General features: G+C 36.4%; 2 protein-coding genes across 4 annotated transcripts in view; one reads left to right on the top strand and one right to left on the bottom strand.

The window, feature by feature from the left end:
• Positions 1-10,097, bottom strand: part of Map3k8 (mitogen-activated protein kinase kinase kinase 8) — a 22,148-nt gene extending 12,051 nt beyond the window's left edge. The window contains exons 1-2 of one of the 2 annotated variants that reach the window (XM_077802658.1): positions 9,709-10,097; positions 5,488-5,846 (exon numbers count right to left, since the gene is read on the bottom strand). In XM_077802658.1, the coding sequence (XP_077658784.1) occupies positions 5,488-5,823 (336 nt within the window). In that variant the 5' untranslated portion in view covers positions 5,824-5,846; positions 9,709-10,097. Of the gene's footprint in view, positions 1-5,487; positions 5,847-9,327; positions 9,409-9,708 lie in introns of those variants that run through there. The other variant, XM_077802659.1, reaches the window with a different exon arrangement.
• Positions 10,098-31,124: 21,027 nt separating this feature from the next.
• On the top strand, positions 31,125-60,267 carry Mtpap (mitochondrial poly(A) polymerase). Of its 2 annotated transcripts, none has more exons than XM_026402308.2 (9): positions 31,125-31,291; positions 35,914-36,086; positions 36,599-36,832; positions 38,303-38,527; positions 43,139-43,350; positions 46,935-47,161; positions 57,455-57,547; positions 57,625-57,698; positions 59,346-60,266. In XM_026402308.2, exons 1-9 carry the CDS (start codon positions 31,135-31,137, stop codon positions 59,709-59,711), a joined length of 1,761 nt encoding a protein of 586 aa, XP_026258093.2. In that variant the 5' UTR covers positions 31,125-31,134; the 3' UTR covers positions 59,712-60,266. The 2 variants fall into 2 exon arrangements, with proteins under 2 accessions (XP_026258093.2, XP_026258094.2); XM_026402309.2 differs by lacking the exon at positions 31,125-31,291 and adding an exon at positions 33,129-33,180 and having other exon boundaries at positions 59,346-60,267.
• The last annotated feature ends 11,822 nt before the right edge of the window (positions 60,268-72,089 follow it).

The raw sequence follows: 72,089 nt of genomic DNA on the forward strand, positions 1-72,089 counted from the left end.
CGGACCTAGTCACATTTCCATCTATGCATGAGTGATTAATTGTCAAATAGAACTTCAAAATTATTTATCTAAGGAGGATGACCCAAAGGCTGAATATGAAGATTGCCAACTGTGCCTGCACATTGACTTGTTTCTATTAAAATGTGCTAACCTGTTTGTCTGCATAGCTCTTACTCACACATGATGCATAGAGAGAGCGTGGAAATTACCTGAGGATCATGGAGGATTTTGGAAAACAATATGTGATGCCAGAGCAATGACTTAACCATGCCACATAAATAAACTCAGGGAAGGATCATTTCTCATCCACTTACTCATTTAATATCTATTTCATGCCTAATGTGTGTCCAGCACTGGGATTGGCGCTCAGGAGGCAGCCATGAATGAGAGATAGAAGATGCCTGACCTCAGAGGGTTTGAGACCAAGCAAACACTTAGAACCGGTTTTCAAAACTAGTCAATGCAAAGAAAAAAATAAATAAATAAATAAATGAGTCAACTTGAAAATTAAGAGCTAATAGCAATGAGGGTGACGAGGCTATGGGCATTTGTCAAAGTTCAACAAAGTGGACATTTAAGCTCTGTGGGTTTTACAGGGTAGAAAGTATATCTCACCTTTTAAAGAGGAAAAAAAATGAAAAGATAACAATTAAAATGAACACAAATTAACATAATAATCCATGGGAAACATGACCAGGAAGATATATCAAGAATGTCTAGAATGTTCTTTCAAGGGATAGGTAGGTAGTCTCAAAAAAATTAGTTTTTCCTAAATGCAACAAGAAATATTATGGCTTCAGATTATGAATTCAGGAATTTCTCAAACTATCTAAGGACATCATGCTATACCAAGAACAGAAGCACCTGAAGGGGAACATAAAAAACTGCCATATCTACTCTACAGGGCAGGAATGAGCACCTGACCCAGTTGCAGATGGCTGGGATTCCTCACTCATCACTGTTTCAGGCATAGTTCTAGAAACCAGAAGGGTTGTTCCCTCAGCCTCCGTGATAGCTCATTTTAGCTACATCAAGGAATGAAGCAGAGAATAACCCTGAGAAATGCAAAGTCACTAAACCTAAAAACCAGACATTTACTGAGTGCTTCTGCTTGTGTGGGACCCTGTGCAGGGCCCTGGAGGGAATATGACTAGGTACAGACCACAGTCTTGCCTTGTTTGAAACATGACCTCTTTTCTCCAAGTGCCGCCTATAGTTGCTGGAGGCCTCTTTGCAGCATGCTGAGGATATGGTGCACATGTAGACAGAATTATACTCAGTACTCAACTGAACTTGATTTGTGGCCCTTTCTTGATGGCAAATATTAACAGACCCAATTTCACTGCACCCTCCAGTTAACAATTTCAGGGCTTAATTCACCTTCATGAAAGTTTTACTTTTGTCCGAAATAATTTTGCTATGACCCAGTTTCACCCTCTTATTCTGTTCAAGAGGATGAAGGACATTAATGGGATTGGTTTATTGAGTGCTAATTATGGACCAGGCAGTATACTCAGTACTTTAATGCATCATCTCATCAAAGTCTACAATGGTCTTCTGAGGCAAGTATTATTTTTATCTCCATTTCATAGATGAGGAAACTGACTTCAAGAGTTTAAGTAATCTACCAGTCAGTTCCAGAGATAGGATTCAAACTCACATCTGTCTTAACGCCAAATCGTAGCTCCCATTGTCTGCCTAAGAGCCTTTTGTGTTCTAGAAGGAGGCAATTAAATCTGAGCTATGATGCAAACCCAGTTATTAAAAGCCTACATTTACATGTCACTGAGCACATTTTAGTCTTTTCCTCTACAAGTCTCTTCAACCCTAGTTTACCCACTTTTGTGTCTTAAGGGCCTTGCTCCGAATGTCCCGAGTTCCCCATGGCTACTTTGATGACAGGCTCTGAACTTGTGATGTACAAATGCGGACCAATGGACAGTTTTGCAAAGTTCCTGGTTCTTTCCCTAGCCTTAGACCTTCCCTATTGGGATTTGAGATTTTCTTTCATTCATTCATTCATTCATTCATTTATTTATTTTCCTTCTTTCTAGAGGCCCCACCAAAGAATCTTATGGAACTCTATGCTGTTTATCTCTGCCAATTCTTCAACTTTCCAAATGCAAACATTACATCTTCAAGTGTAAACACTATGATCCTGCTTTCTATTTCCTCATCTAGATAATAATCCATCCTCATCTAGATAATTCCCATCCAATATTGGGTCCGGGAAGAGCACTTGAAAAAATTTCTTAAGTATTTTAGTAAGAAAAAATTCTGTAAATGACTATATGATGTAAACCTGGGATACAGTCACAGAAACAGATTATCTAGAACAAAGGCAAAGCTAGCTCTGTCCTACTCTGCTGGTCACAAAACACACGGAACCTTCACATTAGGTTCTGGGCTGTAAGACTGATGGCAGGGGCGTTGAGTTCAGAGGCTACAGATGCTGAGGCAAGTTACACTATAACACATGAGTAGGATTTTTGAACCTAGAGAAACTCTGACTCCATGACTAACCCCCAGGGAACGTCACCTTTGAATTCTTTGGGGGCCCTTCAGCTCCACACATAACCACGAAAGAGTTGAGTGTTTGAAACCCATTTTGGGTTATCTATCCCTGGATCAAGTCATAAGACAGCCTAGGTTATTAAAAAACAAAAGAAAACTTGTAGTGTTCTAACACAAAATAATTGCTAGTTAGTCTCCTAAAGTTCCTTTCCTACATCTCACTGGATGTCAGTGGAACCTTTAACAAATATTATTTTTAGGAAAATAGCACACACACATGCACACACACACACACACACACACACACACACACACACACACAGAGTACCATTCAACATGCCTATGCTTCAAGATATTTTTATAATTCTTGGTACTCCACCCTGCCTAATTAACTCTGCAGCGTTGTGGTTGTTGGCTGCTTGAACACACCTGGTCTCTGTGCCTCCAGGCCTTTGCACATGCTGTGCCCTTCTTCATCCGAAACACTCCCCACCTCATCTGGCTGACTCCAACTCCATGCTTCAGACCTTGGCTTAGGTACCAATTCTTCTTGGAAGCCTGTGCTGTCATTCTCTCTTCCCCTACCCATACTTGTGGCTCTGTGAGGTGTTCTGCTGAAGCATTCCCAGAACAGTTGCATTGGGAAGTGGCACACTGTTTTAAAATTACCTACTCACTTGTTTCCTGCATGCACCAGGCAGTAAACTCCAGTCTACTCAAAGTTCTGGATGTAGCTTCTGGAAAAGAACCTGATATACTATGGATGTCCCAACTATGGCTAGCAAACCAACAGGTGAATAAAGTTGTCCACCCTTATAATACAAAGGGATGGACATACAGGTACAATTTATAGATAGATTTTACCTTGGAACCAATCTAGATGGTAGATAATTCCCTACCCTGTTCTATCCCCACCCCCAAAAAAGACATTCTTAATTTGCAGAACCACTACTAACTTATGGTTGACTCTTTAAATGGAAAACAGCAAATAAAGCCCACAAGTGTAAAGTTTTGATAGGGTAGTAGATGGAGATTGATGAAAAGAAAAAGATCTGGTATATCAGCTGGGTCCATAGGAAGCACAAGGCTAGAAGGAATGAAAGTTAAAAGCAATCCTGCCTGCTTTACCTTCTGTCTCACAGTGGCTGAGATCAGAGATGACAAGTCCCAATGCCTAGGCCATTACTGATAAAGTAGGTTACCACCAGTCACAGAGGTGGAGACAATCTTTATGTCAGTGACAGCAAAGTCAATCGTAGCCCCCCAGACCCACTGACCACTGGCCTGGTGAGACTTGATCCACATTCCTGTGCATTTTGAGGTCCTTCTCTTATTCCATTCTGTTTTTCAGACTTCTTGCTTTTGCACATTGTTGATCATTTTTGAAATAAAAATATTGTGAAAGCTTTCAAGATCCCTACCTTTATGGTAATGTCCTATTTTAAAATTTTTCTTTAGTATGCATTTGTTCCTTTATAGAGCATAGGCCCCTGGTCAGAGAATGACAACATTTTACTTTTACTCTTTATTTATGAAATTTTCACTTCCTTTGAATGGATTAGTTTGTCACCTTTTCTGTCTTAGCTTTTCTGGCCTCACTCCTAAAAACTTTCAGGAGGCTATTTCTTTGTATTCTTTGTAACTTTCATGAATTCTTTTCTATACATGCCCCATCTCTCCAACAGTCTGAGGGGCCAGGGGAATGGCCAATCATACCTAGTTCTTTATATGTTTACTAGCAAGGGCAATTTGTTTATTCTGAAGGTTTTCATTTAACAAATAGGTAAAAAAAAAAAAATCAAACATAAAAAGTCTGTTCATCATTATACACATTTATATTATTAAAATCAGGCATTGCTCCCAGTTCAAATTATTACTTCCTATTTATAAAAGCAAGTAATATTCTGAAAGCAAAGGAATTAGTGAACTATTAAATGCATTTTATATCCAGTATATCCAGACCAAAGGAAGCCACACAATAATGCAAAATATAATCTTGCTCCACATTCACCTGAACATAATTGGCTTCTAACAAAACAACACAACATAGCTGACCTAAATTACTGTGTTGTTTTTCATTAAATAGTATCAGACTGTATGCTCATTTATCACTAATATTCCCTGAGTATTGGCCATTCTGCTATTTAGATATACTAAAGGAATAGTATATATAGAGAGTCACTTTCATCAATAAGCAGGTTTTGCAAGCTACCACCTACTGTTTTGCAAACTGTTCTTTTTTTAAAAAATTAGATCACCTTTAGCCAGCACCCACATTCACCTCTGACATACTAAAAGCCTGGCACAAAGCCAGTTACACCTAAACATGTCACCTGATGGAACTATTGGGGCAACAAAGTGTTGTCACAATATTTTGGATTATTTGCATACTTGGGATGACTACGCAAATACATCATCTGTCTTTCAGACTGGCGATTGCAGAGTTGATCTGTGGGAAGCTATCTGCTACTTACAAACTAGGTTTCTGCAAGAACTGAATTTAGCCAATATTAGTGTATTATAACACTTAACAATGTGGCAAGAGAAGAACGACTAAATCAGCCTTTAAAAGTATTAAGTCAAAGAGTTTATTCACCTCTCAACTGAAGGACTCTCATTAAACCTCTCTTCTGTGTAAATGATGAATAAGCTTTTTAATAATTTTTTTAAATAAATGCATTATTAAGGACTGGAGGAATAGTGAAATAGCAGTTTCCTTGTACCATCCCCACCCCCCAAAAAAGACATTCTTAATTTTTAGAGCCACTACTAAATTATGATTGACTCTTTAAGTGGAAATTTTCACAAAGACTTTTTTTGCATTTTTAACATGGAGGTTATTCTTACCAGTAACTGCATTCAAAAACCACACCTGGAAGACAGTGTAAACCAAGTTCAAATGCCACCCTGCATTAAATGAAGCCACACTAGTAAAGCGGACACACAGCACTCAACTGATCAGAAAAAACATACCATATTTAATAAAATTCCAGATTCTTGTGGTCGATGTCCATAAAAATGCTTTGAGGTATTTGATATATGGTTTGCAAAAGCAAGCAAATCCTCCACGGTTCCATATCTGACGGATGACAACAAAGGCACCTCTTGGCCACTAAGCAGCAGAGAGTCCGAACGCTCCTCGTTTTGATTACTATCTTGACACATGGTCCTTAGACTGGGTTTGTAAACCGCTGGCTCTTCACTTGTATAAAGATTTTCCATGATGTCTATTACATCCGATACATTTAAATGTTTAATTAGTAAATCAATTTCTTCTTTATTGTCACTTCCAGTGCTCATGTACTCCATTACTGTGGTGCCTTCTGGAGAGTCTACGAAAACAACAACAACAACAACACACTTAGTTTACTATTGATATTTGCATTGGAAACCAATGGGAATCTGAATTGAAAGTACTGTGACTAGGCTTCTCCTTCCCTTTGTTCATAATGAGGGCTCTCTGTCAACAGTGTGTGTGAATTCAAGTGGACAGGCAGTGTCAGTTGAAAGAGACCTTAGATAATCTTTCATGCAGCCAGCTTTGCGAAGGGAAACCTGAGATCTAGAGATTCTGCTGGTTACTCACTGTGGCATCAGCTACTGAAAATGAACTTCACTAAACATAAATAAGAATAAAGAACAGCTCAGAACTCTTTAGTCCTGAGGTTCCCTGCTCCTTAGAGCTTCCAACTTCACACAGCCCAAGTGTACCCCAAAGTAGTATCTCCCTACAAGAATCACTGTCTTTTATGCTTATAGTAACTGTAACAAAAAAAAAAAAAAGAACTACTTGACAAGATTCAGGAACTAACTTACAAATAAAAGCCAGGTTGAGAACCCAAAGAAAGTAAAACAGATTTTAATCTAGGCAAATGTGATGTTGATAGGTCAAGTTTCAGTAAAATTCTTATACAAACAAGTTTAAAAGCTCATTAGAAGGGGGATAGGACCTCAGATCCTAGTTCTGCCAGGGGTAAGTATGAGAAAGGAGACAATTTGTCTAACCTGTAATACAGCTCTCCCCTTCTGTAATAGTATAAAACAAACATAATGTGAGTCCCAGAAGGTTAATTTAATATCTAAACCAATGACCTTCTAGAAGTTGCGGCAGCAGAAATAAGCCAAGAAAGTCCAATCTATCATAAGCAAACCACAGGTTAAGATCAACTGACTACCTCAGACAAAGCTGTATTTCAGTTCTTTTATGCAATCAGGTACAACAACTTGGGAATGCGTAGATGAGAAAAAGAATGCAAAGGATAAAAGAGAAGCTGTCCCTGTGGATCTTAGAACAACTCAACCCATTCCCAAAGTAAAAACAACAGGATCCAAAAGATCTAAGCAAACTTTGAAGCTATCTCTCTACTTAAACCACAGTATTCCTGAAAGTAGGGCCTCTCTCTGAAAGATGTTTATGCCCTGGTTGGTATAGCTCAGTGGTAGAGTGTTTGCCTACCATTCATGAGATCCTAAATTCCATACCAAACACCAAAAAATAAAATAAAATAAAAAAGCACAAGAATTAATACACACAGCACTACCAATGCTATGTATCTCGATCAACCTGGAGGTTCAGTTTAAAGCTTCAGGAAATGCTCTACCCATGGCCACCTGCATGCATGACCCAGCCATCTGCTTCTCTCTGAGTGCATTTCATTTTTCAAACAAATCCCACATAATTTAGTATCATCAGTCTCTTACCATCCTGCAGTCTAATATTCCTCTAGACTCAGGCAACTTGGAGTCAAACCTTAGCCTGCCTGATGTTAAACAAGTACCTTAATCTCTTAGTACCTCATTTCCCCCCTTCTGTAAAATGGAAAGAAGACCAGCACCTACTTCCTGAGAAGGCTGAGAGCATTAAATCAATTTGTGTGCACATGTCTGGTGCACAGTAAATAAACTGTCATGGGTAGCTGCTTTATGTGTATCAAGAGAGAAGTACCGAGTCATAGATCTGGCTTTGCAGATATCGCTAGCCACCTTTCTTATCAGCAAATGAGATGTGGCTACCTGTTCCGCAGCCTCCTTCACAGTAAACTTTTGAAGATTGCCTAAAGTAAGAGTCAAAGAAAAAAAGAAAAAGCAGAAATCTATGAAATGCTTTGATGGTTGCTACCTCTCAGAGATTGCTCCCTCTCAGAGATGTTGCATGTCTCTTTTCTTTTTCCTCTAAGAGCTCAGTAGTTTATAAAGACAGATCCAACAGCAAGATCTTGTACATTTTTGAGGGGAGACTGAGATTCAAGTTCTTGGCATCTGTAACATTATGAAGGGAACTTCTCAGGGTATGGAAGAACATTTGACTTCAGTTTCACTGAGCCATTTAGTTGCAGTTTCTCCTCATAGAATTTACTAGAAAAACAGAAGTAACAACAACAATGGCAACAAACCAGTCTAATTTATGGCCCAACTAACTGCAAGGATCCAAGCCTCCTGGACTGACTTAAATGGATCACTTGAAAGGAAATAAAGTTCCCAATGTTAAGATGACTTAAGAGAAGAAAAGTCTATATAATTTATTCAGTTGATCTAGAGAGGAAAGACAGCTTTTGGTTTTTAAATGCTGCAGAAAGTCTCAAGCATTTTATATGTAAACCAAAGAGGTTACACACACACACACACACACACACACACACACACACACACATGCACAAGCACACTCTTAAACTTTAAGGTGAGGGGAAGAGAGATCTGAAGGGGAGGACAGGAGAAGTGAAGGAGTGTTTGACACTGAGACTTTCCTCAGAGCTTGCTCCATTCCTTAGCAACTTAGGACTCTTGTCACACAAATCTGTGCTCCCTGGCAACCCTGATGACCAGTCATTCCTGCTATACACTCCAGCAAAGACACTGAGCACTTTCTCACCTTAATTAAGCAGACAGTAGGCTAACAGTTTAAGATATGCATGATCAGTACACATCTAGACAAAGTACAGATGGTGAATACATTTTAGTTTAGCAATAAAGACTTTTAGCATAAGATGACTGACCTAGATACAGTTTATAATAAAAATCCTCATCAAATTTTGGCTTTCTAATAGAATAAAAATTATGCTAATTTTATAAATGGAGAGATGGGCAAATACAGTCAAAAGTATGCACTCGAATTTTTTTCAGAAATCAGCAATAAAATCAAGAGAAAATACTATTCGTAAACATTAATGTAATGCTCCTGGCTACTGCCACTGACATAAACAAAACTTGAGTGTTTCCTGGCAAGTGTGAATGAAAATAGCCAAGATTGTTAGGCATGAACTTCTGCCTAACAAAAGATGAATACATCTTGTGTTACTTCCCAATTAGAAGATATTTTTCCTGCCAAAATAGTACATTGCCCCGCAGGGCAAATCTCTTAACTGTATTTTTGTTCTCAAAAAGTCCCAGAATGGTGCATTCCAGCCCTGTATAATCTAAGTCGCTCTTCTTCTAAATACCACAACTATCCTATTTCCCTTATAGGACAAAGCCTTAGGGCCATATGCCAGAGCTGACAGCACACAAACCCCAATCCATCAGAGGGAGGATGAGGGCCTCGGCTGGAATTGGAATGTACTCTACTTAGCAAATACGTTTCTCTCCCTGTTTTTATCAAGAGCAGCCTTTAATTACGGTCCAAAATTGTCTTTCAACCTAACACACACACACACACACACACACACACACACAGAGCACCATCACCACCACCAAACACACACTCCTTTCTACCTGATCCTTAAAGCCAAGGGAGCCTCAAAGGGCTAATAACTTATAAAAGTACCCATCATTTGAGCGAGTAGCAGAAGGCTCCTCCAGCCTCCACGGTGCACTCACCGATCTCGGAAGGGACAGTGCAGCCGCCCAGGCGGCGTCCCCCGAAGGAGGCGCAGTGACAGCGCGTCCGGGGTTCACAGCTCACTGCCCAGACCCGCACTGCCCAGTAGCCGGGGATCCGGGAAGTAAGAGGAAGGGGGAGGAGCCGCGAGTCCATACCTCGTGAGACCCTTGCGCAAGGTGCTTTCCAGCTGTGCCTGCCTGCAGCTGGCGACCAGCGCAGAGGGCCGCGGCGGAGTTGCAGCGGCTCACCCACCGCAACACTCCTAACTCACTTGGCCCCGGACTTCTCCGCTTTGAGGGCAGTACACTCTATTTCTGAGTGAGAAACCCCGGAGCACCCAGGGGAGGATGCCAAATGGCTCCCAAACTCTGGGTTACCTGCGTTCTTCGCGTACTCCCTCCAGCCCAGCGCTCCAGCCGGGTTCCCCCGAAGGCTCGGTGCGCAACTGGTGGCCGGCCTTCCGGAGCCAGGCACACCGGGGCACCGAGGTCTTGCGGCAGGATAGGGAGCCAGGGCGATCGGCCCCCGGAGCGTGGCGCGTCCTCAAGACTTGAGCCGGCGAGTGCGTTCCCGGCGGCTCGTGCTCTCAGGCCGTCCTCGTCGGCCCCTGACTCACAGCGTCTGAGCCAGCCCAGGGGCGGCGCAGCGGACGCCAGCCGCCGCCTCCCCGCCTTTTCCATTTCCCCTTTCTCTCCGTAAACAGAAAGAGACTGCCCGTTTGCCGTGGAAGCCCGAGCCCCCGCGCTGGGAAATTCCGTCCGCTCACCGCCCCCCCCACACCCGTTTGCCCTCGGGGCGCTGGGGCGGAGCCGAAGGCGGGACTAGGGAGGAGCGGAGCCGGGCGCTGGAGTCAGGTCATCTCCAGCTTGGGAGGTGTGTGTGTTGAGGGGAGGGGGGGATCTGAGGACAAACTCCACTGGGACCCTGGATAGCAGCCGCAGCCCTAGTGGAACTTAGGCAACACCGATGAGCTTGCTCCCAGACCTGTGAGCAGGGGAGGTACTAATGGCAGAGTCGGAAAGGGTGACCGTGTCCTTGCTCAGTTCTGAAGGAAGATAGTGTATTCCAGTGTGCTCACGCGCTCTGGCCTGCTCCAGTGTCCCAGGCTGCGGCAGGGAGGATACGCGCTCCTGCGCTCCACGCCCGGAGCAGGGAGTCCAGGCAGCTCTTCCTCTCCCAGCCGAACTGCGGGAGGCATAGGGAACTTCTGGATTTCTCGGAACCAAGTCTATTGGAATACCCGCATTGCGGACCGGCTCCGCCCAGATTTCGGCTCTGGTCCACGAGGAAGGGCGGTGATTAGTGGTCGGCAAGTAGGGACTCTGCTGTAAAGATTGGGAGAGGCTGCGGCACTGAGAGCCCAGAACCTGGGGTCGAGCACCCAGAAGGAGACCTGGTATTTGGCTAGCAGAACCTGATTTTGTTATGTATAGTCTTTATTGGTACTGGTGGTTCAGCGGTACCGCCCCCTCTAAAAAATAGTTCTGATCTCCCCTTAACCTTTAGCACCAGCTGATAATCAGGGGTTTTCCTTCTCGAGAGGAAAAGCGTGAACTCCAGGTGAAGCCGGAAGAGAATTCTATGGAAAAAGCACCCACCGATCTCCACGAAATTCACTCTGCTGGGCATTCCCATCACCTAGGTACTTGAAGCACACTCCTCCCTCCCACCCTTCCTTCCTCCCTCCAAATTTCCCAAGTATCAAGCACCTAGTAGAAGCCAGGTATTTTGCAACACAGGCCAGAGAAACAGAGGTAAGGTAAGGCAGACATCCTTTCGGTCTTACCGACGGACGAGAGCATTGGGCGTCCCAGGCACATTCTAGATTAAAACACCCTAAAATTTCTGTCTCTTTCGTACTCTGTGCGGTATCCACGGTCATTCTCCCTCCGCAATTTCAAAACTGCTTCTGACCCGTACTAGAGCTCGCCACAGGACTGTTGAAAAGTGAAATACTCCTCTGAATAAGTCCTGAGAGAATTGGTGACGGACATAGGCTAGCCAGAATGAGAAGCAAGGCCCTCATTATAAGACCTTAACTCGCATATGGGCAAGTCCAACTAGCATAATGCAATGACGGGGACAGATTATTTTAAATGCCAGCGCTAGTGAGTGCTGTGACAGGAGTGATGCAAGACCTTTGCTATCCCCTCAATGGTCCAGGCGATTGCATGCACCTTGAGGAGAACCCTTGGGGGGAGGGCGCTCTTGTCTTGGAGGAAAGGAGTGGAATTTCCACCCAACCTGCAGCACTGGTTTGGCAGAAGCAGGTGAGCCCAGGTTGAGGTGGAGAAGCCCCTTGGCCTAGACGCCGCTCAGTGAAATTTGGCGCTGGTTCAGGAGCTGATTATCCCATTCTCCGTTGAAATAGAAGTTATCTGTATGTACCCTCTTTGCTTTTTCGCTGGAAACTAGGTTAGCACAGATTGTTAACCTCTAATTGTAACGGAGAGAGGTCTCTCCCTCATCTATAGTCTAAAGACAACAGAGAATGACCTTTATAAGCTTTTTAAAAATAGAACCTTCAAGCCACTCCCTTCCCCGCCCCTCCCCCCCCCATGAGCTCATTAAAACCACACCTAATCTTCTGGGAACTAAGTATTAGTTTTACTTCCTACAGAGAGGTCTCCCAAAGATAGCTGCATTTAGGGAGCTGGTGCAATGGCTGTTTCTGGCTGGCTGCTCCTGACTTATGCAATAGGAGATTTCATATCTGTTGGGGTGAAATAGATGATTTAAAAATGTTTAAAGTCTAACAAAGATTGAAGCTGGCAACCTTGAACAGACTGGAGGGAGGAAACAAAAGAAAAGTTTGTCTACTTACTACATTTTTCTTAGGACTTTTTACAGGCTTAAAGAGCAATCCTGTTCTTTTAGGAGCATGTTAGCATGAGTTTTAAATGTGCCAGTGAGAAACCACCTAAACCAGAGTGCGGGCCATCATAGAGGGGTTATGAGAGAAAACATTTTAAAGTACACTACAAAATGGCACTCTTGAAACTGCTGGCAGCCAACAAATTGCACTTACAAATTGGGTTGTAACAGGTTGCAATTTACCTAAAAAAGCTATCTTCACTCAAGTTGAGATAATAATGGGTTTATACTCTATTGTTTGGAAATCTGAATTCATTTGCTCATTTCTTTATGCAAGAAACAAAAATTAACTAATTATCTGGCTAGTCTATTAATCTATATAATCACAAATGTGGTTGTGTAGTAATAAATATAATATAGGGTACTATTTTCCAGTGTCTTCATAATCATAAAATTTGGAATTTTATGAATAAAATAAACTGGAATAAATTCAGTGGTACTTATATGTGGCTTAGTGAAAACTGTAGTTTTTCTTTTTAAAATTATACTCACAAAACACAAAGTGTTAAGGGAAGATAATTGCTGACTTTGAAGAAAGTTTAACGAAGGTATTTTTAAAGCTAAGAGGAACTTGAACCTGATTTCATGAGCATAACTTTTTTCAATATGGCTTTATATTGAAACAGCTATATATATATTTGCTAAGATGCTTGAATAATCTTCAATTTCTAAGGAGAAATTGGTTAGACATATAGGTAATACATTTAAAACTATTATTATGTTAAAAATGTTTAAGCAGTTGAAACTAGATTTTAAAGATCTAGTAACTCTTCTTTTTCTTTTGTTGACATATATAAGTTTCTTTTGATAATGCATGTGGATTTCAAATGTAATGGAACTTTTTCATATTAAGTATTTGAAAATGACAAAGCTTTAGTGTGCACAACGCACATGCTTCAATAGAGCACTTGGCTTAGACACCACTAAAAGGACACAACAGCATCACCGATAATGTATTCCAGGGAGGTGGAGAGTCAAGGCTCTATCCCTTTTGTAGGGACCAGGAATCTATCTCATGCCCCACTCCAGCTACTGACTGGGCTTCTTGGGCTTTGACCATGCTCCTCTGCTACCTGAAGTACAGGCTTCTCCCTCTAACACCAACTGGGCCCACCTATCTCTCCCCAGTAGCAGAGCCCTTTAGAATTGAGAGATGAAACCTCTCAGGGAAAATAGGACAACCAGGCTAGCTCTTTGTTTTAGGGAGTCAGGAGCCACACCAGAAAATTGGGCATCAAAAAGTCAATCAGTCCTCAAGGCTTTGGTAATGAGATGACATGCCAGGAGATGGGAGACTGAGAAGACAGCTCAGCTTTTGAGATTATGTGGTCAGCAAATGCTAAGGAGCTGGGGTCAGAAAAAAGCAAAATCATTGAAAGTAGTCCACTAAGAAGAACAAAAGTTTTTCCCATTCTGAAAAATATATCAGCAACTTTTGTAGATGATAAAGGGCAACTCCAGATGGTGAGGGGCAAACACACACAGAGAAGAGTCACTAAAGTAACTACAGTTACCTTTACCTTATTAGCATAATAAACGCACACCACCAAGTACGGTCTTAAGATGGTATGAGACATGCCATACATGAAGAGGCATGAAGAAAAATGCAGATGTGGCTATTCCATACATGATGACATAAAGAGATTGAGTTTCTGCGGACTCCATAGATGCTGTAAAAGCTGACCCCTTTGTCCTTTGTTGAGCTGACCTGAAACTCTTAGTCAATACTGTCTTCCTTCTGACTTGAGCAGAAGCCCCTAATAACAAAACCTTGCCTATATTAAATCCTTTCTGTATCCAGTTTTCATTTCTACCTACCCTGGACCCAACGACCTGAGTTAGGGAACAGTAGAAGTGTGTTCTGCAGCTACGGGTTGATGCAGGATTTGCTCAGTCTCAGCATCTTGGGTGGATCACCATCTTGGTTGGATCACCTTCTTGGATGTCTATCCATATGTGATAAACATAGGGATGTCTATCACAGCTGTGGGGACCACAGGGTACACCATTAGATGCTGCTCTGCTCTAGCAGCCCCCTAAGACATTCTGGATACAATTGCAAAGACAAAAGGTCCTGGAGCCTCAGGCTCCACCTGCCTGCCTTTGGGAGTGAATGGGGTATTTCTAACACATTGGGGCTCCTATGTGTGTAATCCTATGCACTCAGCTCTTACAACCCTCTGGGCTTCCAGTCCCCGATAGGACTATAGGGGAGGGATGCAGACAAGGAGGGAAGTATCTGTCTTCTCTGTCCTCCTCCTATCCTTTGGACCTTTACTGTACTAAACAACTTTCACCATCATTATGTGAAGTGGGAACAGCAACTGACCAAGGGAAATAGGGCCCCAGGCAGAGAGGGAGTCTTCACGTGTGGGAAGGGGAGAGAAGTCCCCATGACCTTGGGAAGGGAAGGGGAGTTCCTGAATGCACTCAGCAGTAGCTGTTGTTTATATGTGAAGGCTGTGTGTAAACTGGGCCTGTGTGTGAATCAGACCATCTGTTCTCATGTGCAGAAAGTTAAAACCTGGGCCTCTCCAAGTGCCTAAATTGCACTGTTCTGTATGTGTAATGTTTTGAATTTTACTTGCTTAGTATTGACTTCCCCAAAGTGTGGTTCACTTGGATCACATTTTGAAAACAGAAACGTTTGCTCTGAGCTTCTCTGTTCCACCTCCCCAGTGGAAACTTCTGTAGCATTTCTCAATTGTGGCCTTCCAAAATGACCACATAGCTCAGGCCCACTCCCAGGAACTGTGCTGGGTTTTGTACTTATTTGTCACATATTCAGAGAGAGAGAAAGGCTCAGTAATGATCATCCTCCTATTGGGTATTCCTCCAAACTGCCTGGGTTAGATGTTATGGAGTAGCCCATTTGTGGATTTGTGGAGATTACCCACGTACCATTTTATGTGTCTTCTGCTACTCCTTTATCTACTAACCTTTACCTACTAACCTCACAGTCCTCTCTGTCCCCAATACCATACATGCAACACAGAAAGAGCCCTGCCTATAATCTGAGTGAACTGTTGACAACATGTTGTTTGGGTGAGGGAGAAATTGCTTAAAAAGAAAAGCATATGTACAATCTGATCCTCTCTCTCTACATGCAATAATAGAGAAAAAATAACTACACTATTGTACTCTTCAAAAACAATAATTTTCTAAACCTCTGTCAAAATGTTGTTCTTCACAGGCAACATATTAAGAAATTGATGAGATTACTTCAGTAGATTGAAGGGGTGTGGCATGCTTACCTTAATGTGAAATTTGGTTTTAAACCAACGTTGAACGATTTTTTGGGGTCCTTTCCTTGCTTTGTCCTTTTGTGCTGCTATACCAAAATACCGGAGTTTGGGTAATTAATAAAGAACAAAAATTCACTTTCCACTGTTCCAGAGATTGAGGAGTTCAAGATCAAAGTGACAGCAGGTTTAGTTGTCTTGTGAGGGCTGCTCTCTGCTTCCAAATCAGTGTCTTGCTGCATCCTCTGGAGGGTCCTCCTGTGAAAGGTGGGAGGAACAAGCTAGCCAAATGCTGCAAGGTGTCTCCTTTGTAAGGGCTTTGGTCCTATTCAGGAAGGAGGGGTCCTCATAGCCAATTACTTCTTGAAGAACCACCTCTTCATTCTGTCACATCGACAGATGCCTGGATTTTAAAGGGGACACATTCAAACCATCATAGTTTTTTTTTTTTTTTTTTTTTGTTACAGTACTAACAGCAGCTGCCAACTGATTCAATCTCTTTAGTGTGGGTAGGGAGAGATTTCTTTCCTTCCTTTATTAAATCTATGGATTAATGCCAATCAGACTTTTCGTAATAAAAAAGCATCATTATAGACCTTAGCCATATTAAAATAACTTTCATAGTTACTGTACTTTGAGTGCGTACTGTGTCCAAGAACACTGCTAAGTCCTTAGATGGATTACCTTCTTATATATTCAGAACAGTTCTGAGATGTGTACTATTCTCTCCATTTACGTGTGAGATTTACATGAATTTAAAGAAGTTTATTTATCTTTATTTTTTATTTATTTTTATTACCATGTCCAAGGGAATGGATTCTAATCCATGTCCATCTGACCATAAACCCAAACAAACATCCTCCTGCACGTGCTGCATCTCTGAACACAGCTGGTATTTGTTGGTGCCCTTTGGAGGAGAACAGGGCTGCCGTAGGCTGATTGTGACATGCCTGGGTTGTTTTCTTACCCCAGTGTCTTCTCTGCAGGTTGACTCTTCTATCCAGGTTCTAGCATATGGGCCCTTCCTCAAGATGTGCATGGATTTCAGGCAGTGCTAGGTCTTCCATTTGCAATATCCAGAGGAGGGGCTCTGAAGGAATTTCAGATGCGAGAAAGGGCTGAGCCCAGGAAGCCTCAGAAATAGAACACTAGTTTGGCTTTTCCTTAAGGTCAGTCTGCTTCAATTTCTCCAGGTGGCAGGGATCAAGAGTCCTGACTTCTATCACACTGAGATTCTGAGGAAGTTGCCTGGGTATGGTGATGGGGGATGAGAAGAGGTGCTGCTGAGGCTTGTGGTCTCTTCCTAAGGTGTTCCTAAAAATGCCTGGGGGAAGCAGCTGTTCCCACTGGTTCAGACAGCTCCCACAGAGATCACAGTTCTCCAACTCAACACCACCACCACTCCCAACAAGGATCCTCACCCCAGAGATTCCCAATAAGCAGCAGCATATCATACCAGCTCTAGGAGCCAGTGTCAAACTTCTCAGAAGCTGTGAGAGCTAGTTATTGAACATGGCCATTATTAAAAAATTAAAATCACATGAAATTAAAAGTAAATAAAATATATATTAAAGATAGATAATAAACTTCCTGAGTATTGGCTTACCTTTTACCATTATCTAGGACAAAATTACTATTATATCTGCTTTATCTGTGTGATGGAAATACTATGTTTGGTGTGCTTCTTTGAAACCCTTTCCGATGATCAGCGGCCTCACGTGGGTAACCTGAAACACACCTTGGTGGAAATATTTACACCACAGAAAGTAGCAAAGTCTACAAATCAGTGTAGGATTTTCAGAGAGCTTCATTGTTAAACATTTGCACAGTACTGCCTCCAAGGCATCATTTGTTTTGTGGCACTTTTGCAACATTTAAAATTTTAAGTTAGTTTTATTTGTGTACCATACCTTCTTTTCTTATATTTAATAGCATATTAATCTTGGAGAATAAAGGATGATCATGGATCTCAATGTGCTTAGTTGAGGTATTACTGTCACTTCATCCCTATTCACACAACCAAACCAAGGAAGGGGGTTAACACTCATCTGACACCCACATTGCCAGTAGGCTGCTGTGGAGCATGAAACCACGGGCCGGCCAGCCTCCTCACTTCCGCCTGCAGCCCTGCTTTCAGAATTCACACCAGGTTACCCTTTTGGTCCTTCCTCGCTTGAGACCCATACCATGGGTGGTACTGGTGAAGTGAACTCTGTCCAGCCAGTTTCCCCGGTTTCCCCTTTTTGATCCAAGATTGACTGAGCACAGTCTTGGAGAGCAGACCTCTGGTGGGAGGGTGTGGAATAACGAGATGTTTTCTTAGTTCCAGTTAATTAAAAATTGGGAAGCGTCAGATGCCCCATCCCAGAAGAACACCAAAGTAGAGAGCACACCAAGAGTTCACTCTGCCTCCCCTCACTTTTTTTTAACTTAAATCTGGGACTGGAGATGTAGCTCAGGAGTAGATGTGTGCTTGGGATGTGTGAGGCCCTGGGTTTGATCCCCAGAACCACAAACAAAACAAAACAAAAACACTTAAATCTGATTGCTATACAATTCATGTTCAGTTAAGATATTTGGGGAAAAAATATTAAAAATTTACTTAACTTCATGACACTCAGATCGGTAACAACTGCTGTCAATATTTTAGTAATCATCATTGTGATTTTTTTTAATAATGCAGAGACATTAAGGTTTTATTACCTTTAACCCTGGCAACTGCTTCTAAAATTAACTTTGCAAAGTGAGAAGAATTACCATTATTGCCATTTCAGAAACAATTTGCTCACTCAACCATTCATGCAACAAATCTTTTTGGGGGTACCGGGGATTAAACTCAGGGGCACTCTACCACTGAGCCACATCCTCAATCCTATTTTGTATTTTATTTAGAGACAGGATCTCATTGAGTTGCTTAGCACCTTGGTTTTGCTGAGGCTGGCTTTGAACTCGCAATCCTCCTGCCTCTGCCTCTGCCTCCTGAGCCGCTATGATTACAGGCATGGGTCACCATACCGGGCCATGCAAAAAATATTTGAGTCTGAATTATATGCTAGTCACAGTACCAAGTGCCAGGAAACAGCCAAGCACAGAACTCCTAGGCCTATAATTTAGTTGGGGAAAGAGACACTCTGGACAAGTAAATAAACATACAAAAGAGAAGAAGTAGCACCGAGTGCCAAGAAGGAAATGAACAGGTGGGGGAAGTGAACAGGGTGTGGAGAGATGCTTTTGACCTTCTGAGGTCACAGAGGTCCTTTTGGAGAATGTACCCTCAAATAATGGAGATAATGCTGCAGATTATGGCAATCTGGTAAAAGCCAAAACTCACAAGTCACTGCAGATTATAAGTTAGTTGAAATGCTGGGACTTCAACTTTCTTATTAGCTAATATGGATCTATTTTCAAAGTGAGCAAAGATCTTAGAGGTGATTTAATCCACTATTTTCATTTTAAAAGTGATTAAATTGAGGTCAAGTAGGAGTGGGACTTACTTAGAATCAATTACTAGCAAATAACAGAACCCAACCCAGAGGCCGGTTTTTTGAACTCCCAAATCCCATCTATTACGACCATACCTTGAAACTTCTTTTTAGAAAAAAGTGATATAAAGAAATGTTACTCCTATAATTCCAAAAAACATACTATAATCAAATACATAGTATTTGTATATTTTTTTCCTCTGGTGGAAAGTCTGGAATAAAAGAACATGGGTTTTTAATTTACATGACATATAGATGCCAATTTTTGTTTTCATCTTATTAGCTGTATGATTTGGAAAGTCTATTTAATCCCACTGAGCTTTAGTTTTCTTATTTATGAGGTCAGGATACTTGGGAAGCATGTTTATTGTTTCAATGTTTAAATGTAGAAAACAGTGAGAGATTAGAGTTAAAAATTGGCATAGAGTGAAAAAATTTAACCTCTTCAATGCAGGGGAAATAGAACGAATGGAGCTTAATGGTAGTTGGGTTTTCCTTTCAACCAAACAGGGCTCTAGTTAGTAACTAGAAACCCTGGGTCCGTGCGTGGAGAAACCTGGGTAAGCAATGCAGCAGATCACAGCCATATCACTGTGGTTTTTCTTTTTAAGATACCAAACCTTCCGGTTTCCTTTAGAGCCTCTTTTATTACACTTACTTCACTGCATCATAAGTTTTGCGGTAGTGGTTTCATTTTTACCATGTGAACTGGATTATCCCACTGCAAATCTCCCTCTAGTTCTTGGAAAAAAAAAATCTGAAATTGATAAGAAGCAGGACACTTTTAAGGAAATACCCAACTAAGAAACTGTTGAATATTTGACATACTTTGTAGAGGCTTTGGAGAGATCTCAAAAAGTCTTTTTAGAAAGGTCATCTTAAAGGCCTATTTTTGTATCTCAGGGACATCCACAGAGTGCTCACTTTTTAGAACATGAAACAAACAAGAACGAGTCTAGTATCTAATGTTTTTTATTCTTTCTGTGAGGTTCCTCAGGCAGGTGTCTTTTTTCCTAACCCAGCTGGGATGCCACAGAGCAAGCAGAAGTGGCTGGACCCAGGGAGAAAAATTGTGGGCTCTATCCTGAGAAGTGAGATGAGATTGCTCCCATATGCAGGTCCCCATCCAGCAGCAGGGTGATTTTCTCTCTGCTGCAACCCCCTAGTAGGCACCTATGCCCAGAATGCAGCATCTCGGTGGCAATAGCATTTCCTAAGGGTGCCAGTGGCTTTGAGAGAGGACAAGAGCCTGCAGAGAAAAGAAAAATGGCAAATCTCCCTTACCTTTTGCTTCCTCCAAAGATCTATTCTTTCTTCCTCTCCTCTTTTAAAGAAATGAAGGCATAATTTAGTATTAAATGTGGCAAGAATAGAAATGACACATTCATTAATGGTGGCTATCTGTCGAAGTTCATGAGCTTATCAGGGGTCTGACTTTTAGAAATTATTATTATAAAATGGATCACAATTAAAATCACATATAAGTGAACTAGTAAGACTCTCTGTAATCTGAGTAAAAAATCAATATGTAAACAAGCATAAAATGCATTTGCTTCCTCTCAACTTTAGCAATAGTTAGATTAGGTGGGATGCTTTTTATGTGGAAAAGCTACCTTTTTAGAAAAGTAAATAAAAACCTAACCATAGAATTCTGTAGATTGTATACACACGTCATGATGGTGGTTAGCAATGGTTCCCATGCTTTAGCATACTGAAGAGTTTGTTAAAAAATTGCAGATTCCTGAATCTCACCCCGTTAGCTCTCTAGATGCTTCTGAAGAAAAGAATGGGATTCCTGAATCAACTTCAGGAACCCTAAGTCTCTCACAACGAAAGGAAACTTAGTTTGGAAATATACAGAGCCAAACATTGAGGTCAGAACATTGGGGTCATATTCCAAAAGCCAATGTCAACATTTTAAAAACCATTTGCCTGCAAGCCCTGGTGGATGGCTTTAAATCTAGTTGAACTTTCATGTTTCCTGAACAGCTGCAATTGCCAGTGGTCCTGGTTAACACAAAGCATGTCCATAGGATAGCGAAGATACAAAACCTTTTCAACAAACACTTTTTTGTTTTTTAGATCAGAGCTGTGACAGAAGAGTTTCTTTTGGTCCTAATAGACATATTTCCCATAATTTGAGCCCTACCCCAAATCCCTGAAGTTTATGGATTACATTTTATTTAAAGATTGGGGCTTTTAGTCAACTAGTTGCTATTTTTCCTCTACTTTCAGACTTTTTGACCTTTGACAAGTTATTTAATCTCTGTGTTCCTCAAGTGTCTTGCTAATAAAATGAGGGATGATAATAACAATTATTTTATATTCTAATTTAAAATATTTTATAATAAAATGACCTTATCTATTGTAGTATGAACATTTTTCACATTTTAATATGTTTAAAATCAGAATGTGTCTCACCACTTACAATAAAAAAGCCCTGTGCCTTAATTGGCAGCATCTTTTTTCTTCCTTTTTTTTTTTTTTTTTTTTTTTTTTGTGGTGCTGCGGCCTCATATATGTGGGGAAAATACTTTTATCACTGAACTACATCCTCAGCCCCAGCTGCAGCATTTTTCCTTTATTTATTTTTTTTTGTGTGTTTGTGGGGAAGGGTTTACTGAAGATTGAACTCAGGAACACTGAACCACTGAGCCACATCCCCAGCCCTATTTTTGTATTTTATTTAGAGACAGGGTCTCACTGAGTTGCTTAGTGCCTCACCATTGCTGAGGCTGGCTTTGAATCCATGATTCTCCTGTCTCAGCCTCCAGAGCCACTGAGATTACAGGCATGTACCACAGTGCCCAGCTCCCCCTCCCCTTTTTTATGATGGACATAATACCTTTATTTGTTTTTATGCAGTGCTGAGGATCAAACTCAGTGCCTGACATGTGCTAGGCAAGTGCTCTTACCACTGAGCTACAACCACAGCCCCTATATTTTTTTTAAGGATGCAGAAAATAAATAATAGTTTTTTAAAATAATGTCTTAGACTAGGATAGAAATGATGACACCATATCCTAAGGTTTTGTGGGGATTAACTGAGTCAAGAAACAAAAATGCTCAGAACCATGACTGGCTAATACTAATAACTTAATCTATTATAATCTTATCTGTGTATAGGTTGTGAATTAACTCATCCTCTCCTTGTTGGGCCTGAAGATTGTTCCCATTTTCCTATCATATATGGCATTGAATATCCTTGTATGTCCAGCTTTATGTGGATCTCTAATTAGGGCAGATTTCTTGAAGTAGAATTACTAAATCCAAAAATCATGGACATATTTATGGGATGGACTCAGAATCATAATGATTAGGAAGTCAATCAAACCTGGGTTAGAAACACCACTTACTCTGACCTTGACCATTTTACTTAACCCTTTTCAGTTTTTGCATCCATAAATGAGAATGATAATAATAACATTCATAAGCATCTTTTGATGTTTAAATAAGATGATGTAATTGGATATAACATAATATTGGCCACATAGTAAATTAGTTTTATTCGGACATCAAGAGGGTACACAGCATCTCTTCATCCAAGCTTTGGATGAGAACTCATTGGATAGTGTAAAACCACCAGTTGTCAACAGTGACTCTGTGTGGCCATAAGAGAAATTGCAGCAGCACAAAATAGACACGAGTTGTTAGAAATGGTCAAATTGATCAACTCATTAATAAAAAATAATAATTATTGATAGACCTTTATTTATTTATGTATATGCAATGCTGAGAATCAAACCCAGCACTTCACACATGCCAGGCACTACATGTGTGCGCTACCATTCAGCCACAGCCCCAACCCCCAACTCATTAATTCTTTTTCTTGGTCCATTTGGATGGTAGAAGGTTGTGCCAGGGATCTTGAGTAAACTAATACAGACTCACCTCAGGAGAGAGAAATGACCCTGACAACTTGCATATGAGATTCTAAGTGGTTGCTTTATAGATTAAAAAGGATGATTATTGCATTTGGATCTCGTGTGTGTGTGTGTGTGTGTGTGTGTGTGTGTGTGTTTGTGTGTAGCTATGCCCCATCTGCATGGTTTCAGTTACCCATGATCAACTCCCATCTGAAAACATTAAATGGAAAATAAACAATTCATAAGTTTTACATTGTGTGCTGTTCTGAATAGCATGAGGAAATCTCATGCCATCCTGTAAGGTTCCACCACCATCTTCCCTGGACGTGAATTAGCCCTTTTCCAGCTGTGTATCCACACTGTGTATATCACCCATTCATTAGTGACTTAGTAGCTGTCTATTAGTGCTTGTGTTCAAGTAATTGTTATTTTACTTAATAAAGGCTCCAAAGTACAAGATAGTGATGCTAAAATTGATAACATTAAGCAAGAAGCTTGTCTGATGATGCATATACATATTGAATAAATCTCATTTCAGAGAACATCATACCAATCTATTAGACAATTCCTTGGTTTCTATAATCCACTCAAACATTAAATAAAATATAACTTTTTTTGTATCAGGGATTGAACCCTGGGGCACTTACCACTAAACCACATACCCTGTTCCCACTTTTTAAAAATATTTTATTTAGGGACAGGGACTCTCTGAGTTATTAAGGGCCTCGCTAAATTGCTGAAGCTGTCTTTGAACTCACAATCCTCCTGTCTCAGCCTCCCAAGCCACTGGTATTACAGGCTTGCACAACTGCGCCCCTCAAGAAAATATGATTATAAAATAAGCTTCTACTTTTTATTTTTTTTAATTTTTATTGTTGGTTGTTCAAAACATTACATAGTTCTTGACAAATCATATTTCACACTTTGATTCAAGTGGGTAAGCTTCTACTTTTTAAAGAAGAGGTTTCATATATCCTTTAACTGAAATGCTTAGAACCATAACTACATAGAATTTTGGATTTTTTTTCATATTTGGAATATATGTATATGTACACATACAGATCTTCAGATATATCTTGCCAATGGAACCCAAGTCTAAACACAAAATTCATCCATGTTTCATACACACCTTATATGCACATAGCCTGAAAGTAATTTTATACAATATTTTTAGTGTGGCTGCATTTTGGCTGTGACTTACTAAATGAGGTTAGGTGTGAAATTTTCCATTTTTGGCATCATGTTGCAGTTTTGGGGGTATTTCAAATTTCAGATTAGGAATGTGTTGAATAGAATATCTAAAACTATAGAGCTTCAAGTAGCAGTTGAAAAATTATTATTGGCAGCAAGATCATAAAACACAAAAATATGGTGTGAATGGTCAGTTGGAATTATAATAAATTTGAAATATGTATTAAAGTCAACCACTTTTTTCTGTTCCAGGGATTGAACCCAATGGCACTTAACCACTGAGCTACGTACATCTCCAGCCCCATTTAAAAATGTTTTGTTTTGATACAAATTCTCATTAAGTTGGTTAGGGTCTCACTAAATTGCTGAGGCTGGCTTCGAACTTGGAATCTTCCTGGCTCAGCCTCCCAAGCTGCTGGGATTACAGGTTTGTGCCACTACACTGGCTCTTAACCATGTATCTTGAAGATAGTTTCAGATAAATAAAGAACCTCCTCATTCCTTTAGGTTGTGTTTTATCCTTTTTTAAAAATCAGCTTCAAGATCAAGCAAATATATCTACAGCATGTATTACTTTAAATGGCTTTCTGCACCCAAGGCTGTATGCATTTGTAATTTGCATATAATGATTATTTGTAGTTATTGTCAAAGCATCTGAAGGAGATTTTTGAAGTCTTCCTCTTCAAGTAGTTCAAAAAAACTTGGACACAGACCACATTTGAATTTTCTTTGCAGATCCTGGCTTCAAAAATAATGGAAGGCAAATTTCAATCTCTCTTCAAGATTAAATTCCAAATTGGTAGAATATCAACATATTTCCTGAAGAACTAATGCCAGTGAATTCTTTAATAATTTTTAATTTTATTATAATAAAAAGTCTATTTAAATGGAAGAAAATGCCTATTGAATCAAGTTAAAATGAAAGACAATAAGTAATCAAGCAATGTTTTCAAGTTTATGAACATATCGTTGTCAGCAAAAGTTTATATTTTAGGCTATATATATATGTTACACACACACACACCAAGGATTGAATTCAGGGGCACTTAACCACTAAGCCACATCCCCATCCCTTTTTTGCATTTTATTTAGAGACAGGATCTCATTGAATTGCTTAGGGCCTCTCTTAAGTTGCTGAGGCTGTCTTTGAATTCTCAATCCTCCTGCCTCAGCCTCCCCAGCTGTTGGGATTATAGGTGTGTGCCACCATGCTTGGCTAGGCTATGTTTCAATGTGTTGCAAACCTGCTGCTATGCTGTACAAACAGGAGTGAATAAGTCTAGTCTCTAAAATCAAACTGCTCACAGTACTGATGTATGTACACACACATATATAGATGTATACATTTACCTACTCTTATAAGTCAATGGCTCATTCCTACTGCTGTCCTTCACTTACCCCCCACCTCTCTCTTGGAACAAATACTTTCTATGTCTTCTCTTTTCATAGACTTACTGCTAGACCACACTTACTTATCAGCTAGTGAGTCCTTAGCAGAGGCTGGACTCCGTGAGGCATAAATACTATTTACATTTTATATAACCTGCATACATAGAACTTACTAGTTACTGGCACATAATTTTAACATAATATGTCTTAATTGAATTCTAAGTGCTTGTGTTGTGAGTAAAGAGAAGATCCTGTTTTCCACTTCTTGCTGGACAAAAGAAAGATGTTGAGGGACTGGGGCTGTAGCTCATGGCAGAACACTTGCCTAGCATGCAGAAGGCACTGGGTTCAATCCCTAGCACCACATTAAAAAAAATAAACAAATAAAATAAAGTCATGTATCTGTCTATCTACAACTATAAAAAAAAAAAGATGTTGAATTCCTTCCCTGATGCCAGTTAGGGTTCTGATAGAGGCAGGACTACAACCAAGGTGTCCTGATTCCTTTACACTATCCTTTACAGCGCCCTTTATACTATCCCCCTTGGTGCTTCTGCCTGGATCTTCAGTTAATATTTAAGTACTGCTCTTGTGCAAGGAGCTGAGCTAAGCCCTGAAGAACAGCTCTTGTGGTGAATGGACACATGAAATGAATGTCAAATAAATTTATATATTAAGTATATCTTATATATATAAGATCCTGTTACATATATATATATATATATATATATATATCCAAGAGAAGTGAAAATTAATTATTTATATCTTATATACTTATCTTTTATATATTAGTAATATTTAAGTAATATATAATATATAAGTAATTTTTTTTTACAAGGATTAGTCTAAAAAGCCAGTGAAAAGGGCTTGAGAGTTTTCCTCATTAGTGTGTATAGAAAGGCTGTGCACTCAACCATTTCCCTTCCATGATTTTAAAGATAAAATGCACAATTTCAAAGAATTTCATAGCTCACGCCTATCAAAACTTCAAGAAATTATAGGTTTGCTTTATTCTACTAGTAACATTTACCCTGGAACCTCTGCGGGCTGACTCGAAATACATTATCAGTTGATGTTGGCCTTGAACATGAAAATCCTCCTTAGTGACTCAAGCAAAAGCTAGGATCTTAAAGACCATTAGTTAGATAACAGTGTAATTTATCATTCAAATCAGAACAGGTTTGAGAGTGAAAGTGGGTACTACTGGTAAGTACATGGGCATGACCTGAATATATGGTCACATAAATCTTAAATCACACATGTTTCCAATTTATCTATAGCTTAGCTTACCTTAAAATAAATATTTTAAGTGAAATAGGAGCACGATCCAAGAATTTGTTAGTTTTCTACTGGCTTTCCAATCTAGAATAAAACTTTTTTTATTTATATATGACAGTACAATGCATTACAATTCTTATTACACATATAGAGCACAATTTTTCATATCTCTGGTTGTACACAAAGTATAGTCACACCAATGCATGTCTTTATACACATACTTTAGATAATAATGATGATCATCACATTCTACATCATTTATAACCCCATTCTCCCTCCCTTCCCCTCCAACAACTCTGCCCTATCTAGAGTTTGTCTATGGAGTTAGAGAAGATAATGCTAAGTGAAGTTAGCCAATCCCAGAAAACCAAATGCTGAATGTTTTCTTTGATATAAGGAGTCTGATGCATAGTGGGATAGGGAGAGGGAGTATGGGAGGGATTGACAAACTCTTTTTTCTTTTTAATGATAAAAAATAATATTTTTTAAAAAGCCATACATTAAAAGTCCCTCATATCTAGGAATCTCGTCTTCTAATTTCCCTCCTCATCTATAGCCACTGGGGAAGGGTAGACAGTAACCTTCTAGACATTTCCAATGTGTGTGTGCACACACACACATATACACAAAACAGTGAGCTGCCACTCATGCAGCTGAATTTCATAGAATCTTTTAAATAGAAGATAAGTATGTTGGCTTAGTGGTGTGAAATACACTGAATCTGATAATTACGATTTGATGTCAATATAATATCTATAATAAATTGTAAGTTTTAGGTTTTAGTTTCCTAAACTAAAACTTACAATTATTATACCACAAACTGGGTGCTTTCAAATAACAGAAATATATTGTCTTATAGGTGGGGAGACTTGAAGTCTTGTCTCAGAAGTCCTGTGCAGCTGCATAATTCCATTCTCTGGCTTGCCATCTAAGATGTTCTCCCAGTGTGTTCCGTCCTCCCATGTTCATATTCTGACAAGGACAGCAGTTACATGGGATTAGAGGCCCACTCTACTCCAGTAGGACCTCATCTTAATTACATTTGCAATAACCCAATTTCCAAAACAAGGTTATATTCTGAGTACTGGGGGTTAGGAGTTCAACATATCTTTTTTTAGAGGGGGACACAATACCATCCATATCAGCAAGTTATCTTTGTAAACCAATAAATTAAGGCTATAACAAATAAACAGTAATACCTGAGAGTTTTTTCTTCTCATGTTTGAGAGAATCTACATGGATTCTGATAGAGAAAAACTTGAATGAACTGACCTTAGTTCAGTCAGTTCTCCAACTCACTAAAAAATTTTATTTTATAGACACAATATCTTTATTTTTTTAAATTTATTTTTATGTGGTGCTGAGGATCGAACCTAGTGCCTCACATGTGTGAGGCAGGCACTCTCCTACTGAGCCGCAACCCCAGCCCTGCACTAGTCTTTTTAAAAGAGTAATTATTACATAGAAATAATCAGGTATCATGAGTATAACTTTTTATTATATGAAGTATGTACAAAACAATATTTATAAATATGTGTACAGGCAGAAGAATTCTAATAAATACCCATGGCCCCACAATACAGTTTTAACAAAATAAAATACAATTATTCTTCTTGAATTTTTAATTATCTAAAATTTTTTAAAGCATCTTTCACTTAAGATATATTTTCAGCATGTTTGTTTTTAATGACAAAATTAATATGTTGGTATATGATGTTTATTATAAAAATATATAATTCAAAATTATGTGGGTTAAAAATTAAAGTCTTCCATGTCAGTGATATCTTCTACGTGTACATAAATCTTTGGAATAGGGAGAGGGAGTTCCATACTATGTCTTCATCCTAGTTTACATAATCAATCATATGTTTCCATTTTCCTGCTATTATGAATAATTCTGCAGTGAACAATCTTCTACAAATAACATGATCACTTCTGCAAGTATATAAGGTAAACTCCTAAAGGTAGAAATGATGAATAAAAAGCATGAAAATCCCTTTTAAATTCATATGAAATTGAGTTGGATTCCTAGTATGTGAAATGAAAATGAATTTGAGTTGGATTCCTGGTATGTGAAATGAAAATGGTTCTAAGTAAAATAATTGCTGTAACAGTCTCCAGGAAATCAACAAGTCAACACTTAAACCCATATTTTAGTATTCTAGTCTACAACTCATTTGATTATATTCCATAGAAATATGGACTCTCATGACAAAAGCAATCAGGGAAAGTCCCACAATGCTAGGCCACCAAATGAAATTTCCTGGGGTAAGAACATCAGTATGTATGATGATTTTCTTTTAATCCCTTAACAGATATTCCACTTCAATAGATGAGGGGGAAAATATGACAAAATCCAAGACCCTTTCATGATAAAAACTCTAAGTAAACAGAGAAGTGAACTTCAACCTGGTAAAGGGAATCTACAAAACATCCACAGCTAACATCATACCTAATGGTGAAAGACTAAAAGTTTCCCCCTAAGATCAAGACCAATACAAGGATGTGCATTGTCTACTCCTATTCAACATTGTACTGGAGGTTCTAGCCAGGGCAATTAGACAAGAAAATGAAATTAAAGCTTTCAGACCTGTGTTCAGAATACATACAGAACCCTTTAAACTCAATAATAACAAAAAAAGTGACCAAAGGATCTGAGTAGCCCTTTCTCAAAAAAAAAAAAAAAAGAAAGAAAGAAAAAGAGAAACCCGAATGTCCAACAATTAAATAAAAATTGCTCAACATTCACAGTGAAATGCAAATAAAAAATATAATACAACACTCTCACTTACTTGGATGGCTAAAATTAAAAACAAAGCAGAAAATAACAAGTATTGGCAAAGATGTGCAGAAATTTGAGCCATCAAACATGATGGTGGGAATGAAAATGGTACAGCCCATTTGGGATTTTGCCTGAGAGTTCCTTAAAAAGTTAAACATTGTTACCTTTTGGTCCAGCCCTCTACTCTTAGGTATATACACCCAAGAGAAGTGAAAATGTACATTCAAAAAAAAAATTGTTCATAACTGCATTATTTATAATAACCAAAAAGTAGAAACAACCTCAATATTCATTAAGTGGTGAATCAATAACAATACATGGAATATTAATACTATGAAATATTATTTGGCCAAAGAAAGGAATGAAGTACAGAGCTGATAGATGTTACAACATGGATGAACCTTGACAACATCATTCTAAATGAAAGAAGTTAGTCTCAAAAACCTCATATTGCATTTACATGTCACATCCAAAACAGGCAATTCCATCCAGAAAGACAATATATAAGTAGGTGCTTAGGGTTGTGAGGAATGGGGTGACTGAGGTGACAGCTACAGGAAATTTCTTTTTGGGGTAATGAAAATGTTCTAAAAATGATTAGTGATTATTGTAAAACTGTGGATATAGTAAAAAAGTCACCGGGTATAATATACTAAAAAACCACAAATGGTACATCTTAATATACAAATTAAATATTAATAAAGCTGTTATTTAAAAAATTTTAAAAAGGGAAAAAATAAACACTATCAACCAGGAAGTTTTAACTCCCATATCTGCTCCTGACTAGCTATGTAACTTTATGAGTATTACTTAACTTTCTTATACCTAGTTTCCCTGCAAATAAATGGCGATAATAATATTTTGTCTCACATCGTTGTTATAAAGATTAAGAGAGACAAATGTATAAGAATAGTTGTGTCATTTACTATACCCTAAGTTATTCTTGAAATCATTGCACAAATACCTTACCTCCCATTACTCCATCATTATAAATGACAGGGATCAAAGTCTGAAGTTCTTTCCTAGGAGGAGTTTCAACTACACTGCGCTCAAGACATTTTAGAAATTAGGTGCCGTGTTTATTTTTAATTTTTCAGTCTTTTCTGTTTTTCTCCCCACTCGTGGCGTGTATAGGAATTAGTTTTTAAAAATTTTCCTCTTTTATGAGGGGGTGGGGTAAATAAATATAGTCCAATTAGTAATTTGCACTTAGAAACAAAAGAAGAAATTGTTCAGGGGAAGGGGAACAAAGAATGAATTCAAAACGGAGCCAGTCATATAAGTCACTTTATAGTCATATACAAACCGATAAGAATTGTAACGCTTTTGAAAATAAACAAAACTCATCTTTTGTAGGGGACAAAACAATAACCTTGGGAATAGGACCTTGGTCTGACTTCTGAATCTCATTAATTTTCCTTTTCTCCTAAAATGAGAATGAGCTGTAAGAATTAAGTTACACTCCTTAAAGTGGAAATAATATTACTTCATAAGAACACAGTGAGACATACAAACGCTTAAATTTGGACCATATAAACGCGCTCGAAACTTCAGGTGATTTTCCGGCTTCAGTTTCTTGTTTTATAAACCAACGTCTTCCATCTAGTTTGGCCCTTGAGGCTTCCCGTTGGTTTTGTCTTAGAACGCATGCGCAAAAAAAAAATTGACCTTTGAGCTGGGCCCTTCCGCTCCTTTAACCATGGCGGCTTGCGGCGTGGGGCGCTTGACCTGCCTGTCTCTGTGTGCCCAAAGAAACGCTCGATTCCAGCGCCCTGCTTTTAGGCCTCTCAGTTCTCCAGGAACTGTAGCCGCAGCCTTCAGGAGAGAAGAGCTGCCATCTGGGAGCGCGGAGACAGGTAATGGTTCTGTGTCGTCGGTTTGCCATCCATCTGTCCCACAGCGAGCTAAGAAAGGGAAGAGACCGGGGATCACGGAGAACCCCTTGGCGTGTGGAAATGGCCGTGGATCCTTTGGCACAGTTAAGGTTGTGTCCCGCCCTCCTTTCATTTCACAAGGGAGACCTAAGGCTGCCGCCTTTGCTGAAATTGCTTGTGTGACGCTTTGAGGGGGCTGCTCCTGTGTACAGTAATGAAATTGCTTAAGCCTCAGTGAAGTTCAGGCAGGAGTACAGTTTGTTAGCCAATAATAATATGCCTCCTGTCAATCATTTGCTTCATTATTCACGGAAGCATCAGATTTTGATATCCATAAGATGTTGCTGAAGACCGAATGTAGTGAAGTCTAGTGAATTACCAGGATTTCTGGATCCCAGAAATAGGGCTCTATTGATAAAAAATTTTGGCTGTTTAGTTTTGGGCCGTTTTGAGCAAACTCTGTTTTGTAACACATTTTCATTCGCTGTTGTGGGTGGGGCAAGTGTTCTATATTTGTATATACTTCTTTGTGTATTGGGAAGTCCATTCTTATTCAGCCGCTCTTGTGGCCCAAGAGCTGGTGTATGCTATTTATAATTCTTAAAACAATCTTGCTACAAATATATGCTTGTCTTCATTTTACAGATACAGGAAGAGGCTTAAAGAACTAAATAGCTTTTGCATGGTTATACAATTTAGATCTTGAGTCAAGTTGCCAAAGAAGTATTTATTTTTACCATTTCTTGGAACTAACGTTTTAAGAGATGAAGTTATTTCTAGCGGCAGTTCAAAAGCATACTAAACAAGTAGAATATTGTTCTTTATAAGTTATTGTCTTAATAAGACTGTGTGAAAGACTCATGGACAGGGTGCAAATACTCATAACATCTCATTGAAATATTGATTGGATTCTATTTAATAGAAGCTGTTTCCATAGAAAATTTTTCATTAGTCCTGCAAATTTGAGTAAGGATTTTGCCAAAAATGCTACTGTAATTTAATATTTGTATAGTGCTTTAAGTGCTTTAAGTTTGAAAGTATTTTCATGTGCTCTTTGAGATCTCCCATACCTGTGGACTAGGTATGGAAGAAATTATTATTTACTACATTTTGTAGTTGAAAAGACAGACTAGTTCAGCTGGCTTGTTCAGTCCTTCTCTATTTACATATGGCACAGATTAAAGTAAAACCCACTTTTGATTTCAGAGCTTTCCTCTTCACTTAGTGGCAAGAAAATAAGAGTGTTATTCAGGACTCCTTTGAATGTAGGTGGCAAAACTTAACTCAAGTTAACTCATTAATTCCCATGGTCCTAGATGTGGAATACCTGTAAAACTTTAAATTGAGAGCAAATATACCATCATGGTAACTTTTGAAATAAAGGCTGTACTTTTAGAGTTCTGTTATTTTGAAAAATAGGTGTTTGAAATGCATATATGTATACATGTATATATGTTTATATGTAAGGGATGCCTAAGCTGGAGATTATGATTTCCAGCCTATTTTAATGCACCCGTGTCAACTTCATTGACATTCACAGAATTGAAAGCTTGGGACTTAATGGGTTAAGTAGAATAGAGAAGATATACCAACCCAGGTAATCCAGCTCCAGAAACACGTTTTTATTGCTTTAAGGTCTGTTTGATTAATGTAGTCAGTGTGAGCCTCATCAGGTGGCCTTGTAATTTCAGATTCTTCTGCATGGGGTTTTTATGGTGGGGATGATAATTGGCAACTCTGTTCACATGCTTGCAGCTTTCTCCAAAAGAAAAAGTAACCTTTTACCTGAATTTGACAAATTCCATGAAAGAGCTTTCCATTGATGATATGCCCACCCTTTGGACCAAAAGGAAGTTTCCAGAAATTGCCTGGTAATCTTGGCCTGGCTCTGGGGGGTGGGAGTAAGTGTGATAGGTAGGATAATTGTATTGACACTTCTACAACTACACAGTGGGAATGTGTGTGTTTTTTTGTTTTTTGTTTTTGTTTTAAACAAGGGTGTGCTGTTATCAGAACAGGTGGGGATGCATACCAGGCAGCCAAACAACAGCTAAATTCTATAGAAGGCTCTGCAGTTTATTAGATGTTTGTTTTTATGAAACTTTTTTGTTGTTGTTAAATCTGTAATGATATATGCTGTGACTATCTGAAAGTTCTTAGGAGTTTCAGAAGAGAACATATATGTGATTGACTGGAAAACTATCAAGTGCTGCTCAAAGAGAAGATGTCATAGTGTATTTGAAGGCATTGTTTAGCTTTTAGGTTCTCATTAGTTTTGTTTTTTTGTGTGTGTTTTTTTGTTTTTTTCTTCTTTCCCAGGCTATAAATCCTCACTTTATGTATAGTAATTCTCTATTAGTTTCTAGTCTTTCTGCTACTTCTTTCTGAGTGCTCCCTGGCTTATTAATATTCATATCCATTATATCTAGAATGGAATATATATTTCTACATGTGTCCTGACCAGTAAATAGCAAAGGAATGCTATTATCTCTTGGATTAAATGTCTTAAAAAACTACTGCTAGTTAATTTATATAGTGTCTTTATTTTGTTTTAATATGCTTTGAAAATGTCTGGTTAGTTATCATTGGGGTAAGAGGTTCTGAGGAACATTTATACTTTTACATTATAAACTTTTGTACTATTTGACTTTACTTTTATAGTAAGCAGGTGGGCATCTGTCTAGACTCAGTGAAATCAGAGGCAAGAGTGTATACAAGAATGTATTACAACTGAAAAAGTATCAAGATGGACTAAGCAGAGTCTGTAACAAGAAGAGAAGGAAATAGGGACCGGTAGAAAGGAGGACAATCAGTAGACTGAAATCAGATTGAATAAGAATATAGATGTCTGTGTCCTCAACATGGAAAAAGATGTTCTTCTATATTGTTAAATAAATGTTTATTTATTTAACTGCGAGACCTCTAGTGTTAAATATATATTTAAATTGTACAATTACATTCCTTCATAGAAGCTGAGGTAAGGTAATACAGAGATGTAACAGTCATAAATCTTTACAGACCTGAGAAAAATTTGGAGGATGAATGGGAATTTGCCAGATATAAAATGAGAAGATGTGCATTTTAACAGAGGGAGAAGACTAAGAGAGTCCATAGTATGTGACAATATCATGTGTTTACACTGCTGTGTGTGAAAAGTGCAAAGGGAAGAATAGTAGAAACTGACATTGGAAAGGGAAGATGGGACAAAGTGTGAGGAACATTATAACTGTGCTGTGGAATTTGGACTTGATTTTAAAGGTAATGAAGAAACTTTTAAAGGATTTTAAACAGGCAAATTAAAGAATTAAGGCTTTTATAAAAATATATTTTCAGAGGTTGATGGACCTTTATTTTATTCATTTATTTGTATCGAAACCAGTGCCTCACACATGCTCGACAAGTGCTCTATCACTGAGCCACAACCCCAGCCCAGAATTAAGGCTTTTTAAAAAACAATTTTATAAAGATTATGTTGGCAGCAGCATGAAGAATCACTTGAGAAAGATAAAACTAGAATGACTGAGAACAAATTCGGAGTCAAGCTGTTGTGACAATACAGGACTGAAATAAGAGTTTAGCATTAAAGAATTGATATTGGGAATTGAGAGAAAGGCTTATATTCAAAGGATGTATTTTCAGCATCTAGTACACTAGGAATATCAAACACTTTGTGTTTGATCGCATGTTAAAAATGATGATCAGGTCAGGGACAAGAATTTTCTGATTTGCCATTAGAGATTTGCCTTTAGCTAATACTTCACAATTCAGCCAGCTTCTGCTGTCAATAACCCATATTTATCTGTCTTGTTCATGAAGATGTCTTGGAGTTTGCTGAAATTCAATGATAGCGTAGGTGGAATATTTCCTTGATCCATCAGTTTTGTGGCTGTTTGAAAGGAAATGAGGCTAAAAACTCCTTCTGATTTCCATATAGCTAAAAGAAGCACTTTAAGCTACTTAACTGGAAGTTAAATATTTTGGAGGCAAAATGAGTTGTTAAAAAAGAAAATTAGTGTTTGGCTTTAATGTTTTCTTAGAATTTAGTGATTTCTTTTTTCTTTATATATATAGTTCATTTGTTGATCTTTCCTTTGTGGCCAGTGGATGATTAATATTTATTTCTTGACTATCACAGTTCTTGTCTTCATCCTCTGTTTGTAAAACTCCTTGTCTGTAGAAAGGTACTTAAATGGGGGGTGGAGAGAGAAAATGCCCCAAATCCTTAGTGAAATTATTATGAGCTCTTCTTGGGCAGCAACTAGGTTTTAAATTCTTTAAGTTCTCTGTAATATAGGTCATATGATAGATAATAACTTAATTGTTAGAGACTGATCAAGACCCTTGACAAAGAAAAAATCCTTAAAAACTTAATTCACTATATTGAACTTATAAACTCATTGTCTTAGTACATTAGGCTTATGATAATTTCTTGTGGGAATGCACCTATCACTGTATTAAGATGACTTTAATTCTTCAGGATAAATACTGAGGAGTCGTATAGCTGGGTCATATCGTGGTTCTATGCCTAGTCTTTCAAAGTATGTTTTAAATTTTACATGTGAGTATATATGTATGTCATGGAAATGTTTTTGTTTCATTCATAGGCTCTGAAGACAGGAGTCCCAAAAAGAGATTCACTGAGGTGCAAAAAGAAAGACGAGAACAGGCACAGCGAACTGTTTTAATTCATTGCCCAAATAAAATCAGTGAAAAAAAGTTTCTCAAGTATTTATCCCAACATGGACCTATTAATAATCACTTCTTCTATGAGAGCTTTGTACGTATTTGAAAAACAGTCTAATTTAATGTTCATGCCTTTGAAAGGTGGATATTTTTTCTTGTTGACTTTGTAATATGGTACAGTTAGATTTTCTTTTTATGTCATACATCTTTCCTCATTTAAGTTTTTTAATTAGGTTTTTCTTTTGACATAAGAATAAAAATTTATAACAGCAGCATTTTAGAATTATAAATAATATTTGAATAATTACTTATTTGAATACTTTTGACAATTTAATATGCTACATAAAGTGCAGTGGGAGGGCATCTTTGTTTTACCTTTTAATTTTCAATTTCAGCATTCTTTAAAGTTTCTCTTAACTGATAATCTTTGTTTTCTTAATCTATTTATAATGAGCAAAACAAATGCTCATGTTAGAATCATATCATTTATAGATTTTAAAATGTAGTTTTTATAGCATTATGATAATTATTTTAAAGATACTATATTAAACATATCATCCTGAAGTGTGTTTTGTTTTTTTTCTTTTTTTTGTATTTTTGGTATAGGGCCTCTATGCTGTTGTAGAATTTTGCCAAAAAGAAAGTATACATTCACTGAAGAATGGAACTCATACTCCAAGCATGGTCACAGAGGCTGCAATTCCATTCAGGTCACGTTTCTTCAATTTAAAGCTAAAAAATCCATCAAACCAGACTTCTGAACAGCCATGTATACAGTCAAGTAATCAGTTGCCTCCTTCGAGCAAGAAGCTTTTTGAATTACTTTGTAATGCAGAAAGTGTAAGTTTATAGGTATACTTTAAAAATATTTATGACATTATTATAGAAATTCTTAGAAAATATGCGCACTGTAGTATCATTTAATGAGTATAGAGGTTCAGTTTTACAAGATGGAAAGGGTTATGGAGATGGATGGTGGGATGGATTCATATGCACAACATGAAGAAGAGTTTTCTTCCATTTCTAGCTTTCTAGGAATTTCATCAAGGTTCAACACATCAAGTAAATGTCAGGTTTTTCACACTTCAGATTATTTATCTTGATAATTGGTATATGATCTTGAGATCATACAGTTTTTCTCCTTAGGTCTTTTCACAGAGTAAACCTAAACTTAAAGTATATTTTTTAAAAAATGCATTAGTATTATTTTTTTGCCAATTTTTTACAGCTTTACTATTAATAAATTGGATTATATAAAAAATTCAAACTACAGAATATGTTGAGTGAAGAGTGAAAGTAATCCTCCATTCCATACCCCATGCCCTCTTGTACTCCTCAGAGGTAATCAGTCTTCCAAAATTTTGGGCCTTTTTGGATGATTCAAATTTTCTTTCTGTTTTCAACATAATGAACGTTGTGGCCAGTGGATGATTAATATTTATTTCTTGACTATCGTAGTTTTTGTCTTTATCCTCTGTGTTTGTAAAACTAAACATAATGGGGGGCTTGCAAAAAGTAGTTTTAATAATGAATATAAATTATACTTGGTATTATGTAAATTTTTAAAATGCTTATTCCTAGTTTTGTCTCTTTTCTTTGTCCTAATATTGTTTTATCTTGATTTTTCTTAGACTCTTGAACTTTCAGCTAGTTTTGTAGCCCTTAGAAAGAATCAGTTCATGGTTTTATTTATCAAAGTACTGCCATTTTGGGGGTTGATTTTCTAACTTTTGAATTCTGTATATATTTACTTTCACTTTTTTTTTGAGTTGAATGTTTAGTTCAGTTATTTTCAATATTGTTTTTAAGTAAGGGAATTTGAAGTTTTGAATTTTTTTCTTTTTTACTTTAAATACTAAAACGTAGCACGCAATTTCAAAGTCTGTTTATTTTAACACCAATCTTCTGGTGAATGTACAGGTTGTTTATAGATATGTAAGCCTTGAGTTTTTATGACTTGAGTTGTTGGTTGCTTCTGATGTTTCTTGCTCTTTAATATTGGTTTCCTAGTTTTGTGATTGTTTTGACCTCTTCTGGAGCACTTTGCTTACTTTTTGTTTTCCTAAAACAGCTTTCTACTCATTTCTTGCAAAAAAGTAGTTTTAATTTTAGTCAGCTTTTATTTTGCTAGTGTTTTCAGTGCTTTTTTAAAATTTGGTTTTTTAAAAAAATCTACTTTTAAGACTGAAAGAAAAAAAGTGTATTTTTAAGGTAGGTCTCTAAAGCCGTCTGTCTTTAGAAGTAAAATGACAATTATTTATATGACCTGTACATTTTCTATATTTTGTGGGGTTTTTTTTGGCCAGCTAGATAGATGATCAGTTAAACACTCTCCTGAAGGAATTCCAGCTAACAGAGGAAAACACCAGGCTCCGGTACCTCACCTGTTCTCTTATTGAGGACATAGCGGCTGCATATTTTCCAGACTGTACAGTCAGAGCATTTGGCTCTTCAGTGAACACTTTTGGGAAATTGGGATGTGATTTGGACATGTTTTTGGATTTAGATGAAATCGGAAAACTCAGCACTCATAAGGTAATTGTATTTTTTTTTATTACCGTAATCATTTAAAGTTAGGAAATTAGAAAAGTGAAATCTTTGGACCTAATAAAATTTTAACTTTATTTTTAAACAGTAACATTGTGATTAAAGAGTATGGTTTATTTGCTATTGAGTCTTAGGAATTGTAAAGTCTTTGTATTCATTTTATATAGGGAATCACTTATTGTGACTATTCTGTACATAATTTGTTTTAAAAAAAAGCATTCTTTTCAATGGTGCATAAGTTTTTCCTTTAGGTAAGGTTGCTTATGTTACATTGTATGCATCTTAACTAATATTTTTATCTGATCTTCCTATTGAAATATTTTTAAATCTCATTTTTGTCTAACTTTTTCTTGATTGTTTTTATTTTTATTTTATTCAAAGGCTTTGTTAACTACATTTAGGCAGAGATATATGATTATATCAATTGAATTGTTTCTTCATATTTTCATTAAATTATGTCTTTTCAACTCTATAAATGCTTTTTTCTTAAATTGTTTTGTTATTAAGATGGTCATTTGCTATTTGCCTCATGTATTTTTTTTTCTTTAGTTTTAGCCTTTATTGTCAAGTTTGGGGTGCTTCTTATAAATAGTAGGATACTTAAGATTTTTTGAAAATATGTGCTTAAGAGTTTTTTAAGATATATGCTAATTAAAGATCATAATAGCTTTGCTAATGGGAACATTAGCAATAAAATATTGTGTAGAAATTAATGACTCTTAAATTCATCCTATTCTTAAAATCTTTCTTTGTATATTAGTGAACTCTTCTGTTGCTTCTTGTTGCTTATCTTTTTTGGCACTCCACTTTGTTGTTTAACTCTTCGTGTACTTCTTCTTTATTCTTCGGCCTAAATTGCGAGGAGTCAGGTAGAGTGTGTTAGACTTTTTGGTATGTCTACAGCACTGTGTATGCTACCCTATATGCAATAGTTACTAAACTGATTATTTGCTGATAAATAAATGAAGGTTATTTACTAAGCAGATTTTAGATTTAACCCATTTTTTTCAATGCATGAGAGATGAGTACATGTGAAATATGTCATTTAACAATCATTTTAGCATAAAATCTTAAGCTAAAATCTGGCTTTTATTTTTCCTTCAGCCTTGCATTTTCTAGTAGGGCTCTGGATCCTAAAGGATTTATGTAATAGAAGTAAAAATTAATGGCTGAGTCCTATTTTCTGTTGTGTAGATGAGAGGTATGTGCAGTGTGCCTCTTTATTAGATTATCTGCATTTAGGTAGTGTTAGAGGAATAGCAAATATTAGTAGGAATTATCTATTGAGTCAACTGTTCCCTTTTTTTGTTTTTTTTAATTTGTTTTAATTAGTTACACATGACAGTACAATGACCTTGACATATCATACATTTGAATCAGATGGGATATAATTTCTCATTTTTCTGAGTGTACAGGTTGCAGAATCATATTGGTCATGCAGTCACATATATACTATCCTTCCTGTCCCCTCATCTCCTACCCTCCCCTCCCATCCCATCACTTCTCTATACCTAATCTAAGGTAACGCTATTCTCTCTTTTTTTTTCCCTCACATCTTCATACATGTGTTTCGTATAACAATGAGGGTCTCCTTCCACCATCCATGCGAGTTAACTGTTTCTAAAAAATTTTTCTCTCTCAAATAAGTAAAAATTTGAAAAACTTCTTAATTGAAGAATAGTTTTTGAGAGTATTCTACTTTTGCTTATTATAGTTTTTTTTTTTCATCATCTACATCTTTACAATTGCATTGTTTTATTTCTGTGCACGGTCAATTTATTTAATTACCACATGTGGTTCTTGTTCTCTTGCTTTTTGTCAGTCAGATTAGGCTGACTTATGCTTTAGTAATAAATAACCCCCAAATCTCAGTGACTTAACCACATTGACCGTTAACCTCTTGCTGTCACTGTATGTACAAAGCAGGTTAACAGTGGCATTGTAGATGTTGTAGTCTCCCAAGCTCTCAGACTGACCTGTGTTTCATCTTGGCTCTTTAAGCTTCTGCCTAGAAGTGACAAATGAAGCCTCTGCTAACATTTTTTTGGCCAAAGCAAAACACATGACAGTGCTTAACCTTAGAGGTACAGGAATTTGATATCCTACCAAATGCCAGAAAAGTGATAACAGAGTATTTGGTGAACAACATCATATTAGCTGTCAGGCACTGTTATCATAGTTCATAATTCTCCAATTTTCTGTCTGTATTTCCGTTACTCAAATCTGTTTTTTTCTAGTATTATTCTTGATTCTGTTACCTCAAAGGTTTTATTCTTTCATTTATAGTATTTAATTTTGTAAAAGTCTAATTATCACTTTTCTTGGGAGTAAATCTAACCCTTCCTATGCTTTTGAGCTTTTGAGGCCTATATTACTCCTCTATCATCAAGTATGATAGTCCACTCCCAATTAATGTTCTTTTACCATCCTGAGAGGATTTGACCCAGATCGTTTTTTTTCTTCTGGTCCTGTTTAATATTCATGGAAAATGTTTCTCTTTCTTTGTTTTCCTGTAAAGGCACCCCATACTTAATTTGCTGATTGTTTTGTTTGTCCTATTTTCCATTTAAATTTGTATGTGTTTGAATTTTAAAAATAGAGTGGATTAGGGAAAAATATTAAAGATGTTAAACCAAAATGAAACACGTTTATAGGTGTTGTTTGTCTACATAAATATTTGTATGTTTATTTAATCTATTTTTTCTGATTATAGAGTAGTAGATACAAAAACATATACTGTGATTATCTCTGCTGATCTAGTCATCTCCAGGAATAACTACTGTGAATTATACAATGTGTTTTATTATGGGATTTTTTTTGTATATATAAGTGCTTTTTTAAAAAACAATACTAACTGTTACAATTTGTAGAGTATAATCTATAGATTGTAACTTTTTTTCCTGTTAATAGTGTCCTGAAATCCAGTCTACTACTACATCCATGTCAGTGACTACATAGCATTCTTTTAAATGACTGTATCTTAATTAACTTAACCAGTCCTCTGTTAGACAATTAGGGTGCTATCTTCTCTTCTAACTTTTATTGTCAGCTGTTTTAGTTAATGTTCCTTGGTTGTACACAACAAAAAGAAGCTCAAGCTAGTTTAACTAAAACCCAGAGTCAATAGTGTGGATGAGTCTTAGGAAAGTTGTGGAATAAGAAAATATAAACTAAAAAGAACTCATGAAGTATCTGTTTCTCTTCATATATTTGCTTCATTTATCTCTTTCTTTAACCCCCTTCACTCTACCCTCTCACTTCTGTTTATTTTCTTTACTTTTGCATGCTTGTGGTATAGAATATGTGCCCCAAAGCTTCAGAGTTACGTATTTCAACTTCATGGTTGCCTCTCAGTCTTAGCTTTAATTTCTAATATAGATCTCTGGGTGAATGCACGGTATGCTCTTACAATGCTTAGATTAGCTCTCCATGATTTGTCTACTCAGCTGAGAAGAATTGGGTAGATTTCCGTGTTATCACGGACTTAATCCCTTTAGGGGAGTGTGTTCTAGAAGAGGGGAAGCTTATTAAGATAGAGTTACCAAAAGGATTTACCACATGAACAGTGCTTTAGAGAATGGACATCTTTGTGAATTGACTCATTTATGAAACTGTTTATTTAAAATAATTTCCTATATACATTCAGCATTTCAGTAGATACTGACAATTTCTGTAAAAAGTATATCTGAGTTTACACAGCCACCAATATTATATTCATTTCCCTATACCTACCAGTGTTGGAAGTCAGCTTTTGACAGATTGTTAAATGAAAAATTTCATTGCTTATCTTTTTTTGCCCATTAACAATGGCATCTTCCCCTCCTTCATTTGTATGAACTCTTCATGAATTAGCCCTTTGTGTGAAGTGTATTACTGCTTTGTTTTGTGTTTTATCTAGTATTGAATGTATGCTTTATCTTAATATGTTATCAGTTTTTTATGTAATCATATTACTTCTTTTGTATAATTTGGAATTTAGTGCCATACTTAGAGAATCCTTTGCTATTGTAATAGTTCATATCTTCTGCTACTTTATTGATGCACCTTTACATTTTAGTTTTTGATCCATGTTGAATTCAATTTGGTTTTAAGACTAAGGATGTAGTCTATTTTTTAAAATGTCTTCTGGAGTCATTTGTAGAAGAGGGATTTTTCTCTACTACTTTATAGTTCATTTTATTCAACATCAAAAATTCCTATACATAATTGAGTCTATGTATATTATTTTCTTTTATACTCTTTTACTCTTGTAGGTTTATAATTTTAGCTATTAAAAAGTAATGGCTAACTGGGAGAGAGCAAATATATGTTCACTGAATTTATAGAATAAGTAGTTGTATGTATAGTATTGCTTTAGAAGTTAATTAGAAAAAGCCTATGATTTTTCAAGTTAGTATTTTATATTCTGGAGAAACGAAAGGCAATTAAGGATATTTTAAGCCAGCTTTTGGCAGTGATTGAATGAAGACTTTTTATTTTGTAGATTTGTTTCCTTTTTGCCAGATAAAATTTAGCGCAACCTTCTACAAGAAAAGTTTACAAATAAATTCCTTCTTACAAAAACCCCTTATTTACGGATTTTTTTTTTTTCTTATTTAGAACATAGGAAATTTTTTGGTGGAATTTCAAGTGAAAAATGTTCCTTCAGAAAGAATTGCAACTCAGAAGATCCTTTCTGTGATAGGAGAATGCCTTGACCACTTTGGCCCCAGTTGTGTGGGTGTACAAAAAATATTAAATGCTCGGTGTCCGCTTGTGAGATTCTCCCACCAGGCCTCTGGATTTCAGTGTGATTTGACTACTAACAATAGGTATGATCTCTTAAGTTATCATCTTAAATATGAACTTTGTAAGTTATTAGTTTAGTTTTTTCATATACAGGAACAATGGCTTTGGATTCATTAGGACATACTTCAGTACTAATTTTTTAAAAATTCAGAGATTGAAAAGTAGGAAATCTTTTGTGTTATACCTATTGATTATTTGGCGTTCTTCCTGAACAAAGTATTGCATTAAAATGTTAGCTTACCTAACATCATAGGAGAAGATCTATATTTCTTTGTTCTAACTGTATAGCCTGATGTTGCAAAATGTACCTATTTATAGCATAAGTCTTCATAAGTATACTTAGAAATAAAGTATCACCTTGAGTTTGACCTCTGAATTGCCTCAGGTTTTGTGTACTAAACAAATACGGTTTATGCTATTGGGTGAAAAAGAGTTCTATATAGCTTAAGACTTCTGCAGGATGTTTACTTAAAAAAAAAAAAAGTGAGATGGGAATGACGATTTCTTTTTATATAATGATTACTTTTCCTAAGTTGGAAATAGGGAAAACTTCTCAATTCAGGAGTTTATTTCTTAACTCTAGTAGTCTCATTGGATGAGTTTGATTTTAATATACTGTATATTACATGAATAATCATAACTGAAAGTAGATGCAGAAAATTCAGTCTAGAGCAGTTTAAACTCAAGTGTTCACTAACAAATTAAAGCGAACTATAAGTATTTCTGAATTTCTTTCAAGTAGCCCACAGAATAAAGTCTTTTGGTTTCTTGCCACTGCCCCCCCCCTTTTCCCCCCTATTGGAGAGTGAACCCAGGGTTGCTTTACCATTGAGCTACATCCCCAGTCCTGTTTTGTTTTTGAGACAGTGACTTCCTAAATTGCTAAGGCTGACCTTGAACTTGTCATCTTCCTACTTCAGCTTTGTGAGTTGGTGGGGGTTATAGGCATTCTATATTGCCAAATTTTAATATAATAATTAAATGTCTGTTTTTTGTCTTATATATTTTCTTTATAGTATGTAAAATGACATGTCTTTTTGTAAGTTTGTTGATGTAGGTTTTTAAGAACTAGTCTTATACTTTCTTCATGGTTTAATATGCTTGCATTGTTTATACCAGATATTGTACACTATTGATATTTGTTTTTCAGCTTACTTTAGCTGTATTTACACATAGAAAACAATCACCATGTATTTCTAATTTGCTATTTCTTCTATTTTAAATTCAGATGTAAATGCTGTAATGGTACTTTAGTGATAGTTTAAGATGATACTCTTAAGTGATTTTGTGCCCTCTGTAGGTTCTTTGAGAAATTACAAGATACATTTTGATCAGTAAGAACTTAATTTTAAAATATTTCTGATTAATAATTCTTTAGATTTGTATTTTAAAATTTTGACTAGGAAACTTACTGAAAATAGAGTTTGAGTTTGGTTACTTTTTCTTTTTTCTTTCTTTGTTTCTTTCTCTTTTTTTTGGTATAAGGGTTTGAACCCAAGAGCACTCAACCACTGAGCCACATCTCCAGCCCTTTTTATTTTTTGAGACAGGATCTCACTGAGTTGCTTAGGGCCTTGCTAATTTTCTGAGGCTGGCCTTGAACTTGCAATCTTCCTTCCTCAGCCTCCAGAGTCACTGGGATTACAGGCATGCTCCATCATGCCCAGCTTGAGTTTGGTTTCTTAAGAGGCATTTTACCTTCAGAGAGGTTTGATTTTTATAAACATTGGAATTTATTTGGGCTGTTTTAGAAATTATAAGAATTTTAAGATTAAATACTTACAGAATGTTTTTCTCTGTGTATGGACTAATTTTTCTGCCAAAGGACTGAATAAACTAGGTGTGATGTGTCTGTGTCTTTATTGATGGTTATAAAGTTAATTAAATAATGTTTAGGAACTTTGATTTTAAAATTCTGAGTTTTTGAGTAGAAGATACATGGACAAATTCACATAAATACAGTTATTTCATAACATAAAGGCACCATAAACATACATTGGGAAAAAAGATAGCCTTGTCAACAAATGATACTGGGAAAACTGGAAATCCATATGTAGTAGAATGAAATTAAATCCCAATCTCTCACCCTGCCCAAAACTCAACTCAAAGGGGATCAAGGACCTAGGCATTAGAAAGAGACCCTGTGACTTCTAGAAAAAATTAGGCCCAATTTCCATCATATTGTCTTAGGAATCAAATTCTTCAACAAGACTCCTGAAGCGCAAGAACTAAAATCAAGAATCAATAAATGGGATGGTATTAAACTAAAAAGCTTCTTCATAACAAAGGAAACAGTCAAGAGCATGAAGAGAGAGCCTACAAAATGGGAGAAAATCTTTGCAACCTGCACTTCAGATAAACCATTAATCTCCAGGATATATGAAGAACTCAAAAACTTAGCACCAAAAAAACAACAACAACAACAACAAAAAAAAAAAAACCACCCAAATAACCCAATCAATAAATAGGCTAAGGAACTCAACAACAAACACTTCACAGAAGAAGAAATATGAATGGTCAACAAATATGTGAAAAAGTGTTCAACATCACTAGCAATTAGAGCAATGTAACTTAAAACTACACTGAATGAGATTCCATCTCACTTTAGTCAGAACAGCAATTACCAAAAATACAAGTAACAATAAATGTTGGCAAGGAAGTGGGGAAAAAGATACATTCATACATTGCTGGTGGAACTGCAAGTGGTGTAGTCACTCTGGAAAGCAGTATGGAGACTCAGAAAAGTTGGAATGGAACCACCATTTGACCCATCTATCCCACTCCTGGCATATACCCAAAGGAATTAAAGTCAACATACTTTTGTGATATGGCCACATCAATGTTCATAGCAGCTCACTTCACAATTTTAAGCTATGGAATCAACCTAAATGCCCTTTAATAGATGAATGGATAAAGAAATTGTGGTATATATACACAATGGAATAGTAATGTTACTCAGCCATAAAGAAGAATGAAATTAGGGCATTTGCTGGTAGATGGATGGAACTGGAGACTGTCATGCTAAGCAAGATAAGCCAGTCCCAGAAAACCAAAGGCTCTGATGTACAGATGCTAACATTCAATAAAGAATGGGGTTGAGGAGAATAGAAGTTCATTGGATTAGACAAAGGGGAATGAAGAGAATGGAGTGGGGATAGGAATAGGAAAAACAGTGGAAATGAATGGGATATAACTTTCCTATGTTCATATGTGAATACATGATAATATATAACTCTACACCATGTACAACCACAAGAATGGGAAGTTATACTCCATGTGTGTATAATATGTCACAGTATATTCTACTGTCAAGTGTATCTAAAAAGAACAAATAAAAAGAAAAACATTAAAATTCTGAGTTTTAAAATTTCATTGTGATTGTCAGTTTTTAAAAGGATGTCTTAATAGTAATAAGTGTATTTGATATTAGACCATTTACATTGAATTTTATGTTGCTGATATCTAATGCTTCTGATTATTTCATCATGGTGTTCTCAGTACATTCAGACGTAGTAAGATATTTAGATAATTTCCCATTTGTATGTTTACTTGAAACTTGGATAGTAACTTTGGGGGCTGAAAATTCTTTTTGTTTTCGTTTTTGAAGGATTGCCTTGAAAAGTTCTGAACTCCTTTATATCTATGGTGCCTTGGATTCAAGAGTAAGAGCCTTGGTGTTCAGTGTGCGATGTTGGGCTCGAGCACATTCCTTAACGACTAGTATTCCTGGTGCTTGGATTACAAATTTCTCTCTTACAATGATGGTCATCTTTTTTCTCCAGCAAAGATCACCCCCTATACTTCCAACACTAGATTCCCTAAAAACCCTAGCAGGTAAGACTACAAGCAGTCTTCTGTGTTTTCTTTTTTGACATTTTGAATGAAGTTAAATTGCCATGCATTATTAAAGCCCTAAATATCTGTTTTTTTAGTCATATAATGTTATCTTTAAATCCAAAAATTAAATTGTGGATCTGAAGGTTAAGTGATTTTTTTTTTTTTATTCTTTTTAATGGCCACCAGGGGTCATGAGAAGATTTGATTTACAGAGCCAGGGCTTTTCCAAATTTTGAGCGTTCTATTTTATTTGTGTCAATTGGCTAGGTTGTTTACAACAGTTGTGGGACGAATCAGAGCCTCTTCCTTAGTTGACTGAGTTAAAAAAAAAAAAACAACAAAAACAAACATTTCCCAGATACAGCTTTTGATTGGAGCAGAGTTTCAGAAGTGGCTTTCTAAATATGAACTTCTTTCCAGAATTATAGTAAAATATTTGTCGTTCTAATTTCTAAAAGGAAGACAATTAAAGGACGCATATATTGAAAAAAATATATATATATATTCTCCCATCTTTTATCCATCCTATATATTGTTGCCAGATAATTCTTCTAAGTTCATCCTTGAATTTTCCCTGTCTACAGTAACATTAAAGGGGATTTTTATTCTCTTTGTAATGAATCTCAAACTATTAGTGTGGCACTGAAAACCTTTAGATATCTAGCTACAATACAGTTTTCGAGTCTCTTTTTCCAATGTTTGTCTTCATGTGTTTCCACAATCCAGCCAATGCTGTGATTAGTCTCATGACATTTTATCTTAGTGTTTTTATTCACACTTGTTTTTCTGCCTGGAATGTTTCCTCTTATAATAAACGGTTTATTCTGTACTGCCTTCCCATATTATCCAAATTAGAAGTAATCCCTTCCTGTGAACACTTTTAAGTGTTTGTATAGTTTGAAATTGGGCTTTTAAGAAAGCTGTGATAAGGGGCTGGGGATGTGGCTCAAGCGATAGCACGCTCGCCTGGCATGCGTGCGGCCCGGGTTCGATCCTCAGCACCACATACAAACAAAGATGTTGTGTCCACTGAAAACTAAAAAAATAAACATTAAAATTCTCTCTCTCTCTCTCTTAAAAAAAAAAAAAGAAAAGAAAGAAAGAAAGCTGTGATAAGATAACGGAAAGTAGGAAGTTTTCAGAGGGGTAGGGTGATACTCTTGTGTCACTTTTGAAGTTGGAATAAAATAAAAGGCAACATCCATGCCTGTGCTCATTTCATCCCTTGGTACCATCCATTCAGTTAGTGTTTGTTGATTATTATGTGTCAGTTGTTATTTTTGGAGCAGTGGGAATGTAGATGATGTTCTACTGAAAAGGTAAGGTATACTCATTCAAAGTACTGGTAGAATCTTACTAATAAGCAACCTATAAGTAACCCTTCTTTTATTACTGCTGTGTGAGTTCACTGATGCTTAGTATAAATCATTGTGGGGAAAAATCATGGAATTTTTTGAGTTCAAAAACAGAGAAAAAGCTACAAAAAGGAGGAATAACTGAGGCAGGTTTATGTCAGGGGCAGAGTACTATGAGCATCCTAATTGTTCTCTTCCAGTATTACAATACTCTCTACTCTACCTGAGTCAGTTCCTTATTGCCCCTCCTTTTAGGACTTACAGTCTTTTCTCCTGTAGTTTGCATCCTACCATCTGTTCTTACCTAACAAAGTAACTTTTCAAAAAGACCTATCTGATAGTGTTATTGTCTTTTGAAATCCCTCAAAAAAAATTTTAAAGTAGGGCTGTGGTTGTGGCTCAGTGGTAGTGTGAGCGCTTGCCCTGCATGTGTGAGTCACTGGGTTTCAATTTTCAGAACCACATAAAAATAAATTAATTTAATAAAGGTCTGTCAACAACTAAAAAAAATTTAAAAAAATTTTGAGTTTAAAATCTTAAAAATATTTCCAGTAATTATTTGAAAAAATATGATTTGTGAACAAATTAAAAATTACATGTTGTTTTTATTTTAATCGATTGAAATACAAGTTTAAATATATTTATGTCTCATGGTATCAAAACAGACTGAACTAGTTTGAATTCTTTAGTTTTCCACTTAAAACCATCCAATTGTCCTAAAATTTTTCTTTTAGTTTTTAAACATTGTAAAAGAAATTTTTAGGCTTTTTGCAAGTGTTTCTTTGCAAATAGCATGTTGTAGGTATCAGTTGTCAGTTAAGTTTGCAACATAATTGTTATGGTCTTGGCATACTTTATTATTTTTGACTTTTGAAATTGCTATAAAATAATTTTTCTTAAATGTGTATTAAAGATGTGGTGAGAATAATTTTTGAGCAGAATTTATCAATATATTTTCTTCCTAATGTGTTTTTTCAGAATCTGTAGTTTTAAATTTTCTGATTTTAGTCAGCAGTCCAGTATTGATGGACAATAGAGAACATATGAATAAGAATAAAAAGTGTTAAATTGTAACAATCAAAACTATCTGGGTTACTCATCAACTGAATGACCTGAATCTTTCTGATAATCATTTGATGTTTTTTAAGTTGTGCTTCTTCTTATATACATTATATGTGTGTGTGTGTGTGTGTGTGTGTGTGAGAGATATGATATATCTCACACACACACACACACACACTTGAATAGAGTTTATCAATTTGTTATTTTTAAAATGAAAAAAAAAGACAGGCTGGGGTTGTAGCACAGTGGTAGAGCACTTGCCTCATGTGTGAGGCACTGGGTTCGAACCTCAGCACTACATAAAAATAAATAAAGGGATTGTGTCCATCTGTAGAAGTAACTAAAAAAAATGAAAAAAAAATTTTTTTTTTTTATTAATAGAGGACAGCACGAATTCTTGGAACATCTCCAGAACTTCTAGGACTTTGTAATGAGGCACTGTTTTGAACTTAGGTTAACATAAAGCCCAAACTTTTTAGCATTGTATGTAGGCCCTTTGTGGTCTTCTCTTTTACATTGATTTCTGTGAGCACTCTAAAATTCTTGCTGATATCAGTTCTTTCATGCTTTTTCATATGTCTGCCTTTGTCTGTGATGGCCACCTCCTTAACCTTCTGTTTTACCTGGAGGGCTTCCTTAAGATTAGCCATGGGAGAAAGCAGACAAACCCAGTGCAATGTAGATCTCATTTGTTAGGTCTTCCCTGGCTGTCCTTCCTGCCTCCCAAGAAGTAGTGTGCTCTGTTGCCTTCTAAGTGCTCCACACCTGTACAGGAACAGCTGTTAGATTGTTGTGGTTCTTTTATCTGCCCAACTCAACTGGATAATGCCTTTGTATCTTTTGTTCTTGGCATACAATTGAGTCCATAGTACAAGTTTAATAAATATCTTTCAAACTTAATTGGATGAACATTTTAATATTTGTATTTAATGTTTGTGTTCAACAATGTGGACTATAATGGGAACCTTTATATTTTAATTACTCTTGAATTTTTCTGTTTCTTTTAATTACTTTGAATTTTTCTGCGCATATATACATACTACTTTCCTCCATGTGTCTTATTTTCTTTTATCCTCCATCTTTTTTGGCTTTGCTACCTTTGTTAAATTTATTTCTGTGCTTAGTGCTTATATCTAGTGTTTTCCTCTTACAAATATTGGTTGGTAAGAGTTTTGTTGGTCTGGGTCCTCAGTGATGAATTAAGAGGTTGAGGAAGAAATGACTGGGCAGTGTTATTATCAGTATTGATGCAGAGATCCCAGCAGAGAGGAGAGCTTTAATTTATGACCCAGTAACAATTTCTTGAGGACTAGTTTTATGCCAGGCGTTTGGCTAAAAAAATTGTATGCAGCATTTCGTTCTGTCCTCCCAGCAAACTTATGAGACAGTATTACCATTTTAATTTTGTAGATGAGGAAAATAAGACTCAGAAGTTTTCTAAGTTTCTTAAGGTCACATAACTAGAGGGTAATTAATAGAGCTAGGATTAAAACCCACGCACTTTTCAGAACTTACACTTTTTAAACTGAAATACAAATACATGTTGAAGCGCATATATACATACTAATTTTCACAAATGGAACATACCAGTAATCGCCACCAGATTAGATAAAATGCTCCAGAAATTCCAGCTATGCTTCCTTTGAGGCCCTACTCCACCCCACCCTTCCTAACAGCACAGATTTTTAACTATTTATAGATAGCATTATAGGGTATGTATTCTTTTGTGTCTTTGTCCTGTTTAACATTATTTTGGTGCATACATATTTTTAGTGTATTTGTGAACTATTAGTTCTCTTTGGTATATAGTATTTTATTATATGGATATGCCAAAAATGTTTTAATTCTATTTTTGATGGGTAGCTGAGTAATTTGTAGTTTGAAACTATAACAAATATCCATTGATAGGAACTTTCTGGCACATATCTTTTGGTAAACATGGGCATTCATTTCTGTCAGGTATATACTAGGAGTAGAATTCCTGAATCTTAGAATTTGGGTATATTCAGATTTAGTGGATATTACCAAATAGTATTCTAAAGTATAAACTTCCATGCATATTATATATAAGTTCTAGCTTTTCTTTGTCTTTGCAGACATCTGATACTATAAGGTTGGCTTTTCTTAGTGTTTGTGTAATGGCATCATGATTTTTTAAATTTCCTTTTCTCCATTGACTAATGAAGTCGAGCATCTTCCTCATGTCTCTTTTTAGTAGCCACTTGAGAAGCTTCTGTAAGCCTTTGCCCATCTTTCTTTTTGGGATATTTGTATTATTTGTTTGTGGGAACTCTTCATATATTCTGGGTATGAGTTCTTGTGTGTGTGTGTGTGTGTGTGTGTGTGTGTGTGTGTGTGTGTAATGCTCAAATATATGCACACTGGTGTTGACTTCACTCTTACTAGTATTAACAATCTTACTAATAATGAAAATAACATTTTAAAAATGTTTCATTTTTTGTTGAAGTTACAGACACACAGTTAAAGAGTAAACTAATTTTACAAATTTTGTAACAATAACTTACCCTCTGAACCTTTTCCTTCTACTTCTTTTATCTTACTCCATGGGTGGCTGACTGCTTTTAATTCTTTTAACTAATTTATTTCAGACATTAAATTTCTTATTTCTAAATGCTTGGATTACTTTTCTTTCTTTTTTCTTTTTTTTTTTAGATGTAGATACCCAAGACTTCCTTTTATGGACGAGGAAGAATTAACTCTTTTGCTCCGGTAGTCCCCACTGTGTACATATCCTTTCTATCCCTCAAATAGCAAAATTTTGCTATGTACTTACTACATTACATTATTATGAGTATATAAATACTATTCATATCTAATCATGATATAAAGTAAAATAAATTTTCCTGCCCAACTTTTTATATTGTTTGGAGCTAATGGTTTTCTTATTTTTGTTTCCCTGATTTGCTATATATTAACATTAACTCAATCTTAGACTTGTTACCAATTGTCTGTCTTTTCTCAGAAATGTTCAGAAGTATCATGTGATCTATTCATGTTGTCGTCTTTGTCTAAACTCTTTTTAAAAAATAGTTTTTCCATTTTATTTTGTGTAGCCTCACATTGGAGTCTTTTCTTAGATGTCTACTAAGTCTAAGCTTCTGCCCTCCACAGTTAGCATTGTTAATAAATAGGGCAGAACCACATGTTGGCCTCTCTCATTTAATGATTGCTGACTCATGGTATCCTGGAAGGTTTAGACTTATTAGTAATTATAATAGAACTTGAATATAACTCTTTATATAATTTTTAGCTATTCTAGTTACAGTAAATTTTCATTATAAAACAGAACATGATACAAGTTTTTTTTTATAAGAAGTGTTAAGCCTTTATATGAACTTGATGTCTACTATATCCTTTATTCATGTTCTCATCAACCTCTACTTACTTATTAGAAGTGCTTGTGCATCAGATAGAGCACTAATCTCCAGGATATAAAGAACTCAAAAAACTTCACATCAAAAAAACAACCCAATCAATATGGGCTAAGAAGCTGAACAGACAAGTCTCAGAAGATAAACAGTAAATCAACAAATATATGAAAAAATGTTCAACATCTCTACTAATTAGAGAAATGCAAATCAAAACTACTCTTAAGATTTCATCTCACACCTGTCAGAATGGCAGATATAAAGAATACAAGTAACAATAAGTGTTGACAAAGATGTGGGGGAAAAGGCACACTCATACATTGCTGGTGGGACTGCAGCATGATGCAACCACTATGGAGAGTCCTTGGAAAACTTGGAATGGAACCACCATTTGATCCAGCTATCTCACTCCTCAATCTATAGCCTAAAGGCTTAAAAACAGCATACTACAGAGACACAGCTGCTTCATTGTTTATAGCAGCACAATTCACAATTACTAAACTCGGAAGTAACCTAGATGCCCTTCAATAGATGAATGGATAAAGAAAATGTGGTATAGATACACAAAGGAATATTACTTAACATTAAAAGAGAAAATTGTGGCATTTGTAGGTAAATGGATGGAGTTGGAGAATATCATGCCAAGCAAAATAAGACAATCTCAAAACAAACAACAACAACAACAAAAAAAAAACAGGGGCCAAATGTTTTCTCTGATAAATGGATGCTAATCCATATGGGAAGCGGGGCATGAGATGAGGTGAGGAACTTTGGATGGGGCAAGGGCGGGGGGCAAAGCGGTACAAAAGATGGTGGAATGAGATGGACATCATTATCCCAGGTTACATGTATGATTGCATACTACTTCATGCACAACCAGAGAAGTAAAAACTTTTGCTCCATTTGTGTACAATGAATTTAGCTTTCTACTGTCATGAATAACTTATTAGAACCAGAAAAAAAAAAAAGTGTATCTGACACAATGTTGCTTCTTGCTCCTTTGACCAGACAAATGAACATAAATGGTTATACAGTCCATAAATATATTTACTGTAACCCTTAGTAATCTATTAATATCAGTTATTGCCAGTAGTGATCTGTGTAACAAATTATGAATTATTGTAGTATTATATGGCTTCCTGAAAAATGTGGCTAAGTTTATCAATCTATATGTGTCTCTGAGAATATTCCTCAGTGACTTATTTTTAGTATGTATTGTGCTGAAAAAGTGATTACTGTATGAATCCATGAAAAGCTAAAGATCCAAAGGAATCAAGGGATTTAATAAGTACATATATTTCATTTTTCTTATGGTTTTTAAGTTCATGTAATGTAATGGGAGGTTTCATTACATTTCTGCATTAAATAAGTTGTGTCTATGTTTATTTTTCTCACCACTGAGTGTTCATATTTACTTAGGAATATTTGCCATTGTTTCAAACCATATTTTTAAGAAGAAAATCAGTGGCACAGGATTAAACAGTGATGGGATGTCATCTTTGAATAGAGCAAGAATGGAGTTTCTAAGGCATTACTATCTAAGAGAACTTTTTTTAAAATATCTTTTTAAAAATTTCTTCTTTTTAGTTATACATGACAGTAGAATGTATTTTCACATATTATACATACATGTAGTATAGCTTTCCATTCTTGTAGTTGTACATGATGTGGAGTTACACTGGTCGTGTATTCATACATGAACATAGGAAAGTTATGGCCGATTCATTCTACTGTCTTTCCCATTTCCAATCCCCCTCGCTTTCTCCCATTCCCTCCTGTCCCCTATCCCAATCCAGTGAACCTCCACTCCTCCTTCCCCCTGATAATTGTGAGTCAGTATCAGCATATCAGAGAGAACATTCGGCCTTTGGTTTTTTGGGATTGGTTTATTTCACTTAACATGATAGTCTCCACTTTTCATCCATTTACTGGCAAATGCCAAAATTTCATTCTTCTTTATGGCTGAGTAATATTACTATTCCATTGTGTATATATACCACAATTTATTTATCCATTCATCTATTAAAGGGCATCTAGGTTGATTCCAGAGCTTAGAATTGTGAATTGAACTTCTGTGAACATTGGTCACTGTGGTATGTTGACTTTGGGTGTATGCCAAGGAGTGGGATAGATGGGTCAAATGGTGGTTACACTCCAAGTTTTTCTGAGTCTCCATACTGCTTTCCGGAGTGACTGCACCACTTTGCAGTTCCACCAGCAATGTATGAATGTATCTTTTTCCTCCACATCCTTGCCAACATTTATTGTTACTTGTATTTTTGGTAATTGCTGTTCTGACTAGAGTGAGATGGAATCTCAGTGTAGTTTTAATTGACATAGCTCTAATTGCTAGTAATGTTGAACATTTTTTCACATATTTGTTGACCACTCGTATTTCTTCTTCTGTGAAGTGTCTGTTGAGATCCTTAGCCCATTTATTAATTGGATTATTTGTGGGGTTTTTTTGTTTGTTTTTTGTGTTTTTTTTTTTTTTTTTTGGTGTTAAGTTTTTTGAGTTCTTCATATATCCTGGAGATTAATGGTCTATCTGAGGTGCAGGTTGCAAAGATTTTCTCTCATTCTGTAGGTTCTCTCCTAATGTTTCTTTTGCTGTGAAGAAGCTTTTTAGTTTGATACCATCCCATTTATTGCTTCTTGATTTGACTTCTTTTACTTTTAGGAGTCTTGTTGAAGAATTCAGTTCCTAAACCAAAATGATGGAAATTTGGGCCTACTTTTTTTCCTAGTAGGCACAGGGTCTCTGTCTAATGCCTTGGTCCTTGATCCACTTTGTGTTGAGATTTATGCAGTGTGAGAGAAGGGCTAATTTCATTTTCCAATAGAACCTTCTGTGGTGGTGAAATGTTCCATATCTGTGCTGTACGATAGTTTTGCCCCTAGCCACCTAGACCTGTTAGGCACTGGAAAGATGGTTAATGTGACTGAAGAACTGAAATTTTAACAGCTGCAGGAAACTAATGACTATTGGATTTAACTTATATGTGTTGTTTGGGTGTTAGTTACAGTAAAAAAAAATTAAAATAAAAAAAAAATAAGGTGAAGCACTCAAGAAAGCTGCTTGTTAGATTTGAGTGCCTTAGAGGTTTTGAAAAAATAAAGATGGCCTTATCTTGAATCGGAGAATAATTTTTTTCTTCAAATTTCAGTAATATCTGTTGAAATCTTTTCAGTGAAAAGCAATACTCTATAGTCTTAGTTTTTAATGGTTGTACATTTCTGAAATGTTAGTAAAGCTTCAATGGGAGAAATTGTCCTAAAAAGAGAAGCAACTGCTGAAAGACCATCAATATATGCCAGTGGTGCTGTGTCACAAAAAATACAAATTGTAGATCACTTGAAATAATTAAACATGTACCCAGGTCTCCTAAAAATAGAAGAATATGTAAGATTCACTATTAAAATTAGTATGAGTCTAGAATAAAGTTTGAGAAGTCATCAGTAACAGAAATTGACAAAAAAACACAGAAAAAGAGGAGACAGAAGTTTGAAGGAATCTTGTTTGTCTTTCTAGTTTCTCTTTGGTATAAATATAGGCATTCAGAATCAAATATCAGTAATCATTCAGATTATTATGTGCTTGTTGTATGCTGTACACACCTTTGTTGTGGGCTAGACAGGGAAGGAAGAGGGACAGTAATGAATAGGAGAGTGGCCCTTTAGTCCCAGGCGAGGGGTGAACACAGAGAAACTCCAATGGAGGATGAAACTGAAAGAATGGAGGAGCAATACCTTAGAATTATGAAATGTTAATTAAGAATGGAGGAGCAATACCTTAGAATTATGAAATGTTAAGGAGGTAGCCATTGATTAGACTTTTGAATAATGTGAGCTTGCTCTAAAAACTGCTCTTTTTTTATATATGTTATAGAGTGGAAGGTGGATTAGAGTGTACAAGGGATTTCATCATGACTATATATCATAATTAGGAAATGATTACCTCTAGATAATACTAGTAGAACAGTTGAATGCCTAAAATTAGTATGTTATTGAATTTGTTTTACTGAATTAACTGAAATTTAGACACTCTAAAGTACTGCCTGGGCAAAGTGGTGCATGCATATAATCCTATAATCTCAGCATCTTGGGAGGCTGAGGCAGGAGGATTGCAAATTTGAGGCCAGCCTCAACAAGTTAGCAAGATACTCAGCAACTTAGATCCTGTCTTAAAATTAATAAGTTAAAAGGGCTGGGGATGAAGCTTAGTGGCAAAACACCTATGGATTCAATCCCCAGTCCCACTCCCCTCAAAAAAAAAGAAAAGAAAAAAATGTAATGTTAATTTTACTGTAGTATAGTCTCAAATCTTTTTAAATTTTATTAACTATAAACATATATAACAATAATAATAGGACATACACACACACACACATATATATATAAAACTTTGATTTTTTAATCAGTTATTTTATGAGGTAGGAAATATCTTTGAAGTATAATATGAAATATTTTAATTTCTATTTAAGATGCAGAAGATAAATGTATAATAGAAGGCAACAACTGTACATTTATTCGTGACTTGAATAAAATTAAACCTTCAGAAAACACAGAAACATTAGGTAAGTGCTTTTCTTTTTTCTTTATTTCTTTTTGGGTTCAACTTTCTTCTTATTTTTATTACTTTATTTTCTTGCAGAATTACTACTGAAGGAATTTTTTGAATATTTTGGAAATTTCGCTTTCAATAAGAATTCCATAAATATTCGACAGGTAAATGTTTTAGTATTTGATTATAAGTTATCTGATATTCTGCTATACTGATATTTTAAATTTAGTTTTCAGAGTACTCTAACAAATGTTTCATTATAATGTTAAAGTAATAGTAGTAAGGAGATTGATGTCTGTAGGAGTTGTCTAACTTACCTAAGCTTGTTCATCTAGTTAACTGGAAGAGCAAAAGGCAGCTCTTTCAACATTTGCCTCCATCACAGTGCTGTGGCACCTCTGACATCATTTAGAGTTAATACTATATTCTTTAAAATGTGGAATTATATTCTGAAAAGTTTTCTGGAAAAGGTAATTTTACATACAGTTGTTGTTAAACTGGATTTGGGTTTCCATGCAGCAAATTTAATATGAAGTCCCAAGATTTTACTTGAGCCCTTAGGAATTAATTTATTTAGAGTATATGAATTTATGATTGTGGTTCTTCTAATGATAGACTTTATTCTAAGAAAGAAAATCGCAGCAGAAGCCTAGGCAAAATATGTTTACAATTAGGGGATGCTTGTGAAAGCTCTGGGCTTATTCTGTTTAGATCTGGCTTCATAAAGCAAAAACATACATATTCTTTTTTGTCATTTTTTTTTTCGCTCTCCTGTCCTGTTTGGGAGACTTTGTTAAAGTGTGAAGAGGAGAACAAGAAGGGACACTGAAAGCTCTGGAATGTGATTTAGAAGCAAAAGGTCACCAAACATATATGTTCTTTTTCTTTTTTTTGTACTTGAGGTTCAGAGATGGCAGGCAGGCATGATACCCACTGAGCAGTGGTATGAGAGAAGTTAGGGAATAAATAGGTGCTGCCAAGTTTGGAGAATCCAGATCTTTGGCTTTTGAATATTTATGTAATATTTGTGGTATCATTTGAAGGAGGAAAAAATAGATAGGCTCACTACTGTTTATGTGATTCATGGTTTATATTTTTCTGAGGTAAGGTCTTAAGTGCAAGAATGTAATAGAATGAATAATCCTTTGTTCCTCTCTTTTTCTTTTCTTTTTTTTTTTTTTTTAAAGAGAGAGTGAGAGAAGAGAGAGAGAGAGAATTTTTAATTTTTATTTTTTAGTTCTCGGCGGACACAACATCTTTGTTGGTATGTGGTGCTGAGGATCGAACCCGGGCCGCACGCATGCCAGGCGAGCGCGCTACCGCTGAGCCACATCCCCAGCCCTGTTCCTCTCTTTTTCATTTCATACTTGGAAAGCTAATTTTTACATTTGAAGATTCTAATTTTATATTTTTCTGTGACCACTGTAATAGGTTTTTACCAAGATACATGTATCTTCATCTTATTTTCTACAATTTCTCTTTCTTTCATGTTATTTCAGATAAAGAGTTACATTATTTTAAATATATTTCTATTTTTGAACTAGTGCGGATACCTGACATTGGAGCAGTGACATCATCATCCATAGATCATGAACCTAATTATTTTTCTCTAAAGATACTCATAAAACTAAAATGGGAAAGATAACAGAAGTATACACATTGACATTCATATCACATGTATACCTACCTAACTCTCTTAGGGAAGGATCTGTTTTTTACCCTGTGAAGTTAATGGTAATATTTTATGTGTTTTTGTCATTAAAACCCTTCATATACTTATACATGTTTTTCTCCTGTATCATAATCTATAGGGAAGAGAACAAAACAAACCCGATTCTTCTCCTCTTCATATTCAGAACCCTTTTGAAACTTCTCTCAACATTAGCAAAAATGTAAGTCAAAGTCAGCTACAGAAATTTGTAGATTTGGCCAGAGAAAGTGCCTGGATTTTACAAGAGGAAGATAAAGATCGACCTTCTCCATCATCAAGTAACCAGCCCTGGGGGCTGGCAGCCCTACTACTGTCATCCGTCACAAATAGTAAGTCTCTTGCCAAGAAGAAAAACAAAAGGCCTGCGAGTGAAAGAATTAGAAGCTTGTTAGACTCCATAAAAAGTAACAGTACAGAAAATGCCACAACTGCCAATGGGAAAAGAACAATTAGTACTCATACATAATGGCTGCTGCTTTGCTTTCTGTAGACTACCGGGAAGAACAGATGTGACAGTTGACAGATCTCATCTTTTGTCATTCCTTTTCACAGCCTTTATCACTTGCTTCCTTAACTTTGTGGGATGTTTTCTGTCTGACCAAGCAGATACTAAGGTGGCATTTTATTACAACATCGACTATAAGGAATGGACAAAAGAAGGTTGGAATATGCTTGACTAAATAAACTATACAAATTGAATAGTAAAAATGAGTTTTAGAATCTAGCCATTTAAAAGGACTTCTAGGTATATATGTATGGAATGAATACAATAAAGCTTCAGAATTTGGGAGTGCCCTTTAATATGTATTTTTTATATTTCAAGCAACAAAGTACTCTTATTCACATATAAATTAAAAGTTGATACTGATATCCAAGAATATTTATGTTTTTTTAAACATTAACCCAACCTAAACACTGTGGTCATTACATTCAAGGTGTTCCAAATCAAATATATAAAAATATTGTGATATTTTAAATAGTATTTAGTTTTTCTGTTTCAAAAAATAAAATTCTGTTTCTACTAAAATGTGATATGGTGTTCCCAATAGCCCTTCACTTCTGTTATTTAGAACTTTCTTTTCCTTATAGGAAATATATGTAATTTTTATTACATTCAATGTAGAGTAACATTCAGTTGAAGAAGCAAGTAGTGTAGTGTTTAAAAACACACGTAAGCCATACTGGCTCATGGCAAATTACTCAGTCTTCTTGGGCCCTGGTTGTTTCATCTGTAAGATGGGAATGATGATAGTACCCACTTAACTAGGTTGTTGTTGAAGTTTAATTAAGATAATATAGGAATGTGCTAGATCAAGAACCTGAAACACAGTATATGTTACTGATTGAATATTTTTTATCTAGTCACTCCTGTCAAGTGTTTGTGATGTGTGATTATTTTTCTTGCTACTTAAAAAAATCATGTTTAGAGCTTGTTGAGGTTTTCAAAGGTTTGCATTGAAATTTTTAATTCAAAAATTATAATGTATTCTGCTTGGTACAAGAAACTCAGTAATAGAATAGTTATGAAGCACGTAAGTTCTCGTCCATGAGGCTCTGCTGTTGGATTTCACATCTGAAACCAAACAAGTAGTCAGTGTTCTTAATGCAGGCAGAGTCTAAACTAAAAGCCAGGTTTTAAATTGTTTTCTAGTAAGTTTACTCTGTTGGGCTGGAAGTCAATACTGATTTAAAAAATTCAAAAGCAACTATTTAAGGGTCTCTGGCTTTTTTAAAATGTTTTCTATTCACAGATACTTTTTTCTACTCACAGATACTTTATCTGTCATTTTTGTAGTTTGCTGTTAAGTCTAAATTGGTTATTTAAGCACACAAAATATGTGTATATTAGCTTTCTTTTTGTAATTTACAGGACAGACTTGATAGTGTGTATCTATTTTACTTTTCAGAATAGATTTAATTATGTGATGAATTTTAGTCTTTAAAGATTTTTTAAATGTACAGTTATTTTCAGTATGTGAAAGTAGTTTTAATATGTGATTACCTAAATCAAATTTATTTTAGCTGTGTATCATTCCAGGTATTATAGCCCACTAGTATAATTCCTGATATTGTTACCTATATTTAGGAAATTAAAGAATTGGGCAGAGACATTCTAGGAAATGAGAATTAGCTTAAGTGTTCTAAGAAAACAACGTGTATTTTATTTCATTCACAAGCCTCCAGTGATCAGAGAAGGGAAGGGAAAACAAGGACAGTTCAAATAAGACTTTGTTCCTGCTGTCATTTACTACTTATATCTTCTTTCATTTGCTTTACACTGTAGTCAGGTGATAGCTGATATATTGTTTATTTCACGTTTATAGAATTTTCTTGGCCTTAAAAGTATAGCCATGTTCAACCCCTTTACAGCCTGCTGGTGCCATGTTATGGAAAAACTACATTTGCCATACATAAATAAACAAACTCAGTGATGATTGGTGGCAAAGCCAGCAGAAAGAGCATCCATGCAGATGCAACTTGTCCACATAGCAATTCTCCACTTTATGGAGTTTGGTATTCAGTTGGTGAGTAGCTATGGGGTCTTAGTTAAGTCTCTTCAGTAAACATTACAGGAGTAGATCGTTCCAAATGCTATTGAAAGGAAGAACTGTTTCTGGCAGGGATGATCAGGAATAATGGGCCCATGGGCAGAGAGGCAGGGATTATCATTCTGGGAAAAGGGAACAGTATAAATAGGAATCAGAAGGAAAGAAGTTTGTTTAGAGACCTGGAGGTCCAGAATGCCTGGGATGTGGTTTTTACCATGACATCTAGAAGAATTAAGGTTGAATAAGTTCAAGAAAGACTGCCAATTGCAAATTAAGGGGGTTAAATGTATTTTCAGTGGTAAACCATTGACAGATTTTGTGCAGGAGAATAATAAAAGCTGAAGCAAGTTTTTTAATTTGTTAGTGTCAAGTAGTTCTAGATCATGGTTTTTTTTTTTTTATACGAAGTTAAATACCATAGGTTCCATTATTAAGTTAGATAAAATTTGACCATCAGTTTTCCACAAAGGTTCCAAGCTGACTGCCTTACTTACCTCAGAAGCGTCTTCTTAGTGTTTAGTAAGAGAGTAAAGCTTGAGTAGTTTAAAGCTATCAACAGGAAATATCAGGTCATGACTTACATTTGATTTTGAATGTAAAGCTTGTAATGAGAACTTCTCTACAGTATATACTTGGAAAGGAATGAAAACATGACTAGAAATCACTTTTCACCTTAGTATGATGTTGGAAAATTTATTTTAAGTACTTGAAAGGCTTATTTTGGTTTCCATGCTGAATTCAATTATTTGTAGATACAGATTTCAAAGAATATTAATATTACCACGTTCCTTTGGAATTCCCATGGAGCAACTCCCAGAAAGTGTCTGTTGTAGATAGAATCTTTAATCTGTAGTATCTATGATACAGGATATATAAAATCACAGATTATTTTTAAAAATACATTTCATCCTTAAATGTGATTGCTTATCTTTTATGTTATCTTTGTGTATCCACCCACCTTTCAATACTGAGTGGTCAAAGCTACATTAAAGGCATTATTTACTTTTTCTGTTTACTTATAAGTTAATGCATTTAAACTTCCCCCATCACCACTACCCATAAGCAAATTTCTAAACTTTCAAAATGCAGTGCTAAGATCTGGGTTTTTTTTTTTTTTTTTTTTGGTTTTTTTAAGGAAGGGGAAGAACTTTTTTTTTTTTTAAGAGAGAGAAATATTTAATATTTATTTTTTAGTTCTCGGCGGACACAACATCTTTGTATGTGGTGCTGAGGATTGAACCCGGGCCGCACGCATGCCAGGGGAGTGTGCTACCGCTTGAACCACATCCCCAGCCCTAAGATCTGTTTTAAAGAGAGTTTCAGACACAACTTGATGCTGTAAATAATGTACTGTTGTAAACATGTGGCATGGTAAAATACAGGTTGAGCGTCATGGTGTAGTGTTCATGAAGTTTTTGACTTTGGAGCATTTCAGATTTTAGAGTTTTGATTTGGAATGCTTATATTCCAGAATCTGAGATATTCATCAGGGATATTCAACCTGCACCTAATCTGCAATTGGTCAAGTCTAAGTTAATGAAAAATGAAATTACACATTATTTTTGTCTGGTTTATTTTGAAGTTGCACTATTGAAAATTTACTATAATGGGCTGTTGAGAGCCACAGCCCAAGCGGCCCTAGCAAACTTCCAGCTGATTGGCTCCTCTGCGGTGACGCTCATTGGGCTGTTTCCCTGCCTTTTCAGACCACAGAGCTGCTCATTGGGGGATTCTTTTGGCTCTGCTCACGGGACCCAGCCAATCGGCCTCGAGGGTCGGAAGAGCTGGTGGTGGCAGTTGGGCTCTGAGGGAATTCCTGAACAGCTCCTGTGGTTTGGCATGTGCATTCTAAAAAATTAAGTTCCTTCCTGCTTGATAAGTGGCTCGTGAATTGTGCCCAGCCAGACTGCGGCAATGGGTACCATTGAATAAAATGAAACAAGTTAATGATAAATTAAATCTGCATCAGTTTCCTGGCTCCAGAATTCTTCATCAAGTTCAACTTGTTATAATAGCGTTACTATATTTCTGAAGTTTTTCCTATTATATAAAATTACTGGTGTTTGGCTTAGGGTAATTCAGTTTAATGACTGTGGTTTTAATTAATGTTTGATAAGTTTATTAAACCAGGCCTTGAAGAGTGGATTGAAATGTCATATAATGATATGCTAGTTCTGTACTATCTTAGAAACTGACCATAAAAGTTGGAATTTGAAGATGGCTGATGTTTTGTAAGGAAAGCAGGCTTGCTAATAATTTTATAAAACTTATTATGAAGGATGTTGAACATGGACAGAAGTATACAGAAGAATGTAATGAACTTGCATAAATTCATTACCTGTTTTGATAGGTAACTCATGTTGAATTCTCTTTAATTTATAATCCCATTATTACCACTTTTGTATTATCTTAAGCAAATTCCACTTACTTTTCCATTTCCTCTACATCAGATCTCTAAAACAATGTTAGTTTTTTTTTTAAAGAGAGTGAGAGAGGAGAGAGAGAGAATTTTTAATATTCATTTTTTAGTTTTTGGCGGACACAACATCTTTGTATGTGGTGCTGAGGGTCAAACCCGGGCCGCACGAATGCCACGTGAGCGAGCTACCACTTGAGCCACATCCCCAGCCCCAATGTTAGTTCTAACATAATCCCCAAATCATTGTCATACCTAAATCAAACAAACAAACAATAACCCTTTAGTTAATTATACCCAGTTACTGTTCAGGAGCCCACCTGTTTAATGGCTATCACGGTTGTTTTTTTCCCCTCAAGTGGATTTCTTTGAATCAGGATACAATTACAGTCCAATAGAGTAACAGAGTAACATTAGTTGGTTTCTTAATTCCTGATGCTCTCCATTAGTGCTTCACCTCTTTGTCTTGCAGTATTATGGACCTTGGTTGTCTGTCTTATGGATTTTCCTACAACATGGATTTCTAATTGTGTCAGCACATAATCATGTGTGAAAATGTTCATCATTACCTAATGATTTAAAACACTTGTTACTGGTTTTAGAAAATTCATTAATTTTCAAGTATAAGTTTGCCTTCATTCACCTTTATTCCATTAGGATTAAAGGTGAATGAAGTTGGAACCTTTTGTTTAATTCCCTTTGTCTCTGACGTGTTTTCCTGTATTTTCTATCCTTTTGTCTGTCTTGATTCTGTTAATTTAATTTTTTAATTTGTTCTAATTAGTTATACATGACAATAGTATGCATTTTGACATATTATACACAAATGGAGCACAACTTTTCTTTCTTTTTTTTTTTTAAAGAGAGAGTGAGAGAGGAGAGAGAGAGAGAGAGAATTTTTTTAATATTTATTTTTTAGTTCTCGGCAGACACAACATCTTTGTTGGTATGTGGTGCTGAGGATCGAACCCGGGTCGCACGCATGCCAGGCGAGCGCGCTACCGGTTGAGCCACATCCCCAGCCCACAACTTTTCATTTCTCTGGCTGTATGTGGAGCAGAGTCACACCGGTAGTATGATCATACATGTGTATAAGGTAATAATGTCTGTCTCATTCTAACATCCTTCCCATTTGCCATTCTTCCCCTCACTTCCCTCTGCACAGTCCAAAGTTTCTGTTATTTTACATCTGACTTACATTATAGTTTTCCAAATTGTTCTTCATCTGTGATAATTTATTTATTAAGCCCAGAGGCGCTTTTCCACTGAGCCATATCCCCAGCCCTTTTTATTTTTTATTTTGAAACGGGATTTCACTGAGTTGCTTACAGCCTAGAAAAGTTGCTGAGGCTTGCCTTGAACTTGGTGATCTTCCTGTCTCAGCCTTCTGAGTCACTGGGATTACAGACATGTGCCCCTTCTCCTGCTGTGTTTAATTCTTTAAATCCATTTATTGAATTTTCAATTTGAGTATCCCCCCCCCCCCAGTTCTAGACTTCCCATTTGGTACTTTTCCCAAAAATTCCAGTTTTCTTTCAAAAATTTTAGTCAAGAGTTTGATGTCCTTTTGTTACACATACTTAAAAGTTTGTACGTCATAACTCAAATTATCTGGTTCCCCTGTGGGTCTGCCTGTTTTCATGATAATGATTCTCACTTAGTATACCTGGTGATGGTGCTGGTGGTTATTTTGTGTGTTGACAGTATCTGGAAAATAGTAGGAATTACTTTGAAGAAGGATGATGTCATCTTCATGTTTATTTTTGCATCTAGAAGATAGGTAGGGGTTTTTATGATCCTGTGTCACTGTTTCTTAAAGGGCTTGAGATAGATTCAGTTCCAGATTCTAGCCCCTATTTATTCCCAGAGTTTTGCATTGTAGTAGGGAAGATCTCCTTCCTAAGCCTGAAGCACTCACAGGAGCTCTGTCTTGAGCCCAAACTCATTTTTGTCTGGTGTCTCGAAGAGTCCTTTGCAGCCTATGCTCTGCTGTGAACTACCTCATCAGCAGATGTCCCTGGGAGAAAAGCAGCCCAAAGCTAGGCTTACCTGTATGCATTTACTTCTCAATCCTGTAGGTTTTTTTGTTTTGTTTTGTTTTTACTGCTGCTTCAGCATCTTGATGCATTCAAGCAGCTGTTTTTGTTGTTTTGCCCAGTTTTTCTAGTTTTTGCAGTGAGTCAATATGTATTAATTATCTAGTCTGCTATTACTAGAAACCATTGAATTCTTTTTGTTTCCACCTTCTGATTCCTGTAAACTTTGCTTAAATCATAGAAAAATGTGTACTTTTTATTTAGTTTGCATCCTTCTCAATGAGGTCTTACTTGCCAGTGCCTTATTCAGTTGAGCGTTGGATAACAGTACAAACATCTGGCTAGAATGAATGCCTAGTTTACCACTAAGAAAAGTAGGGTACTGCAAATGTTGTTCCATGCTCTGCTTCAGAAATCAGAAATTGCCAGCTTTTTATTTCTGGTCTGTGATTTTGTACATGCCAATTCAAAGCTTAAATTTATACCATGTGTGAATATGTATATAAATGCCCAAATAAGAATGGGGAAAATATCTTTTCCTAAGCATATTGAGACATCTCAAACAAAATGGGAAATACAAATTTTCTTCCAGCTTTCCAAAGTATTTATCTGGATTGAGAACAAGAATGAAGCATTTTAATCTAAAATGCTTCTTGAAAGTGTAATGATTTGTAAGAATTTAGAAAATATCTTTGGGGCTTTAAGTGTACATTTTTATTAGGATGTCTTATTCATCAACAAAATTCTAGCATATTTTTTACATAGATGAAATTATTTAGGTATTTGTTTATTATAGTTGCGTTCTTTTGGTTTTTTTGTGCTGAGCATTGAACCCAAAGGTACTCTGCCACCTATCTTCATCCTCAGCCCTTTAAAATTTTTATTTTGATACAAGATCTTACTAAGTTGCCCAGTCTAGCTTTGAATTTGCAATCCTACTTCAGCCTCCCATATCCAGCTGGATTAGTTTTGTTTTTTTGTTTTGTTTTAAATAATGTATGGTTATTTGACATTTGTAGTTTTTCAGCTATGCTATTAGCCTACGTTAGGGACAAATTAACAGAACTTTAAAGTTAGTTTTCAACTTGTATTCATAGTTTCTGTATGTATTCTAGCACTAGTATATTGCCAGACTTCAAGTACTGAACTATTTAATAAAGTCATGTAAGAACTGAAATTATTTGATGTTTTATCTTGATTGTTCTGAACAAAGGCAGTGCTTTAGACTTCTTGATGCTTTAGAATGAGAGTTTTGTTTGAATCTAAATGTGGTTGAAATTTTTCTTAATTTTAAAGCTTTTATAGTTCCAATTTTCTAAGCAATATTAGCCATATTTGATCTTCTAGATGAAGAATGATTTGACTATGATTAAATATGTGCAGTACCATCCTGGAATAAATTTTATTCATAGATTAATAAAATATGTGGAGCATGAGTTAGGAGGAAATATTTTAGGGCATTAAATTTAGTTACATAAGCTACAGTCTGTTTTAAATTCTCTCCAACTAAAATCTGTTTTGCTTTAAAAAGAAAAAAAGTTCAAATTACACTGGGAAATGTATTTATTTTTTAAGACCATTAGAAACATTCAATCACACATTTTAGGGAACTTTTGAAATATTAATTTTAACCTCTCAACTTAATGGTCATTGTTATCACTATCTAATTTTCTAATCTCACTTATAAGTACTTAAGAATGCTTGATTTGGTAACATAGTACGTCTTTGGTTCAAATGTACTTTTCTCTGGTGTGGAATGAATCGTAAAAGACCAACCACAATGCCTGGCACACATTTAGTAATCAATAAACACTGCTTTTTTTTTCCCTTACCCTTTCACATTCTTAGCTCATGATTTTAATGGTATTGAGAAAATGGTGTCAAGAAAAATTTAAGAGGTCTAAATCTTTAAAACTTCTAAAAGTTTTGAATTAATGCATAATGTTACAGGCAGACTTCTGTGATGGCCTTTAGGATTCCCGATAACCTGAATATATATCCTCTATGTAATCATTTCCTTTTGCATGTGATTACAACCTCTGTATATGAATCATCACTCCGTGATTTGGTTGCATTAAGTGGCAAAGGTGATGCTATAATTATCTCTGTGATTTATGACTCAAGTAGTCTGGAGAAATAGAGTCATTCTGGCTTTGAGGAAGTAAGCTGCATGTTGTAAAAGGGCCTCATGGCTAGCCCCTAGAAGCTGAGAGTAGTTCCTGGCAACAGCCAACCATAATTCAGAAATACCAGTCTCTGCCAAAAGGAGACACAATTTTACTCACAACAAGGTTGCTCCCAGAATACAGGTGTTATGGTTTGGATCTGTAATGTTTCCCAAGTGCTCATGTTTTGAAGGTTTGGTCCCCTGTGCAACAATATTCAGAGGTGGGGATTTGGAGAAGTGAATGGATCTTGAAGGCTCTAACTTCATCAATGGGTTAATCTATTGACGGATTCATACCAATGGCATTATTTGGAAGTAGTGGAAATCCTAAGGCTGGGGCTTAGCTGAAGGAAGTAGGTCACTGGAGGCATTTTTTGGAAGGGTATATCTTGTCCCAGGCCCATTCCTTGCTTACTCTCTGTTTCCTGGCAGTCGTGCGGTGAGCAACTTTTCTCTCTATGCCCTTTTGCTGTGATATTCTGCTTCATCATGAACTGAAACCTCTGTAATTGTTTTTCTCAGGTGTTTTGTCAACAGTGATGAAAAGCTGATTAGCGCAGCTGGTATCATGAAACCTACTGTTAAAGTCAAAAAGGGAAAAGCAAAGACTCAAATATTGTCCTCATTAGATATGTAGACTCAGTCAAGTCCACTGCTACTAGCCATCTGATATGCAGATGTGGTGGGATCAACAAAAGAACTAAAAAAAAAAAAAAAAAAAAAATCGAGAAACTGGCTACTAAGGTGGGCAAGGGCTACTTCAAGTATGCCTGAGTCATGGACAAACTGAAAGCTGACTGAACCTAATATCACCATTGAGATCTGCCTGTGGAAATTGGAGACATGCAAACAGTAGTCCCTGCAAGTAGTTATCTGTAGTTTGGCTCAGAGGTTTCATTTACCCAAAGTCAACTATGATGCAAAAGTATTTCATGGGAAATTCCAGAGATAATTCATAAGTTTTACTTTGTGTTCTGAGTGCCTTGATGAAATCTCATGCTGATCCTCTTTGTCAGGACTTGGATCATCCCTTTTTCCAGTGAATCCACACATTATGCTACTTGCTCTTAGTCACTGAGTAGCCATCTTGGTTATCAGAGTAATTATCAGAGTATTAGCAGTACTTGTGTTTAACTCTTACATAAAAATGAGCTGAAAGCATAAGAGTGGTAATTTAGATTGTGCATGTGCCCTTCTGGCTTCTGTCAGTTTGTGAAACAATTTTTAATTTTTTTTGGACCAGGGATTGAAACCGAGGGGCTTAGTGACCGAGCCACATCCCCAGTCTTTTTCTTTTGGGGGGAGGGCAGGGTCTTGCTAGGTTTTGGGGGGCCTCACTAAGTTGCTGAGGCTGGCTTTGAACTCAGGATCTTCCTGCCTCAGCCTCCAGAGCCACTGGGATTACAAGTGTATGCCATTGTGCCTGTTGAAACAATTTTTGATGTTTAACAAAATGCATTCCATTTAGCCACTATACAGCCAGAAGAAAAATGAAGAAATTGTTAAAGATGTCATTACCTACACTGAGAAAATGGGCTATAAATATTTCCAATATTGTAGCATTTACATCAACTTCGAGTGAAAATGGTAACAACATACCGGAGCCAAGTGTTAACATGCCTGGACTCAAGGAATAAAAAGTCACCTGTGAAGATGGCAGTGCCAGTGGAACACAATGCTCTGGATTGCATCCTGCCATCAGCTCATTCAACTGACAAGCCTTTCTATCTGCCCCTCCAGGATGCCTGTGAAATGGAGGGTATTGGTACTATCCTGCAGGCTGGGGTTTTCAAACCTTGCATGGTCTCTACCTTTGCCCCAGTTCACATTACAAGTGAATGAACTAAAGTCTATTGAAATGAATCATGAAGCTTTGACCTAAGCTCTTCTTAGGGAACATGGGTTTCATTGTAAAGAATGTGTCTTTCAGATAGTAGAATTAATGGGACATAAGAATGGGAAGTTATACTCCATGTATGTATAATGTCAAATAAAAATTTGAAAAAAAAATGTGTCTTTCTAAGATGTTCGTCATGGCAGATGTGGTTGGTGACAAGAGAAAATGACTCAGCAATGGCTAGCATCTGGCTTCACTGCCAAAGTGAACCAAGTTAGTGCTGGCCCTGCTCCTACGTTAGATGGTCACATTGGTCACATTGCTTGTGAATTTTCTGAAATTAAAAGAGATGATAGATTGTTCTTCTAGTAGGAAGGTCCAAGATGGTCCCAAATTCTTGAAACCTGGTAATGCTGCCATCATTGATATGGTTTCTAGCAAGTCCATGGGTGCTGAGCTTTTCTCTGACTATCCTCCTCTGGTCATTTTGCTGTTCCTTGATATAAGACAGCTGCTGTAGAGGTCATCAAAGCAGTGGATGAAAAGGTTGCCAGTCTTGACAAGGTCCCCAAGTCTGTCTAGAAAGCTAGGAGGATAAATGAAAATCATTCATAGTACTTGCCACCTGGTCTTAATCAGTGATAAAATGGTCTTGAAATATGTGTCTCAATTGATCACTTAAGTTTGTTAATGATCATACTTTATAAAACCTCCGGAGGAAAGAGAGTATCTTGTGAACATTTGTTTTTGTGTGTGTTTGTGGTCATTCTAAGTTATTTTTATAATAAGCACTTTTTATTGGAAACACTTGGCCCAAAATGTGTTGCAGAATTTTGAGACCCATTAAAAACAAATTTTAATGAGAAAAAAAGAGGGATTGGGAGAAGACTGAGATAATACATGTAGAGCTTTTAAGATGACCGTGAGCCTCAGGTGAAGTCACACCTTGGCCAACACCTTAATTTTAGTCTTTCAAAACCTATAGCAGAGGACCAGGTAAATCATTCTCTGACTCCTGAGCTACAGATACTGTGAGAAAATAAATGTGCATTGGACGAGACTCCTAAATTTGTGGTCATCTGTTGTACAGTAATAGAAAATGAAAGACATGGGAAAACTTTTCTTTTTGAAAACTCAAAAATTTAAAACATTTTTTAAATTCATTTTACAATATAAATGTGTTGGGACTGGAAGTAAGAGGATGAGGGTCAGATACTTGGAACATAAATGGACAACCCAGGGTCACTAGGTATGATAGGTTGACTCCAACTCTACCTATATTCTAATGCCCAGACACTAGATACCTTACTTTATGTGGCTAGAGGACACTGCAGTTGTGATTAAGTTAAGGCTTTAAGATGGATTATTGGATAGGTTTGATGTAACCACAGGTGTCCTTATAAAGTCTGGCAAGTCAGAGCTAGGGGAAAAAAAATGTGATGAGAGGAGACAGATACTGACTGAAGATGCGACATTGCTGACTTAGAAGATGGAGGAAGGAACTTGAGGCAAGAAGTGCAGATGGCCCCTTGAGACTGGAAAAGACTGGGAAACAGATTCTTTAGAGCCTGCACAAGTAATGTAGCCCTGCCAACACTCTGCTCGTAGACATATGACCTCTCTAACTGCAAAATAACAAATTTGTGTATTTTAAGTCACAATGTTGATTGGAGTTGATGAGGCAACAGGAAAAAATGCACTAGATTTCTGATAGGAACCGCTTACATGGAAGAAACAAAAACAAAGTGATTGGTAGGACAGAAACTATAAGGAGAAAGAGCACCTCAAGGATAAAAACTTCTAACGTACTTGTTGAGCAAGTGAAGGTATGCATCTGCG

This window comes from Urocitellus parryii, chromosome 9 (genome assembly GCF_045843805.1).
Source record: "Urocitellus parryii isolate mUroPar1 chromosome 9, mUroPar1.hap1, whole genome shotgun sequence".
In the NCBI taxonomy this organism is placed as follows: domain Eukaryota; kingdom Metazoa; phylum Chordata; class Mammalia; order Rodentia; family Sciuridae; genus Urocitellus; species Urocitellus parryii.

Excerpts from the sequence above, each read along its gene's own strand:
- Mtpap (XM_026402308.2), top strand. The coding sequence starts at position 31,135 with ATGGCGGCTTGCGGCGTGGGGCGCTTGACCTGCCTGTCTCTGTGTGCC. Across the intron at positions 31,292-35,913 it reads ATCTGGGAGCGCGGAGACAG|GCTCTGAAGACAGGAGTCCC; the intron begins GTAATGGTTCTG and ends TTTCATTCATAG. Across the intron at positions 36,833-38,302 it reads TACTTTGTAATGCAGAAAGT|ATAGATGATCAGTTAAACAC; the intron begins GTAAGTTTATAG and ends TTGGCCAGCTAG.